Source organism: Oryx dammah, unplaced genomic scaffold (assembly GCF_014754425.2).
Source record: "Oryx dammah isolate SB20612 unplaced genomic scaffold, SCBI_Odam_1.1 HiC_scaffold_28, whole genome shotgun sequence".
Lineage (NCBI taxonomy): Eukaryota > Metazoa > Chordata > Mammalia > Artiodactyla > Bovidae > Oryx > Oryx dammah.
In genome coordinates this window covers 110,111,787-110,182,822 of record NW_024070212.1, presented here as the reverse complement: position 1 = coordinate 110,182,822, position 71,036 = coordinate 110,111,787, and the positions used below count along the sequence as shown (strand labels likewise).

At 47.2% G+C, this 71,036-nt stretch overlaps 1 protein-coding gene across 3 annotated transcripts; it reads left to right on the top strand.

The window, feature by feature from the left end:
- The first annotated feature begins 29,083 nt into the window (after nucleotides 1-29,083).
- ZSCAN20 (zinc finger and SCAN domain containing 20) lies at nucleotides 29,084-50,920 on the top strand. 3 transcript variants are annotated; one of them, XM_040231772.1, is made up of 8 exons: nucleotides 29,084-29,124; nucleotides 34,395-34,910; nucleotides 37,198-37,363; nucleotides 37,781-37,857; nucleotides 38,134-38,218; nucleotides 39,778-40,461; nucleotides 43,139-43,564; nucleotides 44,139-50,920. In XM_040231772.1, the coding sequence occupies exons 2-8, from the start codon at nucleotides 34,464-34,466 to the stop codon at nucleotides 45,395-45,397; spliced, it is 3,144 nt and encodes a 1,047-aa protein (XP_040087706.1). In that variant the 5' UTR covers nucleotides 29,084-29,124; nucleotides 34,395-34,463; the 3' UTR covers nucleotides 45,398-50,920. The 3 variants fall into 3 exon arrangements, with proteins under 3 accessions (XP_040087706.1, XP_040087703.1, XP_040087705.1); XM_040231769.1 differs by having other exon boundaries at nucleotides 43,136-43,564; XM_040231771.1 differs by having other exon boundaries at nucleotides 29,084-29,220; nucleotides 43,136-43,564.
- Nucleotides 50,921-71,036: the final 20,116 nt, after the last annotated feature.

Here is a 71,036-nt window from a genome sequence, read left to right as displayed (position 1 = left end):
TGGGGGACAAGGGGTGTGAGATAAACAAAACGTCCCAATAATTTAATGGCAGATCTAGAAGAGAGTGTTTACAGCTATTCCGGGACTCCAACAAAACGCTTTTCCTGGATGCACAGACATTCGTAATACTGCTCACTCTCAGTCCAAGCTCTGGCCTGTACACGTGGTCACGATGCCCTTCGTACAGCAGAGGCGAGCATGACACAGTGCCCGGGAAGTACCTGGACAACACACGGCAAGACCAAAGGCTGAACTCCCCCACCACAGAACCCCGTTAAAAAAACAGTCATTACAAAGTCACGTGTTCCGTTTATTCCGCTTTATAGTCAGCGATGCTGGAGGGTGTCTAGAGGAATCGGTCCTCCAGGAATGAGTGCGAAAGGGGAGCCCGTGGCTCGGGGACGTCCCTTTGCTGAGCAGACGGAGGGGCCAGCCGGAGGCCTCCCATCCGCGTCGGACAAACACGCATATACAGAAAAGGATTACTGCCAGTTGGGTACTCTCACAAGGCGATCTCTGTATTTCAAAAGCTTGAATTGTCCCTGAAAGGAAAAAATGGGAGAAAAGAGAGCATTCAATACACAAAGAAGCGAGAGGCAAACAGTGTAAGGGACTATTTTCTATGCCAAAAGATAGTCAATAATGAGAATGTCTGTATTATATAACTGTTTTGGCATTTCAGATGAACTTGAGAAACTTCCCTTTCTATCCTGACACTTCTAACCATCTTTCCTACCGTTCCCCACTGCTATGCTAATCATTTAATTCCCAAGCTTAGATCTCCTGTTCTGTGCCCTTCCCAGCCCACCACGCAGGACATAATACAAGGAAACATAAGATCCTCTCCAACTCAACTCCTGTCAATTGGCTTCCTCTTTCTCTCTCCCCACCTCCCAGAGCAACCCAGATTCCCACATCTGTGCTATGTGAAAACAACACCCCTCAGCCTAAGGCACCATTCCTCCCACATCTGTTTCTTCTACTAGATAGAGGGGGCCCTAGATTGGTGTCTTATTAACCTTTGTATCCTCAGCAACAATGACAAGATGCTGGATTGATGTTAAATGAAAAAAAAAAAAAAAGAAAGGACAGAAGAAATGTCTTCTTGCCTTATAAGTTTAGTCAAAAGTACATCAGGGGCTACCCTTTCAGGAGCAGTGAAACTACCCTCAGTGTTGTGTAGTGGTTTGCTATGACTTCAAACTCACTTATTTCTGACTTAAATGAAGATGATGTTTTGAGATAAGAATCAAGTGTCAGTTCAGTTCAGTTGCTCAGTCATGTCCAATTCTTTGCAACCCCATGGACTGCAGCACGCCAGGATTCCCTGTCCATCACCAACTCCCAGATCTTGCTCAAACTCATGTCCATCAACTTGGTGATGTCATCAAACCATCTCATCCTCTGTCATCCCCTTCTCTTCTTGCCTTCAATCTTTCCCAGAATCAGGGTCTTTTCCAATGAGTCAGTTCTTCGCATCAGGTGGCCAAAGTATTGGAGCTTCAACTTCAGCATCAGTCCTTCCAATGAATATTCAGGATTGACTGGTTGGATCTCTTTGCAGCCCAAGGGACTCTCAAGACTCTTCTCCCAACACCACAGTTCAAAAGCATCAATTCTTCTGTGCTCAGCTTTCTTTATAGTCCAACTCTCACATCCATACATGACTACTGGAAAAACCATAGCCTTGACTAGATGGACCTTTGTTGACAAAGTAAGGTCTCTGTTTTGTAATACACTGTCTAGGTTGGTCATAACTTTTCTTCCAAGCAGCAAACATCTTTCAATTTCATGGCTACAATCACTATCTGCAGTGATTTTGGAGCCCAAGAAAATAAACTCTATCGCTGTTTCCAGTGTTCTCCATCTCTCTGTCAGGACACTGAATGCCATAATCTCCGTTTATTGAATGTTGAGTTTTAAGCCAGCTTTTACACTCTGCTCTTTCACTTTCATCAAGAGGCTCTTTAGTTTTTTGCTTTCTTCCATAAGGGTGGTGTCATCTACATATATGAGGTTATTGGTATTTCTCCTGGCAATCTTTGATTCCAGCTTGTATGTCATCCAGCCCAGCATTTCACAGGATGTACTCTGCATAGAAGTTAAACAAGCAGGGTGACAATACACAGCCTTGACGTACTCCTTTCTCTATTTGGAACCAGTCTGTTGTTCCATGTCTGGTTCTAACTGTTGCTTCTTGACCTGCATACAGGTTTCCCAGGAGGCAGGTTAAGGTGGCCTGGTATTCCCATCTCTTGAATAATTTTCCATGGTTTGTTGTGATCAGAAGTCAAAGGCTTTGTACTGTAGTCAATAAAGCAGAAGTAGATGTTTTTCTGGAATTCTCTTGCTTTTTCAATGATCCAACAGATGTTGTCAGTTTGATCTCTGGTTCCTCTGCCTTTCCTAAATCCAGCCTGGATGAATGAAGCATATCAGGATAGTATGTGTAGTCATTCACAAACACTAGCCGCTCAGTTAGCCAAGTGGCCCCTGCTGGGTGCTCATCAATAAAACAGATAAAGAAGGAAGCATGGTGAGAGGACATTTAGACTACAAATACTGAGTGTTGTGTGAGGAATATCCAAGTTTCCAACTGAACAAAGCTGTCTTTTGCTGATCTTGCTCTCTGAAGATCCTGAGCCTCTCGCTCCTGCAGTGACCAAGGCGACTCTTTGGTGGGTAGTGACCCTGCAGCAGTCTCTGAAGAGAAGGGACATTAGCTCTGCTGTGATAAAGCTGACTCCTTTAGCAGTGGTGACAAAATGTTTAGCGGACCCGCAAAGATCAGCCTCCCCATCCACCAGTGCTGGAGTTTTCTAGCAACAACTGACTTTTATTTTTGAGCTGGCAGCTGGACTTCAGTTCCTAATTGGCAAAGCCCTCTCACCCAGTGCCAATTCATGTAAAGGTACACCTGGAACTAAATTTGGACTTTATTCCTTTCATCTCCCTATGCCTGGAACAATACTGTGAGTAATCTATCACTGGTTTGGAGTATGTTACGTTATTTCTTTACTAGCTAAAAAGACACCAGCGTGCTACTGGCTTACGAAATTACTGCAACTCCCACAGTGGACCTGTGTTAAATAAACTACTGGCAAAGAAAATCTGTCTCTGAGCATATACTGTCACCCTCCAAAACAAAATACCAAGGCTCTCAGTGAACCTAAAATTCACTGGATCTAGACAAAAAGATAATGGAAGGTGAATTCACAAAGATGGTAAGAATGCTGTTTCGTCTGGAGCTGGACCATCAACTTACGGATCTCTTCTGAAATCACTTTCCTGGAGCTACCCAGTCACACGGAATTTGGCAATTCTCAGGACAGGTACTAGAAGTGGTCAAACTGTAATTCAGACACAGGAATACCTCGGAGCTATTGTGGGTTTGATTCCACATCACAGCAATAAAGCAAGTATCCCAAGAAATGGAGTCACACAGATTGTTTGCTTTCTCAGTGCACTTAAAAGTTATGTTGACACTACACTGTAGTCTATTAAGAGGAAATCAGCAATAGGTCTAAAAAAAATACTTATCTTAATTCAAACCTTTGACTGGACAACCTGCATATGTGCTGGGGTGCCCGCTCTGCCCATTTCACAGCCCTGGCTGCAGGATACACTCCGGAGGTCATGCACTGCACCACACCTAGCCCCAGCCCCTCCCTGGCCAAGGCAGGTCGATGAAGGGTACTGGTAGCCCAGCCTGGCCAACAACCTGTGCCTCGGCGCCTCCCTCAGCTTCTCAACCAGGCTGTGAAAGATCTTACAAGATTCAGGAGCTGGGGCAGTCAGTCATATGAGTCGCATGTAAGAAAAGCCATTAGGGAATAAAGACAATAAGCAAAAGCCGAGAAGGCCAGGAGGGGCAAAGGGGATGGAGCAGATGAGCAGAGTGGAGAGGAGAATGGGGTTTTTCGTGACGCTGCCTTCTCTTTGGCTTCCCTGGATGCCGGGGAGACCTAATGGTGCTTACAATAACTCCTTCCCCATTAAGAAATTTGAGTCCATAGGGTTTCCTTTTGAAGAGGGGCCTGTCCTAGCATCCAAGTCCCACAACATTCACAAGCACACTGTGTGTATCAGATGCTATGGAATACCCGACACAGAGTCCTTTCCCTCCTTTTCGTCCAGTGGTACCAGCCCGCCTGCAGTCCCCAGCCTCACCTCTCCGTTGCGCTCATCACCCGGGCTCTCAAGGAGCTCCTCTTCCCCTACTTAACTTGTCCTTTAGGACCCAGACTAAGGGGCACTTTCTTTTGAAAATATTCCCTGATCTCTCTCTAGGCTGAGTTGGGACCCCGTCTCCTCAACATCCCATATCAATGTTGGCACCCGTCCTATTCTGTCAGTTTTTTTGTCTCCTGATTACAAATATTTCACTAGTCTTTTTTTCTTTTTTTTTTTTTTTACCGCTTAGGTCCAAGACAGCTCCTAATTCTCTTCTTTAGGGCATACCCCCAGGTACTCAAACCATTTCTCTCTTCTCAACCCTCAACTTCCCACCATACCATCTGGGGTCCTTTCCGTTCAACCTTGGCTGAAAAAGGTGCTAGAGCACAGTTGCTCTAGCACCTCACATTTTGCTAGCTCCAAGCAAAGCATGTAAGTTCCTCTTTTCAGTGCTTTTGCTGCTAACCACTACTGGGAAACAGAAAAATAACAACAACAATAATTGTGTCGGAGAAGAAACAATGCTATTGTGACCCCTGGTCCCCAGCTCCCGACTGCCTTCTAAAACAGTAACTAGAAACCCTAACAGACCTTCATCTAATGCTGTTATTTTTTGAGGGTAGAGCTAAGCAATCTCTCTGCTCTCCAGGACAACACTTAAGGCAAGTCATCTGCATCCTATCTTCAGAGGCTGCTCTTCCCAGCTGGATGCTGGATTTGAGCAAAGATACTATCCAGGTGGAAATATCAGTGCTCCTTAGACTCAGGCAGGCAATGAGCATCTGAGGCTATCCATGCTGAGTGGTGCCTAATCAGCTCACCAAGCTTCTGCCCAGGTATGTCCTCATATTCTGATTAGACAATTCACTGCAGGTAGGAAATTGGGCTAATTCACCTTCACATGTCCAGTATCAGGAAACACGAGCAGAAAACAAGCATGTTTAACACATGGATTTCTAAAATCAAGGCAATTCAAGGCAGAATAATAAGTGCCAAAGAAGTGGTTCAGATATTAGGTAAGAATGGGCCAAAGCTAACAAAGGGAGAACAGGGACAAAATAAAATCTGGCACCTGGATTTGAAAACCAAGTTCAACCTAGCAGGGACTGCAGAAAGCATCTTAACTGTTTTACAGTTTTACTCGGAAAAATTCCAAGTTTCCCTCAGCAACAGTGGATCACAAACTAAACTAAAAGTAATTCCATTTTACATGTATATCTCACTATTTAACAATTCACAAAGTACCTTTAAGCACTGGTGAATGTGATTTCATCCTTACCACACCCAGTGCAGCAGCAAGACACTAATCACTAATTCGGTTTGGGTTAACCTGAGAGACTGGGTAAATTTCCTGCTGTCAAATAATGGTAACTGGTGGGTCTGAGACTAGAAGTCTAGGTCTTTGGAAAAGAAGACAAATTTACTGCTAGACTACTAGAAGAGAGCCAAGAACAAAAATCTACCTCCAGATAGAATCGCTGGAGGGAAACGTGCAAAAATATTACGCTCTGCACCTGCAAACTGATGCTGGAACTAGGACTCAAACAATAGATAAGATTTACCCGCTGGGCAAGAAACTGCGATCTGGGAGAGAGTGTTGCAAGAGGGGGAAAGGAGGGGAAGGAGACTCAGGAAGATGATGAAACTTTCCTAACAGCGCAGCCGCTGGGCTAAACGCGGCAGCCACATTAAATCACTGCATCCTCGCAACTCTATGATATAGGCTCTGTTACGGTCCCTACTTTGCAAATGAGAAAACAGACTCAGAGGAGACGTGACCTGCCTAAGCCAGAGGGGTGTGTGAAAATAGCTGGATTCAGTGGCAGGGCGGCCAGGCTTGCGGAAACACCCAAACCGCCGAGGTCTCCGCCACTCCACGCCGCGGTAACCCGCAACCAGGCGGGGCGTCCGAAAACCTCCTTCCGGGCCGCACGGCCAACCTGCTGACCCCCGGACACCGCACTTCGCCCTGGGTCCGTGCGACCCTGGGGTCCCCGAGACCCCCGCATCCCTCGTCCCTAAGCCCCTCATCCCCGCTGGCCGCCCAGCCCGCTGCCTGAGTCAGAGAGCGTGGCCTGTGCCTCAGTTTGCGCAGGCCGCAGTGCGGGCGGGGGTGGGCGCAGAGAACAGATCGGGGGGAAGAGGGGGGCGGCCACGCGCCGCTCACGCGCCGAACTGTTCACCCTTTCTCTGCTAACAGGTTCTCCGCCTCACGGAGTGGCTTCGCTCCGCCAGGTCCCTCCGCCTTGGGTCCGACCACTTCCGGTTGCTCAGAGCACAGCGGAACGTTGGCGCGTTGGCCGGGTAGGGGGCGGATATCCCGGGCGCCTTCCTCCTGGGCGGAGGCGCTCAGGTTTGGCGGCTCCGCGGCGCGAGGTCGGATGTCTGTTCCTGTCCCGGTCCTTGTTCCTGCCTGCCTCCCGCCCGGCTTAGCCAAGTGCATCCTGTCCGTTTCCCGAGGCTAGCTCCGAGAAGGGCCGCTCCGAGTCGTTGGGGGAGCAGGATCGTGGTAGAAATCCCGACTCCACCCACAGTGGGGCTGCGCAATCCTGGCCTCTTCTCCTAACCTCCCTGACGGTGTTTCCTTGGGACTGACCATCCTATGCTGTAGTACCTGTATCTTCACGTTGCCTTGGGATAATCGGTGTCAGGCTGTAGACAAAAAGTAGCCCTCAAGAAATGGTAGCGATTGTTTATCTTTGCTTACTTGTGCCAGGAGTTACAGAGCTCCTCTCCATCTTCGGAGGCAGTCAGAGAGGGTGAGACGCTCACCCCAGGTGGCTGAGCTTGTGAGATGGTTACAGGAGCCAGCGGTGGTCCTGCCATCATCGAGTTACCTGCCGCTCAAAGTGCACAGCGGTGCGTGCGGCGCGCACACACGCGCTCTGGAGTGAATGCAATATACCTGCTGATGAGCGATCCCGAAAGCCGGCAACCCTGGCCATTTCCGGGGTCTCTTCCCCCACAATAATGTCTCGTCAGGTGTTTATGTGACACTGTAACATATTTTAAATCTTCACCAGCACCTTTGATCCTGTGATGAAGGTAGATAGGAACTGATATCTGTGCCCATAACAGATGAAGACGCAAGTTCAGGAAGCACAAATGTGCTTGTGTCTTGTCACCAGTAGAACTCAGGGCTCAGGCTCCAGCGATACTCTCAAAGCATGGCCTTACCGACACCTCCCCCACCTCCCTGCCCCAAAGACCAGCTAGCCACCTTGTTTCCTAACGGGCCAGGGAGGCTGGTCAGGGTCTCCTCTCAGCTTCCCTACTTCCTGCCCTCGCTCTTCCTTGTCTTAACCATCCCTTGAGACCAGTGCAGATTTTCTGGCCTTTGAGAAGAGAAGGAAGAGGTGTCATTTTCCAAGCCATAGACCTTTCTTAGACTCTCTAAGATTGGGTCAGAGTTGGGAATTCTGAACTCTAAACCTTATTTATCCATCATTGTTCTGGCAAGCCCCTCTTACTCTAGGCCCCAATTTGCCCAATCTATACATAGGGGAATAGTGACTCTTGCTTATCCGTGATGCTATGAGGAGCTCTTGACAATGAAAAAAAAGAGAGTAAAACTCACAAAATGTTTGGTGCCTACAGCCCCCAGAAAGCAGGCAGATGCCCGCTGGAGTGGGCTGCCTCCCTTCTTTAGAGAGAGCACTGGCCACCACTCTTCACATCTCTCTTGACCCCCCTCTTTCAAGAGGCTGCAGGGAACTTGTAAAAGGGAAGGGAGGCCCAGGTCTGGAGGGCTAGGACCCTGTCTAGCTGGGGACAGAGAAAACAGAGTCCTTAGGGCTTCAGAAGTGACGGGAGTTGACAACACTTTGCTAAAGTCAGGGGAGTGCCAGGACGAGCAAGCCACTGCCTCTTGCATGCTGATTCCACTAGCGCACTCTGCCCACATGCCAGCCCGGACCACTTCCGGGTTCCAGCTCTGTCTCTTTATTTCCCCAGCTTTCCTCACATAGCCCCCAGTGGTGTTTCCCAAAGCATATACTCTTGACCTCAGCGTCAGAATACAGCTGATAAGACTCCACGTGGCTAGCAGCGGTCATTCAGCTCAGTCAGAGGAGGGCAGATAGGAGCAGGGGGTCCCCAGGAAATGGCAGGGCGGACACTCGGTTGTAGTGGGCCATGAGGAAGATGGGATCGCCCACTCCCCGTTTCCTGCAGGCAGCAGGCTGGGGTGGGCACAGGGACTGGGGTGGGCAGCCCACGGGACCCAGCCGCAGGGCAGCCAGTCTGTACCCACAGGAGCACCACTCTGCAGAGATGGATGCTCGATGCCCCTCCTGCCAAAGCCGGCGTCATTATCCATGAGGAAGATCAGCTTTCCTGGGCCTTTCAAGTACATGCACTTTATGGGCTACTGTTACTGTTGGCTTCCCTGGTGGCTCAGGTGGTAAAGAATCCACCTGGGTTCGATCCCTGGGTTGGGAAGATCCCCTGGAGGAGAGCAGGACAACCCAAACCAGGATTCTTGCCTGGAGAATCCCCATGGGCAGAGGAGCCTGCTGGACTACAGTCCATGGAGTTGCAAACTCTCATTCGTGGGACACGAATGAGTGATATAAATGTTGACGTATGGTTTACAGGTGTTTTTCCCCTTGAGTGACACAGGAGGGGGCGTGGTCTCGGTCTGGCCCCGCCCCCACAGCCAGGTCCAGGAAAGGCCTTGGATGGAATTACCTGTGAAGGCCTCGGGGTCCATTAAAATTCACTCGATGGTCTGACCGTCTTCCTGGCTCAGCTGCAAATTGATCTTGGTGCTGTAGGTCTGGGACCCGGGAGATGGGAAGGGAAAGTGGATACACTGGAGTGTGTGTAGAGTCACCCAGGAGGTCACGTAGACCATCGCCTGAGAGCAACTGTGGGCAGTTTTGCCTCAAAAAGCGCAGTCAAGAATTTCTGAGTTCTCCACAAAACCTTGGCATGATATGGGGCGGGGCGTGGCGTGGCAGGGAGTCAGCTCTTTTTTGGAGTCTGGAGAAGTTTGAGTTGAAGGACCAGGAGCTGAAGCTCCGGTGCGCCCCCTGGTGGCAAGAGCCCAGGTCCCCCTGGAGGCAGTGGGAGTAGATGGTGAGAACAGGAAATACAGCCTGTACCTCTCAAATCTCTTTCCCTTGTTAAAAGAAAAAAACCTGCTCCTCTAAAATACAAGGAAGCCTGCCCACAGACCGCCTTCCCCCCACTGATGGAGGAGGACCCTGAAACAACCTCAGCTTCTCCCTGGGTCTGAGGGTGCAATGGTCTAACCTGTGTGTGCACGCGTGTGTGCACGTGTGTCGTGGGCGGATGTGTTCCTTCTGGCCCACCCACCACAGTCCTGGATGGTCCTAGCACCTAGGTCAGAGCCTGACACTCTGTCTTTGCTAAACAGATGAAGACACGAGGGCTGGCACCTCTTTGGGGTGCAGGGACCAGCACATCAGCTTCAATCTGTCTGAAGCCATCCAGGCTCTCTAGGTTCCCCGGCCCCTGTGGGCTCTTCCCCATCAGCTGCCTTTCATTGTAGTGGGGTACAGCTTGGTCTCCTGCCCCCTTTCGCTCGGGCCCACATTCACTCTACCTGGTCTGTCCTCTCCTCTGAAGTGCGGGTCTCCCTTGGAGTGCAGGTCAGTGGAACAAGGCAGGGTTGGGGGTCCACGGTTATCTCTGAACCAGCAGGTGGCAGAGCTGGGGTCTCCCCCTCACCTCCTGCTCCCCTGTCCTTCCTTTTTTCCTCCTGGTTTTTCAGGGGCTGGGGGCAGGTTCTCTGTCCAGGGTGTGGGATGAGGAGGGGCTGTTAGTAATGTCTGTGGCCCCTGCTTCCCGGGCTCCCCTCCAGGCCCCAGGCTCCTGCCTGCGAGGTGGGCTGGCCTTGTCTGCTGACCCTCCTGCCCGGGGTGCCCTCTGAGGCCACAGTGGCTCCACCTCACCCCTCCCACAGGTAGGAGCAAAGTCTCAGCCCCAGCCTCCCACCTCCAGAAGGGGAGGGAGACAACCTTGGACCTTTCAGTCGACCTCGGGAAAGCCCCAGCCGGCTCGGGTCGGGAGGCCCTTGTGGGCCCTGGTGAGCTGGGCCAGCCCTGCAGCCTCCCTGCTGGCTCCAGGCCCTCTCTTGTATTCAGAGGAGGATGGGAGGGTGACCGTGGGCTTCTGGAAATGGTGAGGAGAGACCCAGGCACTTGCCACCCTGGGCTAGAACTTTCCATGCCTCCCCCGTAAGGCCCCTCCAGGCCATGGATGTGCTTGCCCCTCCCCTCACCCCAAACCACCCTGACCTTCTGGCTCCGCCAGGGGGTAGACAAAAGGGCAGCTGGGTTGAGGGGTGACTAACCCAAGGCTGACCAGGCCACCTTTGAGGGCAGTGTCCCAGGACATGAGGGTGGGACCCACAAATATGCTGGCTCTGCTGGCCAAACATGGCCGGCTGGACACAGAAGCGGGCAAGAGCCAGCTGCTGACATATTGACATCTCAGGAGAGGTGGAAGCCAGGCTCTTCGGATGACAGGCTGCTCCAGCCGTGATTCAGAACTCAGGCCTCGGGATTCTGCCTGTACCTCTGGGTGATTTGGGGTGAGTCACTTTCTATTGAGGATTGTGTTCCCCAGAAGATGTGTTGATGTCCTAACTCCCAGGACCTTAGAATGTGACCTGGTTTGGAAGCAGAGCTTTTGCAGAGGTAAACAGTTAGTTCAGTTCAGTTCAGTTGCTCACTTGTGTCCAACTCTTTGTGACACCATGGACTGCAGCACCCCAGACCTCCCTGTCCATCACTCGTGTCCAATGAGTCGGTGACGCCATCCAACCATCTCATCCTCTGTCGTCCCCTTCTCCTCCCGCCTTCAGTCTTTCCCAGCATCAGGGTCTTTTCCAATGAGTCAGCTGTTCACATCAGCTGGCCAAAGCACTGGAGTTTCAGCTTCAACATCAGCCCTTCCAATACATACTCAGGACTGATTTCCTTTAGGATGGACTGGTTGGATCTCCTTGCAGTCCAAGGGACTCTCAAGAGTCTTCTCCAACACCACAGTTCAAAAGCATCAATTCTTCGACGCTCAGCTTTCTTTATAGTCCAATTCTCACATCCATACATGACCACTGGAAAAACCGTAGCTTTGACTAGACAGACCTTTGTTGACAAAGTAATGTCTCTGCTTTTTAATATGCTGTCTGTCTAGGTTGGTCATAACTTTTCTTCCAAGGAGCAAGCATCTTTTAATTTCATGGTTTCAGTCACCATCTGTAGTGATTTTGGAGCCCCAAAACACAAAGTCTGTCACTGTTTCCCCATCTATTTCCCATGCAGTGATGGGGCCAGATGCCATGATCTTAGTTTTCTGAACGTTGAGTTTTAAGCCAACTTTTTCACTCTCCTCTTTCACTTTCATCAAGAGGCTCTTTAGTTTTTTGCTTTCTGCCATAAGGGTGGTGTCATCTGCACATCTGACGTTATTAATATATCTCCCACCAATCTTGATTCCAGCCCAGCGTTTCTTATGATGTACTCTGCATATAAGTTAGTTGAAGATGACAAATAGGCAATAGGAGACGAAAGTCTGGAGCTTGAGACAGAAGTCAGCAGTGGTGATGTAGATTTGTAAACTCACTGGAAACAAATGATATTTTAAATGGTGACAGTGGATGGAATCACGCAGGGAGAGAGCGCAGAAGAGAGGCGAGAGCGCAGAGGCCTCTGAGAACGAGCCCTCATTAGACAAATTAGAATGAGAAACAAGAGCCTGGGGAGGGTATGTCTCCCAGGCCTGGGGGTCCACACTAGGGGTCCAGTAGAGCAGACAGTGGAGCTGGTGACAACCATACAAATTGGTGGAACATGTAAGAATTCTCCGAGATCCTTGGGAAAGGGAACTCTGTAAGAGACCAGATTTCCAGAAATCCTGCAGACAGGGTTCAGTTTATCATTGCTTGTGCATTGAAAGGACATTGACCTGTCAGCGGGAGAAATAAGAGGACCTCTGGGTCATTTCTCTTCTCATGGGCTTTTCCCTCCTGCCTACCATGAGTCTCCCAAGGGCAGGTGCCCTGCGTCCTTTGCCTCTGTACCCTGTGCCCCATCAGAACAGCTGTGGTGTGAGTGAGGGACTAGAATGAACGTCTAACAGGCCTTGTACAAACTATCCAAAAAGGAGACAATCTAAATAACAAGACCTGAAGGCCAGCAGGAAAGGGACACTGAGCAGCTGGGACCAGATGGCTCCTTGCAGCCCAGCCTGCGAGCTCTCTTCGGGCAGGAAATAGAAGCATGCTTTGCTGCTCCTCCCGAGCAAAGGGACATTTTTGCATCCCTCTCTACAACGGTGGAGAGACCCATTCAGCCCCGAGGAGCATCCTGCAGTCTCAAAACACAGGGAACATATGGAGCGGGATTGCTCAGATGTCCCCAAGGGAGGAAGATGCTGGCTTCTCCTCCCTCTGAACTCCCACCTCGGATCCTGGTGGAGGGGGTGGAGGGGTGCGGAAAGCATCCACACCAGTAGTGGGAAGGGCCCTGCAGCAGATGGGGTGGGCGGTGGGAGGGACTGGGAGGGGGTCAACCAGAGCAGGAGGAATGGAGCTTCCACCCCCTCCAAAGCCGGCCTTTGGGCTAGTTCAGCCTGGAGTTCCCTTGGGATGGGGCAGCCTCATCAGCCATGAGAGCATAGAAGCAGAGAGCGCTGTTTAGGAGAAAGGTTTTGAAAAGTTGAAGTAGAGGTGAGAGAGAACCTTCTGAAAGGTCTCTGATGGCTCCCCTTCCTGACTTTAGGCCTTCCTCAGACCCAGCTGGTTCAGGGTTCCATGAGATACCCCCATTTCCTCCCCCAAATTGTGCCTGGGGCCGTCTGAGTTGATTTCTGTTCCTAAACACAAAGAGAGCCTCCATGAAGACAACGTAGTAGCCCAGGCCACTCTTGGCCTGGCTTCCTCCCCTCTCCCAGGAGGGCTGGTGCCACAGCAAGACCACAGGGGGCTCTCCTCTGAAAGTTCTGTCCAGCTGCCTCTGGCCAGATTCCCATTTGTTCTGTGTATCAGTGACGATATCTCCTCATCTTGAGACCCTTGCTTAGACCCTGCTGTCTGTCCTTGTGATGTTTGGAATAACAGGAAACAAGGCCATCCTTCGCTCAAGCCCGTCTGGGAATCACACCTGGAAACACCAAAGCCACAAAGGCAAATAAGAAGAACAAAGGAAGTCACAGCCAAGCCCCAACTGTCCCCTGGAAACCCAAATGGGGAAGCAATAGGGCAGTCTCACCCTATAAAGAGGAAGAAACTAAACCACCCTGGGGCCTTTGGAGGGGACTGATCTTCCTCTGGAGCATGTTGGTGGGGGTGGGAAAGCACACAGACTGGGTCACTGGACGAAAAGAGGGGGCAGCGTCTGGGCCGTAGTACGTTCTCAAACTGCTGGTATTATTTGAAGGGATTCTGAGTAGTCAAAAAAAAGGGGGGGGCGGATTCTGGGAAATAAAATACTTCTGGGTTTATATTATTTGAGGAAGGTGTAAAAAATGGTAGTCATCTGTTTAATGTTGGAACAAGAACCAAAGTGAGCTCAAACAAGTCAAAGGCATTGGATTTGGTGATGGTGGAGCTGTGGGTCAAGTCTTTCTTCTTTTTGGTTAGAATTCTAGTGATGTTCCCTGAATGTGCTTATGTAACATAATCATCAAAAATTTGTTTATTAAAGGTTATATTTGCTGATTGTGTGGGTTTGTCGTTAGTCCGTCTTCCAGAAGGACAGAAAAGGAAGTGGTGGAGACAGGATGGAGGGATAGTGTCGGGGAGAGGGTCTGCTGAGAGTGGAAGCAGGAGCGATGGATGAATGGAGAGAGAGAGGAGAAAGCCCCTCGTGGCCCCCCTGATGAGAACAACGGCATCTATTTTATTTTGTTCTCTTCTATTCTAGCCTATCCTATTCTATGTCAGGTTACAATAACTCATTTCATTTGTTTACTTGCAAAGCTGGTTTGTCCGTTCTCTTCTCTTCCTAGAGCACTTCTTGGGCAGCTCTGGCCAGACCACAAGATGAGAACCAGTCTGACTTCAGCCTCCCTCCATAAACTCCTCACATTCCAGCCCAGGGAAGGGGTAGTGAGATCCCCTTCCTGAATGTGTGAGAGGTGCCGAGGATGGCAGGAGGGGTCTTCTGGATTCCAAGAGCTTCACTTCACTTCCCATGCAGAATGAAGGCTGCTTGTCGTCACTAACACTCCATCCCCACTCGGCTCGACCGTGGACCTGGATACATTCCCAGCTCTGCCACCTACCCTCTGCATGGCCCTGGAAAACCCCCCTCTCTCTGGGTCTCGGTTTCACCATCTGAAAAGGGAGATATTGGACTGAATAAACTCAGAGGGCCTCTCCAGCTCCGTCCGTCTATAAGTCTTGGAGATTTCCAAATGACTAGGATAAGAGACTGGGGCCAGGAATCCCAGATCCAACCACCACCTGGGGAATTAAGGTAAAAAGTCATGTATGGATGTTAGAGTTGGACTACAAAGAAAGCTGAGTGCCGAAGAATTGATGCTTTTGAGCTGTGGTGTTGGAGGAGACTCTTGAGGATCCCTTGGACTGCAAGGAGATCCAACCAGTCCATCCTAAAGGAGATCAGTCCTGGGTGTTCATTGAAAGGTCTGATGTTGAAGCTGAAACTCCAATACTTTGGCCACCTGATGTGAAAAGCTGACTCATTTGAAAAGATCCTGATGCTGGGCAGGATTGAGGGTAGGAGGAGGAGGGGATGACAGAGGATGAGATGGTTGGATGGCATCACCGACTCGATGGACATGAGTTTGAGTGAACTCCGGGAGTTAGTGATGGACAGGGAGGCCTGGCGTGCTGCGGTTTATGGGGTCACAGAGTTGGATGTGACTGAGCGACTGAACTGAACTGAGCTGGAGTTAATCTGGTTACTGCAGCAGAGGAAAGCTGAAGCAGCCCCGTTATAATAGCTCCCTTTTACCTGGCTGCAAGTGTTACTCTTCTCATTTTATTTCGTCTGTGCTGGGTCTTCGTTGCAGTGCGCAGGCTTCTCCAGTTGTGGTGGGCAGGCTTCGTTGTCCCACGGCAGGTGGCATCTTTAGTTCCCGGATCAGGGATCAAGCCCCCTCCTCTGAATTGGAAAGCGGATTCTTAACCCCTGGACCACCAGGGAAGTTCCCTTCTCATTTTCTAAATAGGGAAAAGGCAGGTGGGCAATCCGCAAAAGGATACAGCCTATAATTTTGAGTTCTCATTGTCACGTATGTGCCTGTTAAGTCGCTTCAGTTGCGTCCTACTGAGACACCGTGGAGTGTAGCCCGCCAGGCTCCTCTGTCCATGGAATTCTCCAGGCAAGAGTACTGGAGTGGGTTACCATTTCCTCCTCCAGGGGATCTTCCTGACCCAGGGACCGAACGCGGTTCTCTGAGTCCTTTACCACTAGTGCCACCTGGAAAGCCCGTATGTCCTAATGAGTGACACAGCTGGATGTGGACCCAGGGGCCGTGTGTTTTATAGTGATCTGTTACGTCTCTCTCACTCACTAGACCAAGAGCCCTCCAGGGGCAGAGACTGTGTTACATTCGGATGCAAAACAGCAAAAGATGTTAGTGGGTTGAGGGGCCTCCTTTCCATTCCTGACTTTTGAATCAGTTGAGAAGTATGCCAGATAATACACTCTTATCTTTCCTACTGTAGAGCTGGTGTTGGAGACTATGTCTTAGACGTGCAGCCATAATAGCGAACACTAGTTTCATTCATCCGGTTGGAAATGGCAGCCCACTCCAGTATTCTTACTTGGAAAATCCCGTGGATGGAGGAGCCCGGCAGGCGACAGTCCATGGAGTCGCAAAGAGTCGGACATGACTGAGCGACTTCACTTTCTTTCTTTACAGACAGTGAAAGGAACATGCGCCTATCCCCACTGAGGCCTGTTCTCACAGAACTTGGTGCATGAAGTAGATGTGACTGTGAACCCTTAAAGGGAAGGGAACGAGGAAGGCACAGGGCTCCACACTCGTGTTCTCTCCCAAGCTCACCAATAATTTAAGTCCTACTTTCTCCCTGCACGAGGTGTGAGGGGTAAAGACCCAAGAGTCTTTACTGATGGGTTTCTTTACATGGAAGAAGGCATGGGTAAGGAGCATTCTCCCCAAGCACACAGTTCTTGGCAGGTATCATGAACTCAATATGTTTGACGTAGTGCAGTGGACACGTATGTTTTTGGCTGTCCAGTACCCACGCCTCTTTATGTTTCTTTATTCATGGTGGCCCTGGGTCTTTGTTGCTGCACGCGGGCCTTCTCTAGTGGCAGTGATCGGGGGCTACTCTTCACTGTGGTGCGCAGGCTCCTCATTGCAGTGGCTTCTCTTATGGGGGAGCAAGGGGTCTAGAGCGCAGGCTCATAGTCGGGGTGCACGGGCTTAGTTGCCCTGTGTCATGCGGAATAGTCCCAGACCAGGGATTGAACCCATGTCCCTGCACTGAAAGGTGAATTCTTAACCGCTGGACCACCAAGGAAGTCCCTCTATGCTTCTTCTTAGGGGAAAGAGTTCACTCATCCACAAGGAGGTAGGGCCTGCTTCTCACTAGCAAGACAAAAAATATCAGTGGCTTGCATCTCAGCCTCCCTTGATCTGTACTGTAGACTCATGGACTAGAATTACCAAAAAATCTGATTTCAAATAAGGTGAAAGTGAAAGTCACTCAGTCGTGTCCAACTTTTTGTGACCCCATGGACTATACAGTCCATGAAATTCTCCAGGCCAGAATACTGGAGTGGGTAGCCTTTCCCTTCTCCAGGGGATCTTCCCAACCCAGGGATCAAACCCAGCTCTCCCGCATTGCAGGTGGATTCTTTACCAGCTGAGCCAGCAGGGAATCATGAGGTAGTGACATTAAAAATTAAGGATGGAGCAAAATGCCTTTTTGGTAACGGGAGGGGCCCTGAGTCCAGTTTTCAAGCTCCCTTCTAAAGAGTCCATGAACTACCCCAAATCCTTTCCATAAGTTTCTTTCCTGCTTTAATCAATTAAAGTCAGTTTCTATTGCATATAATTAAAGCCTGACTGGTGTAGAGGGGTATAAAAGGAGTGGGGGTAGGCAACAGACCCTCAGGAAAGGAAGAATCTAAGGACTGATTATTTGGGCCTGTTGGGATTAAGGGCAGTGAAAATCCAGCTTTAAAAAATTAATCAGTTACTTAATTTGGGGCAGCACTGGGTCTTCATTGCTGTGCGTGGGTTTTCTCTGGTGCAGCGAGGGGGGCTAACCTCTAGTTGCAGCGGACAGGTTCTTGAGTGTGGGGGCTTTAGTAGTTGCAGCTCATTAGTTAGTTACCCTGCTGCAATGTGAAATTTTCCTAGACCAGGGATCGAACCCATGTCCTCTGCATTGGCAGGCAGATTCTCAACCAGTGGACCACCAGGTAAGGCTGAAAATGCAGCTTTAAGCAATGGAACTCTGACAGATCAGACATACGCTGGTGAAACAGTCAGCTAAATGAAAACTTCCAGTCGCATAAAACGAAGTGCCTATTGAAAGCAAGGCTCTAACAGGCTGATGGCCATTCTATAGAGCAGCACGAGGGGCAGAGACTTCAAGCTCATTTACTAATTACTAGGCTCAAGTGTTCACCTGAAAGCTAAGGACTTTTAATGACCGTGATTGAAAAATGTCACATTTCTTACAGAGGCAGAACTAGGGGAAGAGGGGTCTTCCTGGGGCCTAGCACCCCAAGTCAAACAGTGGGAAGCCAGAACTATAGCAGGTCTGTTGGAGTCGGAATCACGGAAGAGTTGCAGCTGTTGGTGGTGGTGATATCAAAGCAGAGAAGGAGGGGGCAAATCATCCCAGCTTCTCCCTTTCTCCTGTTCTCCAACCTCTTACTCACACAGAAGTCAGAAACTGTAATTTACTTTTAACAGTTTACCTGTGACATGGAACAGAGGAGGGGAAGGAAAGGAAAGGATCTGAGGAACACGTTCAGACATGATGCAAATGGGAAGCCATCTTTTCCTGCAGTCTGGAGATGTGTAACTACTGTCAAATTCCGGTGAACTTGGAAGGCAATTACAAAGTCAAACCCAAGAGGAGAGGCAAATAAGCGTAAAGCTTTGTGGATCTGTGTTGGCAAAGTCTGAAGAACACATGTGGAAATAGACCCTGAGAGAGGATACACTGACCAGAGATCCTTATTTCAAGAGGTTACTTTGAGTAGCCAGAAGAGTTCCAATTGTTTGCTTGGTTGGTTGGCTGAGTCTTGGACCAAAGAGTGTCCACTAAACAAAGATAAGATGTCATAAATTTGTTGATATAAAATAGAGTTTGGAGAAGGGAGATTGGAATATTGAAGACATTTTCATATTCAATATTTTCCCCATTCATGAACTGTATTTCTCAAATGATTCCAGAGTGTTCGAGGCCAGAATACTGGAGTGGATAGCCTTTCCCTTCGCCAGGGTATCTTCCCAACCCAGGGATTGAACCCAGGTCTCCTGCATTGCAGGTGGATTCTTTACCAGCTGAGCCACCAGGGAAGCCCCAAAATACTCGAATGGGTAGACTATCCCTTCTCCATCAGATCTTCCTGACCCAGGAATCGAACTGGGTTCTCCTGCTTTGCAGGCAATCAGGGAAGCCATGAGAAATACATGAGTGAGGGAAACAGTGTCAGTTTTGAAAAACACTGTCATGGCTATTCTTTGTAAGGCCGAGGATAGTCATTGGATGCTGTGTTAAAGTGGGTTCCCTGATCTCAGTAGGGCTACCAGGATCCGACGGTGGCAGATTCTAAGCAGGAGCACTAAAGGCCAGGTGGACATGGTTACCAAACAGGCCCAGGAATGGAATTCAGGTGCAAGATGAATAATAAATGCCCACGAATATCTACCTCTTTGCTTGTCCATTAACATAACTCTTTTTCCCAATACTTACACTTCAAAAGGAAGCTTCCAATAAAGCTTCCACTATAACACAACCAATCATTTAAAAATAAATTGGCAATGTATTCCAATCATCTTCAAAGGATTTAGTCTAATTCTCATCAGTAACTATGTTTAGATGAGATGGTTGGATGTCATCACTGACTCGATGGACATGAGTTTCAGTGAACTGCAGGAGTTGGTGATTGACAGGGAGGTCTGGCGTGCTGCAGTTCATGGGGTCGCAAAGAATAGGACACGACTGAGCGACTGAACTGAACTGAACTGAACTGTATTTAGTTGCACGTCCACAGTCTGGGTAGGTAATGGTCACCCCTCTGACAACCGCTATTTTGTCTCAACATTCTATAATCTGAGCAGTAAATTGTAAAATTGACCATCCCAACACATTTATTAGATAACATGAAGGAAAGAAGAGAAAAATTAGTTGAAAAGTTACATGACTGCATTTGATTGAGTCTAAGGATCAGTTGCTAAACAACTTGGCTTACAGATAAGGAAACTGAAGCCCGGGGTGAGGGGTATGCTGCCCAGGACAACAGCAGAGAGAGACCCTGGACCTCTGACCCCATGCCTTGTCCTCACAAACACTATCTGTTTCCTCCCAACAGGGAAGAGAGACCTAGGTCCCACCTCCCACGAGGTGTCTTTCCTTGACCCTTGGGTCCTCAGCTCTAAGCACCTCTGAGTCTGGCTCCACCCTTGCAGCAGTTCTTCAGCTTGGAAGCACTGTGGCCCTGTGACCTTGCTTCCAGGCCCTCCTGGGTACACTGCGGGTGTGTATCCTGTTGTGGGGGTTAGGAGTATTGTGTATGTATGTGTGCAGGGGGTGGAGATGGGGTCTGGGTTCCTCTCTGGAAATGGGAGGGGAGCAGAAATGGGAGGATTCTGATTGTGTTTACTTGGTGGACCAGGCTCCATGCTGAGCTGGGTGGCACTTACTGTTGCCTGGTCTCCTCCTGCCCCTTCCTATGACTGCAGGCTGGATAACTTCTGACTGTCTGGTGACTAAAGGCTTCTAGTTGCCTCTGATCTCCTGCTTCTTCCTGATTTGCCCCGTTGGGACTCCAGCCTGCCCCTCCTTGCTGCATGCTCCTCGGTGACCAAACTGCCATGGGCCCTGGAGGTTGTGCCCCAGAGCATGGAGGAGCTGTCTTGCCAGTTCCACTTCCGTTCTGGGCCTGAATGCCTTCTCCCACTTCTCTGGGCTCAGGGTCCTGGCCCTGAGTCTACTCCCCCTCAGCTTCTGCTCAGAGCTGTCAGTGGCTTGGGACAGCTTTTCTTCATAGGGCTCTATACAGACTACCTATTCCCTGATGGCAACCTAAGCTTCCTCCAGCACCTCTTTTTCTTGGGCCCCTGCCTGGATGGGAACATGAGGTTCTGGTTGCCTCCCAGTCTATGGCAGCTGAGGATCAAGTCCAGTTGCCTTCAGAGTGTGGGGGAGCTGGTTGACATATTCCCAGACTCAGCGCTTGGCCCCTCCTCTGGTGATGCCTGGCCCCCAGTGATATCAGAGCTGTCATTCAACTGTTGGCTGAAGACGGCCAGTCCTGGGGCCTCCAGGGGCTCAAGCTGGGGACTCTGCGCCTGGATCATGTGAAGGTGACAGTAGCTGCAGGAGAGGACTGGGGCTGCAGAACCTGGACACGCTGTCTGTGATCAGCACTGACACGGCCAAGCTGCCCCCTTGCAGCTGCAGGAGCGGAATTTGGCATCCCCCCTGGTAGGGCACACAGCACTGGAGGCCCCGGCTTCCTGCCATGGCCTAAAGAGCCTGAGCCGGACAAGCAGTGGCCTGATTGACCTGTCACCAGGTGTCTTGGCTGCTGTGCCCAGCCTTCAGAAGCTGAACCTGAGCAAGTGCCATGCTGGGCACAAACAAGGCAGAGCCGTGTCAGGACTGTAGGCCATGGCCTCATCCAACAAGGGCTGCATTTTCTATCCCCAGCCACCTTTCCCATTTGCTCTGGCTACTTCAGGGAAACCAGCTAATTTGTCTGAAGGGCCAGGCATTCCAAGGCTTAAGGGAAACCAGCTAATTTTTCTGGAGGGCCAGGCATTCCAAGGCTTAAGGAGGCTAAACTTGGCCAAGAGTTTACTGGTATCTTTGGGTAGGTCTTCCCTGGTGGCTCAGTGCTAAATAATCTGCCTGCAACCCAGGAGACCTGGGTTCAATCCCTGGGTCAGGAAGATCTCCTGGAGAAGGGAGTGGTATGGCAACCCACTCCAGTGTTCTTGCCTGGAGAATTCTGTGGACAGAGGAGCCTGGTGAGCTACAGTCCATGGGGTCATAAAGAGTCAGACATGACTGAACTACTAACACTTTCTGGTGAGGGCTGGTTGGCTCTGCTGCCTACACTGACTGCCTTAAACCTGCTGAATGTCTGAATGTTGCTGAGCCCACCTGGGGCTTCTAGGGTCCAGCACATCTGCACCCCTTGAGCCGGCAGCCCTCTCTGGCCCTTCTGGGGTACTGTTTTCCCTGCCCATGAGCTTGACTAACTTGGAGTTTCACGAGGTCTCAGGCAGAAAGCTTGGGAAGCTGGCTTCTAATATCTTTCCAGTCTTGGCAGATCTTGACTCTAACAGGCGGGGACTGCAGCTGAGGGCCTGGATGGTCACCAAGGTCTTCCTTGCCCTTTGTCAACTCTCCCTGCTTGGGGATAGCTTCAGAACCTCTGGTCCCAGGACACCCCAGTCATTTTCTCTGGCAGCTTCCCCAGGGTAAGGGAGGATGGACATAGCCCCAGGCCCTGCTGCATTTCAGGACTGGCTAGCCTACAGGAGCAGAAGCTGCAGGCCCCACCCAGTGTGGCTTGAGCTGATGGGTGAGGCTCAAGGTGCTGCTTCTGGTCAAAGTGGGGTTGGAGACACTGTCCAGGGCTTGGGCAGTCTCCAGGTCTTAGTGGTAGACTGGGAGACAGGCCTTGAGCCAGGTGACAGCCTCCAGGAGCAAAGTGCCCAGGTGGCCCAGTACATGTGTATTCTGAGTGTGTCCTTGGCTTGCTGGTGTGCCGATGCCTGGGGCCCTGGCTTGAGTGACCTGCCCAAACACACATGCACACAGTACCACACCAGTGAGAAGCTGGGGCTGCTCCAAGAATCCTGTTTTCCCCTTTCTCTGGAGTCACTGCCCCAAGACTTTGGACTTGGAACTCCTTTTTGGGCAGGTCTGTCTGCTGCTTCTGCTCCTTTCTTTGCCCTTCTTACAGGAAACCAGGAGCGCCATCTCTAGGCCTTGTTCAGGGGCTGGCGTCAGGGTCTGAGAAGTTGGAGGGGTGAGGGCAAGAGGTTCCTTTATGATGTGTTTGTGTCCCACAGCAGGCAAGACCAGAGCCGGGTGACTGGGACCTGCTGCTTACCCTGGAGGGCTGCCCTCCGCTGGGCTGGGGGCTGTGCTTCTGCCTCCCTGGGGGAGGATTTTGAGTCAGACAAAGATGTGGCTGACAAGTTGGCAGAGAGCATGGCAGGGAACCAGGTCACATTCTATGAGTTGCCAGGCCCTGCACATCCACGCTACTGCCCGGAGCTCCTCCCGCCGCCTCCCTCCTGCTGGCAGCCCCCAGCCCCTGGGGCTGCTGCTGGTCTTCCTGGAGCCCATCTGTCTCCTGTTACCAGCTCCCCTGCGGCCGTAGGTTGGCCTGGCTCCTCCACAGAGGAGACTGCTGCATGGTGGCCCAAGGCAGATGTAGAAAGGATGAGCTCTGGGCTTGGCTGGGGAGCAGCGTGGGGAGCCCGGGCTGGGCTAGCGTGGGAGCATGTGTGTTGGAGGATGGGAAGAGGAAAAGCAAGTCAGCCTCGCAAGGAGGTTGTAGATATGTGTGGGTGCTTGACACTGACCTTGACTTCTGGTGAGAGGCCAGGGTGCTGTGTGTGCAGGGAGGATCTACCCGTGGGTTTGAGGACACAAGCTTTGAGAAGGCTCCATCAGGAGATTTGGGAGATGGCAGGTGCTGTATGTGATATGATCTCGACATCTCCAAATCCTCAGTAAATCTATTAAATCCATGAAATTCTTGGCTTAACTGGCTGTTTTCTTTTTGATGGAAACCCACATGAGGCAGAGAGCAAAGGGGCTACGGTCACAGAAACCATAGCCGAGAGAGAAACTAACGTTGGGAATTGATGGAGAGTATGGGAAGGAAGGAGGGCTCTGACCACTCATAAGCTTTGGAGTGGGGTCCAGGCCAAGTTCAACTTGGTCTTCAGGGGGCAAATGGGTCCCCTTTGCCATCTGGGTTATAGAGGAATTGGCAGCTGAGAACCAAAAGGCTAGAATGCTGCCCTAGAGGCAGCAGACTGATGGCCTGTTCCCTTCACACGAGCATGAAGGCAGAGTCATTTCTATCACCTTTGAGCCTCATAGCAACACTGGGAGGGGGAGCCTGCCCCCTTGACACTCTGGGTTCCAGCCATGCTAAACAGCTTGTAGTTATGCTGTTCCTTCATTCAAGAACACACTTTCTTCCAATTTCTTTCCTCTGGGGAGGAAAGTAAAAGTGTTAGTCCCTCAGTCGAGTCAGACTCTTTGCAACCCCGTGGACCACAGCCCCCCAGGCTCCTCTGTCCTTGGAATTCTCCAAGCAAGAATACTGGAGTGGGTAGTCATTCCCTTCTGCAGGGGATTTTCCCGACCCCGGATCGAACCCCAGGTCTCCATAATTGCAGGCAGATTCTTTACTGTCTGAACCATCAGGGAAGCCCCCAAGCAATCTATAAGTATCCTTTAAGATTTAGTTCAGCCATAACTGGAAGTCATCTTGATCTCCCAACATAGATAAGCCGCTGCCTCTGGGCTCCCACAGTTTCCTGCATTTCCTTTTCTCCAAGCGCTGATCACAGTGCCCTCACAGGTCTGGGAACCTCTCAAGCAGGGGTCTTCAAAGGAGGGTGCACAAGATGAGCCACTGGAGGTCTGGAAGAAAGTGTTAAAGTTTCTATTTCTTTTTGTTCTATACATGTCAAGATATATATAGACTTCAGTTCAGTTCAGTCGCTCAGTCGTGTCTGACTCTTTGCGACCCCATGAATCGCAGCACACCAGGCCTCCCTGTCCATCACCAACTCCCAGAGTTCACTCAGACTCATGACCATTGAGTCAGTGATGCCATCCAGCCATCTCATCTTCTGCCTTCCCCTTCTCCTCCTGCCCCCAATCCCTCCCAGCATCAGAGTCTTTTCCAATGAGTCAACTCTTTGCATGAGGTGGCCAAAGTACTGGAGTTTCAGCTTTAGCATCATTTCTTCCAAAGAAATCCCAGGGCTGATCTCCTTCAGGATGGACTGGTTGGATCTCCTTGCAGTCCAAGGGACTCTCAAGAGTCTTCTCCAACACCACAGTTCAAAAGCATCAATTCTTCAGCACTCAGCTTTCTTCACAGTCCAACTCTCACCTCCATACATGACCACAGGAAAAACCATAGCCTTGACTAGATGGACCTTTGTTGGCAAAGTAACGTCTCTGCTTTTCAATATGCTCTCTAGGTTGGTCATAACTTTCCTTCCAAGGAGTAAGCGTCCTTTAATTTATGGCTGCAGTCACCATCTGCAGTGTCAAGTCTAATTAAGTACTCTACAGTCCTTCATCATATAAATGTTCCATATTTTATTTATTCATCCCCTTATTATTTGACATTTAATGTCTATTACAAACCTGACTTTATATTCTCACATACCTGAATTCGAGAAAGAAGAAGAAAATATTATCACCATTTTACAACAAGGGAAGAAATAATCATAATTATCATTAAAAAACTTTCTGTTTTTTTTTTTTTTGGCTATAAACAGAAATTTATTTCTCATAGTTCTGGAGGCTGGAAGTCCAACCAAGATCAGGGTGCCAGCATGGTTGGATTTGGTGAGGACCTTCTTCTAAGTTCCTGGTGTGCTGTAGTCCATGGGGGTCACAAAGAATTGGACACAACTGAGCAACTGAAGTGAACTTTTTCTAGGTTGAAGACTTAAGAAGTCTTAAGACTTATTGTGTCAGACAGCAGAGAGCAGCAGGAGGAAGAAAGCTTAATTGTGACTTTTTAAAAAGAAAACCTTTTTATTTTATAAAAATATAGTCGATTAACAATGTTGTGATAGTTTCAGGTGGATAGCAAAGGGATTCAGTCATACATACACATACATCCATTCATTCTCCCCCAAACTCCCTTCCTATCTAAACATAACATTGAGCAGAGTTCTATGTACTATATGGTAGGATCTATCTTTTTTTTAAATTTCACTTTATTCTGAAGCTAGACTGCCTGCATTTTAGCCGTATGGCTTTAGTAATATTGTATAGTATTAGACCCTCCCTCAAAGGGTTTTGAGAGGCTAAGTGACTTAATATGTATAAGGCACCACTGAGAGCAGGATCTAATAATGCATTGTAAATGTTCAATAAAAAGCTTTTCACTTAATTATATAACATGTGTATCACTTATAAGTAGATAAATACACATATGTTGGGAGTGTGTGCTCACAAATGTTTTGCTAATAGGAAACATTGCTAATTTCCTAACAGAACACTCGACTGGGCAAGTTAGAGACCAGGCTCTGAGGGCAGGGACTAGGTTTAATTCATCTCAGCATCCTTAGAGCCTTGTTATTGCCCTGCACACAAAGGATCTCGATAGATAATTGTGGGCAGAAAAAAATGTTGGTGGATGTTGGAGCAGAGAACTGGGATCTAGTTCAGGCTCTGTTGTTTATTTCCATACAACACTGGGCAGGGCACTTGTCCTCTTGGGGCCTTAGCTTTCCTCTCCTGTAAAATGCCAGGCATTAATTAGACAAAGGCTAAGGGGTAATCACGGCACCCCACTCCAGTACTCTTGCCTGGAAAACCCCATGGATGGAAGAGCATGGTGGGCTGCAGTCCATGGGGTCGCTAAGAGTCAGACACAGCTGAGCGACTTCCCTTTCACTTTTCATTTTCATGCGTTGGAGAAGGAAATGGCAACCCACTCCAGTGTTCTTGTCTGGAGAATCCCAGGGACGGGGGAGCCTGATGGGCTGCCGTCTACGGGGTCGCACTACTGGAGCGACTTAGCAGCAGCAGCAGCAGCAACGGGTAATCAAGGAACAATTCCAGGCTGGATTTAGGGTGAGGGGCGCCCTCTTGTGTCCTAATGGTGTTCTCTCTTTGCAGCCTCCCCTCCATTCCTCCTCTTCAGGGAGGTGATCCTGAGGAGGATGTCCTTACCTGACCCTTGCAAAGCCACCTTTCCAGCTTCAGAGCCTCACACTCTGAGTATCAAATGTCTTCAGCTCTCCTAGCCCCTCACACGGCTTCACTGTCTCTCTCCTCACTCAACTTTTCTTATGCAGTGTGGGGCTGAGAAGAAACCTTTGGAGTCAAACGCCCTGAAGTTCAAATCCCAGCTCATATTAGCTATGTAATCTTGAGCAGATCACATCATCCGTCTAAGCCCTCATTTCCTCCTTTTATTTATTTATTTATTTTAGGGATTCAGATCAGTACATTTATTATTTAAAAGAGGAAGAAACATGCCAGCAAGGACATTTCCTCCTTTTAAATTGGAATAAAACCCACCTCTCAGGGTTGTGGTGAGGTTTCAACAAGGAGTGCTTGTAGGTTGCTGTTAGATTCACTGAGGAAAGTCCCATGAATTATTACTATAAATGAGCTGGAACATATTTCACAGAGGAGAAGAGCTTTGAACTGGGTCCTTAAAATTAAAATATACATTTTTTCCATAATCTTAAAAACAGCTAACATGTGTTGAGCACACACCATATGCCAGGTACTGTCGATTTCCCCTAAGTCTCATAACTATCAGTAAAAATAATAATAGCTCATTATTATCAGGGCTTCCCAGGTGGCACTGATCCTAGTGAGGCAGCAGAGAACAGGGGCAGGACGCGAGATCTTAATTCCCTGCCCAGGAATTGAACCTGGGTAGCCTGGATGAAAACTAGGAATCCTAGCCTAGCAAGGGCTAGAGGCTAGAAGCTAACCTTGCCTGGATCTTTGCCCCCAGTGTGCATTTATCACAGAGGCAGAAACTGTAAACGCAGGTACAAAGTTTAGTATCAGAGACATACCAGAACAATTGAGAAAGCACATAGAGAAACAGTTTGTTTAGCTGAGATAGAAGCAAGGCAGAGATGCACACCCAGAGAGTAAGCGTATGGGCCTTCCCCCTAGTGAGGAGCGCCTTAAAGAGGCGGGTAAGTCATTTATATAAGGCAGTTCTTCCGGGTCTTGTCCCCCTTCAGGCCAGTTATCTTGTTTCTTTTTCTACAGCTGATGCACCCATCAGCCAAGAAGGATCTCATAGAGAAGGCTTCTGGCAGGAGCAAGGCTCACTGTGGCCTGGAATGAGTCCTGGAAAAGTCCTCTGACTTTTGATTCCGAGGATCCTTTCTGCACTTGTGTAGTGTCCCCCTTATCTTTTACTCAGAAGGGTCTTTGCCTCTCTTCCTCTTTGCCATGATTATTCCCTTGAGGTGTTAACAAGCGATAGAGACTGGCTCTTCACCCTGTTTCTGCTGTTACTTCCATTTCCAAGAGCAAATGGGGGGCTGCTTGTAAATTTCTCAACTGGAGCCCACCTATCTCTTATATCTGGAAATCCAAAGAGGAGGCTGGCTAATGGTAAATGTCCAACCTGGAGACTGTCTATCTCCTACATCAGCACTAGTGGTAAAGAACTCGCCTGCCAACGCAGGAGATGTAAGAGATGCGGTTCAGTCCCTGGTTCAGGAAGGTCCCCTGGAGGAGGGCATGGCAACCCACTCCAGTGTTCTTGCCTGGAGAATTCCATGGACAGAGGAGCCTGGGGGGGCTACAGTCCATGGAGTTACAAAGAGTCAGGCTCGACTGAAGTCACTTAGCACGTGTGCAGTTATTATTAATCTCCTTTGCCAGATGTGACAGGTAGAGACATTATTGTAATTCCAATTTTATAGGTAAGAAAACTGAGGCATAAAGAGGTTAAGTACTTTGCCCCAGGTTTCACAACTACTGAAGCCAACTACATTCTGCATATGAAAGTAAGAAATGTCAGACACAAGCAGTTTGACTTCAGAGACCTTGCTTTCCCTGAATTATTTCATCTATCTTCACAAAACCCTGCAATGTAGGTTCTATCACCTTCATTTTACCTACCAAAAAACTGAAGCCAAAAGAGACGTAGTCATTCGTTCAAGGCCACATACATGTGAAGTCACTGGGCTGGGATTTGGATCCATGTCTGACTACAAAACCCACATTCTCAAACCCATGTTAGATTGCTCTTACTCCAAAGTATTCATAAGGGAGCAAAGCAATTGGATTTATATTAAAATTATTCTGGTGATTATTACTCTAATAACAACACTCTTCCAGCACGCAGGAAGTGCCAAGCTCCCTACTATTTACATGATAATAGCTAATATTCTCTGTGTATTATTAAGACCCCGGTTCTGAATTAATCGTTTTACGTGTATTATCCCAGTAAGTCACAAAAACCCAGCGACACTGATGCTTTTATTATCTTCACTTCACAGGTGAAGAAAGCAAGATTCACAATTGATCCAAAGATACGCAGCTTAACTGTGAACTGGAAATTGAACCTACCATTGTTCAACTCTCTCCCGCCCTCCAGGTGAGTCACCTCTAGTCACCTTCTCTCCTTATTATTATTTTTCTCCTTATTTTTTATTGTTTCTGCTTTTATATACCCCCAGCCTCCGGCTCTTGCGCTGAGCTTCAATAGACTCCGCCCCTTCGGCTTGAATGCCCGCCCCCTGGGCGGTGCCGTTATTCCAGAGCCTGTGGGAAAGGACCGGGATCACAACAGGCCCCGCCGCCATACGTAATAATCTCTTCCGATGGTGCATCTATTGGCTGACGACACCTGCAAGACCGCAAGCGAGGAGGGGGCGGGGCCACACTCTGGCGCTCGCGCGGTTCCTTCTGGGAGTTGTAGTCACAGATGCGCCATTCTCGGGGTGGCGCTGTTCGGACTCCGCGTCCCAGCATTCCCTGCGCGAGTCCTGGAGCACTTCCGCCCTGTTGTGAAGTGGGTGTCTCGGTGGGTGAGTCCGGGTGGCTGGGCGGGGGCAGCTGAGACTCAAGGCTCTGGGCTGGAGGAGACTTAGGACGTGGTGGTTATCACAGGGGGTCGGGGAAAGGTGAGACGGCAGAAAGAAGCTTTTATGTGGGGTGGGGGGTGAGGGGCGGTCAGAGGATGAAGCGTCCGGAGATGGAAAGGGTCATAGAGGGGTCGGGGATAAGGAGGGAGGTAGAAGGCCCTGTCAGTGAGGAGATTCTTAGAAAGCTCTGGAGGTGAGGAGTCGGGAGAGGTCCTGAAGGTGGAAGGATCTAGAGACCTCATAGGGAAGAAGAGAGGGTTCTGGGGCCCTGGCAAGAAGTGAGGGAAAAGGGCCTGAGCTTGAAGCCTGACCTTAAAGATAGTGTTGGAGCCTCTACCTGCTCATCTAAACATTTGATACTCCCATACACTTTCTCTGATGGTCATGACCTCTGGAACCCAGAGGGTGGGGATGGCTCTTGTGCTCTGCGCTCAACCTGCACCACTTTCCTTCTGCCTGATGGAAGTGAATGTACCAGCATCCTCTTCACCCAGGTGCCCTCTGATTCCCCTTGCGTTCTTCCACATCCAGGGATCTTCAGATCTTTTAATTTCCTGAATGTATCTTGAGTATTTCCTTGTCAGGGATTTTGTTGAAACCTACACTTTGTCACCTTCACAGGTTGGACAGACATGTTGTAGCTGCTGTGATCTGTTGAACCCACAAATCAGATTAGGCTTTCTACTTAAAAACCTTCATTAACTCCCATCACCTATGGAATTAAGTCCAGATAGTTTAGCCTGACATTCAAGACCCTTCATGAACTCCTTTTCCATCCTAGTCTTCGTGCTGGCATGATTATCACCGTTTCTTGGGGAGGCTGTTTGATTTTCCACCATTATACATGCTGTTCTCTCTGCTCAGAATACACATTCCCCCCAGTCTCTGCTCAGAGACTCAGTATTTTTTTTTTCTAGAACCAAATCAAATGTTACTTTCTTCATTTAAGTCACCCCCTCACGCCAGCTCCCACAGATCTCTTTTATTGCATTTTCCACATTTGATAATAATTATCTGTGAGTTTTCTGTTGCTGTTGTTGCTTCCACTATACTGTGAGTATCTCCAGGACAGGAACAGTTTCTGCATCACCTCCATTTCCCCATTGCCCTGCCCAGAGTAGTCAGTACTTAATGTAAATCAAGTAAATCAGTAAATGCTTGATGAGTATGTGAATAAAGACTGTCCAGGGTGAGCATTGCCGTACCAGGCTTGAAGACTGCTGCTTCTAGTGGATTTCCAGGGGCTGTGCACTTTAGTTTTCTGTCAGGGTTGTCTTTGCTGGCAGCTGATTCAGTGCCTGTGGGACTTTAAACCAGAGGCGGCAAATGCACAGAATATGTGTTCTTTCTCTGCCTCCTGTGTCTGGCCGTCACAACTCGTTGGTCACAGTACATGTTCACATGGGGTGCAGAGTCCTTAGCACAGTTGACTGTAGTTGGAGCTTTAAATGAAACCTGTTTGTTCTCCTGGTTTAAGTCCTTACGTGTAAGCTCGGGCTGCTCTAAGCAGTAGCCTGGACGATCAGCCAAGTGAGCTTGATAGACTTCGGGAACTTCCAGTTTCTTTCTCTTTGGAGGTCACAGACTAGTCTTGACCTTTCCCAGGAGACAGGGGCACATCTTCTCTTGCAGCCCGCCATTCACTGGGATGACGCCACTCCCCATGTCTGCGTGCACACTCGGGGAGCTGGGATGCCTCCCTGCTCCCTTGGGTTTATAAAGGGAGCCTGGCTCTGATGACACATCCTTCATTGCTGAGGGACTCTGTACCCTTTCTAAATCTTCCTGGCTATTGGAAGAGACCTTTGAGATCATTTAGCTGAAAGGTGGCAGGGTAACAGCCCATGCTGAGTGAAGTCTACCATCATGCTCTAGTTAATCCTCATAGTGTTTGAAACAGTTTTGAGTTGGTTGCCAACATTTAGGAATCCAGAGTTCTGGCTCCTCTGAGAGAAGCTGGAAGGCCTGTGAACACGGGGCCAGTTGTGTTCTGGTGCTCTGTAGTTGGCCGCAGTCCCTGCTCCATCCATGTACTCATTTACATTGCCTGAGCCCATGCCATTTACATTTGCAGCCACTGGTTCTAGTCTTCCTGTCCTTTGCTATGCACCCTTTTACTAGATGGGGAGCCTGGGGCACCTGATGAGTCTGGCTACTGCAGTCCGGCTAGGTGGCTGCCAAGGCCATGTGACCTGCCCAAATCACGCAGCTGGTAAAAGGCAGGAGTGGAGCTGGTACCCCGATCTGCTCACTCCTGTCTTCATGCTCTCTCTACTCTCCATACCATCTTCTCAGGGGTCTGGATGACAGGCTAAGCTGTGCAGTGGTTAGGAGAAGTGACTGGAGAAAATGAACGTGGGCTCAGATCTCAACTCTGCAACTTGCTGGTTGTGGAACCTCACACAAATCTTCACAGAAGCTCAGTTCCTTATATGTAAATTGGGGATGTAGTGAAATCATACGTTACAAGGATAATTATATAGTAAAGTCAGCACAGAAGGTGAAAATCATATTTAGCCAAAAATCACAGTCAACTTGAAAATCCTTTTTGGCAGGGAGCCATTTCGTAGCCAACATGCTGTCTCTCAGTAAGCTAATATCACAGCCAGGTTTTTTTGGTTGAACGTTAGATGAAAGAGTTAGCTTGTGTTTAGGGACCACACTGTATGAAAGACACTCTGCTCACTGTCAGTGGAGAGGGAGGCTTGGGGCAGCTCTGGGGACCAGTAATGTCATGAGGATCATCACCACATGCTCTGGAATAGACACATAGTGAATCGAACTGGTTGTGTGATTTAAATTATGTCCTTTCATTCTCTTTCTGGTGTTTGTAAGTAAAGTGTATAACTTACAGATCAGTATAAGGCAACTCAACATTAATGACCCTTCAGCCGCTTGCCTGGAAGATTCAGTGACATCTTGAATGTAGAACACTTTGCACCAAGCCTGGCACCCCATGGGCACTTATAAAATGGATGCTCTTTGAGGTTGCTGACCCCTGTGAGCCCCCGATATTTCTGGTAGTCTCAGGACTGAGGAGGGCCTGTGTCCATTTTTACTCTGTTCACTCTGCGGGAAGGCTGCTTTCCTGACTGTATTGAGTTCCCTCTGTGGCTAGACTGCTCTTCATATCTAAGTTGCTGCTGCTGCTGCTGCTAAGTCACTTGAGTTGTGTCTGACTGTGTGACCCCATAGATGGCCTCCCACCAGGCTCCCCCGTCCCTGGGATTCTCCAGGCAAGAACACTGGAGTGGGTTGCCGTTTCATTCTCCAGTGCATGAAAGTGAAAAGTGAGAGTGAAGTCGCTCAGCCGTGTCCGACTCTTAGCGATCCCATGGACTGCAGCCTACCAGGCTCCTTCGTCCATGTGATTTTCCAGGCAGGAGTACTGGAGTGGGGTGCCACTGCTTTTTCCATGTCATATCTAAGAGAGTAGCAGATAAGAGAGTAGAAGAAAAATCTTTCAGATTTTGCTCAAAACTAACCTTTGCAACTTTCAAATCTTCCCAGAAGAAAAATATGTATTATCAGACCCTGGGTCTGGTGGGGCTACTGAGTGCCTGTTGTTAATGTTTGCTCTGTGCAGGAGCGTATGCTTTGCTTGCTTATCAACTCTCTCTCTCAGTAGATAGTAACTTTGATGAAGGTGGAGACTGTCATAGTCACGGTTGGTGCTCCAGCTCTCAATATAGTGCAGGGTTCGTAGTGGGACTCTACATACGACTTCGTGAATTAGGCTTCATGTGAGACAGTGATGCAAATGTGTTTGGACTAGTGCATGTTTAAGGCTGTGGTTTAAAAAGAAATTTAGTGACTTCCCTGGCAGTCCAGTGGTTGGGACTTCATCTTCCAATGCAGGGATTGCAAGTTCAATCCCTGGTCAGGGAGCTGAGATCCCACATGCCTCACAACCAAAAAAAAAAAAAAACCACCCAAAAACCAAAAACATAAAACAGGAACAATATAGTAACAAATTCAATAAAAGACTATAAAAATGGACCATATTTTCAAAAAAAGCTTAAAAGCAGAGAAATTTCATGAAAGGTTAATCCTTTAGCTCAATATAAATTATGTACCTTCCATAGCCCATTAGGTTTTTGGTGTACTTGATTTACCATTTTCATAAAAGGCAAAGCTTCCAGTGGTCCTATTTATCAGACGCTAGGTTGGGCACTGTGGATACAGAAATGGGTAAGGTGCAGTAGTGGTCCTAGCAGTACAGTCAGATGGGACTGTCAGACGTAAGAACAGGTAACTACAATAGTGTCAGGTAACACCTGTGTTAGAAGTGCTTTGGGAACCCAGGATGAGGGGAGTTGAGTTTTGGAGAGCAGGGAAGCGGGCTGGGCATGACAAGACTGTGTCAAGAAACTCTTAACAGATGAGGGGACTTCGAGCTGGTAGCTGAAGGGCAAGCAGGAGGCTGCCAGGTGGCCATGGGTCCTCTTCCTAGCCACTCACTGTCTGTGTGGAAGGGCTGAGAGCGCCAAGTAGACCCAGCTTGGTAATGAATGGATGTGGGGGATCTTGGAAAAAGATGATAACCATGTTTCTGGCATGGGTACCTTATTGAAAGGTGGTGCCTTTGCTCGATAGAGTTCCAGAAGGGAACAGGTTTGCAGGGGGAAATGATGAATTTAGTTTTTGACTAAATTTGAGTTGGAGGTGCTTATGAGAGTCAGATGGAAATGCCTCGTAGGTGGTTGGACTTTGGGGTCTGGAGACAGGTCCTGGCTGGAGTTTGGGGAGTTATCAGTTTAGAGGTGGTTAGTAATGGCAAATGCATGGGATGACCAAGGCGGAGTGCAGAGTGAGCGATTTTGCAAAGAGAGCACCCAGAGAGGAAAGCTTATAGCCCAGGAAGAAAGACCTTACGGAGGGGGGTGACATGTGGAACCTAGCTGGAGGCGAGCCTGGACTTGGGACACGTGTGGCGGGAGGACGGCTGGGCGGGGACCAAGCACGCCAGCCTGGATGCCCAGCTAAGACATTTAGAGTGTCCCAGAAGATTTTGTACTGGGTGGTCTTCCTCTGAGGTTGCTGGCTGCTGGTTTCGGGGGCAGACTGTGGGCTAACTTCCTGCTTTGGGAGAGGGCATCTCTTAGTAGCCCCGCCCCATGCAAAGCAGTGGAAGGTTTTGTGGAGGCGGGGAGTGGGGAAGCTGAGGCTCCTAATCCTCTTGTTCATACTGTTCCTCGTCTTTGTGTCTTCAGAGCAGGGGGAGCCTTTCCTCTCCCGAGAGCCCCTTGAGGACACACTACAGATGTAGGAAGACGCTGGACATGGAGAGCCCAGCTGAAGGGAGACGTCCAGGAGAGACCATGGCCGTAGCCCTAGAAGCCCGGGCCTCCCTGCAACAGGAGCCTGAAGAACTTGTGATTGTGAAGCTGGAGGAGGACTCCTGGACGCCAGTCTCGCAGCCCAAGAAGGACCGCGATCCCGTCCCCGGCCCCGAGGCTTCCCGCCAGCGCTTCAGGCAGTTCCAGTACAGGGAGGCGGCAGGGCCCCACGAGGCCTTCAGCCAGCTCTGGGCGCTCTGCTGTCATTGGCTGAGGCCGGAGATCCGCCTCAAAGAGCAGATCCTGGAGCTGCTGGTGCTGGAGCAGTTCTTGACCATCTTGCCCCGGGAGGTCCAGGCGTGGGTCCAGGCCCGCCACCCCGAGAGCGGCGAGGAGGCGGTGGCCCTCGTGGAGGATTGGCACCGAGAGGCCCAGGCTGCGGGGCAGCAGGTGAGTCAAAGAGCCTGCTCTCCAAGGAGCAGGCCTGGGAGGCAGTGGGGCTGCTACCAGCTGGATAATGGCCGAAACCATAGTAAAATGTTATCAGTCATCTGATGTGTACTGAACACTGCTATATCCTGGGCACTGTTCTAAGTGCTTTCCATGTATCTGCTTATTTCATCCTTCAGCAGTTAAATGATGCCAGTACTGTTTATCCCGGTTTTACCCATGAGGGAAATGAAGAAAGGTCATTGGATCAAGGTCAGTGGCCTCTAGAGAGGCGGGATTTGAATTTAGGCAGTCTGATTCTATACTCAGCATCTGTAACCATTGCTGTAAGCTGCCTCCCAGCACCATAGTCACAGTACATTAATTTGTATTGTGTTTTATACTTAGAATCTTTTTTAAGAATGTGATCTCTTTAGTTTACAGCAGGAATGTAGGTAAACAGAAATAACACCATTGTCCTCATCTTACGGATTAAACTAAAGCCCCCGAAGTCAAGGCTCACGAGGCTCAGTCAGTATAAACCAGAGCCTGAACCCAGATCCTGAGGTTCCAAGTTCATTGTTTCTTCTACTATATGGCAGATGCCGTACCTGCAAACCACAGGAATTGAAATACCTCTGAGTCATGAGGCTCAAATGAAATATTAACTGACATTTATTGAGCATTCACTGGGCCTCAGACACTCTTCTAAGCTTTCTGTGTGTATTCCTTATCTAATCAACCCAGCTACCCAGTAAGGTACCCCGTAAGATAGGTACTGCTGACATGGCCATTTTCAAATAGTTCAACAGACTCAGGTAAGTAACCTGTCCAGATTTATAGAAAGGGTAGAGCTGAGATAAGGGACGTGAAAGTATTGTGGATTTAACATTCACAGTTTCAACAATTTGCAAGGGACCCTGAAAGCCCATGAAAATAATTTATAATTTTACTATGACACAAATTTTGAATCCTGCTTCGAAGCTGGTGCTTGTAGAACAAGTCCTTCAGGCCACTATGGCCTGAGCCAGCCAACCAAAGACCTTCATCTCAATGTAACCTTGCTGCGCCAATTTTGTTTTTGTGCATCTTTCTGTTTTACAGATAGGTTCATTCGTGTCATATGTTGGATTCCACACATAAGTGATACTCTGTGGTATATGTTTTTCCCTTTCTGGCTTAGCTTCACTTAGTGTGATAATATCTGGGTGCATCCATGTTGCTGCAGATGGCATTCTTTTGTTCTTTTTTTTTTTTATGACCGAGTATTATTCCATTGCATCTATGACCCATATTTGATGAATTCTTAATTCACCCTTACCCCAGTCAATATCCTCCTGATTTCTCGCCTCCTCATAGGCACTTGAGTCTGCTTCTTTCTAAAATTATTGCTGGGTAATGGCACCCCACTCCAGTACTTTCGCCTGGAGAATCCCAGGGACGGGGGAGCCTGGTGGGCTGCCACCTATGGGGTCGCACAGAGTCGGACACGACTGAAGCGACTTAGCAACAGCAGCAGTCCCTAGTACTTCTGTGGATTATAAGATTGTAACTATAATAAAGTTATTTTTATCTTGAACACAAAGTTACTATTTTCTTAAAACATTGACATGCAGGTGTTTTCTCTCTAAAAATGTCACAGAACATTGGTGGGTCTCCTCATTGGGAATGGCTTTTGATGATCACAACCCATCCTGATATATTTTCTCAGAGATAAAATTCCTCTCTGTGAGAGTGTATTTGAGTTTTCAGATTGGCCAAAAGGTTTTTGGAGTAAGTTTTCGGCAAACTCATTAATAAAGTTTGATAAAGGGGAATATTATCTAGGATTAAAAAAAAATAAGAGTCAAGGCATTGTATAATAATAGTTGCTACCTTTAATGTCAAAATGGGGAAAAATAATATATATTTATATGGTTGCTTGTATATAAAGAAACTCTGAAAGGCTGCAGAAAAACAGTGGTTACCTGTGGTGAGGAGTTGGGGAAGATACTGGACAGGAGGAATGGAGACAGGTGGAGTTTGGGGTATTTTCACTAATTATATCTCTGTTTTCTGTTTTTGAACCATGTGAGTGTTGAAAGTACCTATGGAAAAAGTTGAGCAGACAATCCCACTTCGGTGGTATAAATGCTGGATTGTTTACTGAAGTCAGTCTGATGACTTTGTCATACTTTAAGCCATCTTTGGTTTGTTTTTTTTTTTAAGAGCCTGTTAACATCTGAACCACAGTTGTAACTGTAAAGAACATGCCCTACCCTACCAGTTATTGAACTTATGATTGGGAATTTTGGCCATTTGTGTGTAGGAACTGGAACTGCGTGCAGAAGATACAAGGTCCTTAAAGACAATGAAGGAATCTCAGGGCTGCGGGTCCGAGGGACAGTCCCAGAAGCAGTGGGTGAAGAACTCGTGTCCTGACCTTCCCAAGTATCTAGACACCAAGATGGTGCCACAGCCCTTGGAGGAGAGTGGTGAGTACCAAGAGTCAGGGAATATCAGAGAAGAGGGCCTAGGGGTGAGGTAGAATGCCCCAGGAGGGATGTGCAGAATTCAGTGCAAGGGATAGAATCGTGTCCAGTGGACACCCTGCGAAGTAAGAAGATGAAACTCCCACTGGTGTTAGCAGGCCTCACTGTCGCTGAGTCCTGTAGCAGGCTCAGGCTGGGCCTGGGGCAGTTTGGTGAGCATAGGAGTTCAGGGCTGACATCTCTCCTGGGGCAGCTTAGCAGCCAGAAACTCTCAAAGGAAAGTGAAAGCAGGAATCCACATTAGCTATAGTGGAAGTCTCAGTGTGATCCAAGCAGGGCTTTAGGAAAGCCGGACCTAAGAGCGAGGTGATTTTTTTGGGAACCAGAACTTGGGTTTCAGAGATGCTTTCTCCTTCTCAGCTGTCCTTGCTCCCCGAGTCCCTGCTCTCCCAAAGACGGGGAGCGTCGGAGACTGGGAGGTGACCGCAGAGTCTCAGGTAAGCTACCTTCTGCTCCTCCTTTCCCGTCATGACTTCTCCTGTGCCCTGACCCCAGCTCCTCTCCTTTCTTTGTGGCCCGCCGTCGGGAACAGGGTGCTAGTCCTCGGTCCCTCCTGCCCTGTGTATTGGGCCTCTCTCGGGTCGAGCTGAGGTTGCTGACTGGCCTCACACAGGCTATTGCTGTGTCCGTTATCCTTCCTGGGGCCTGGCGGGATTCCCAGGCTGTTTTCAAAGGTCAGTGACATTTGAGGTCCTCTGTTGTATGTTCCACAGGAAGCCCTGGGCCCCGACAGACACGCCGAGAAGGAATTCTGCATGGACCCCCCAGGAGACAACTGTGGGAATGGCTTGTCCCTGGGTAAGGAAATTGTGCTCTCTGGATAAGATATGGTTGGGTTTGGGTAGTCAGTTCCCAAGGCGCATTTCCTCACTCCCTAAGGCTCTTAGCTCTGAGAAGTCTCTGGAATTTCAGACCCGGCGAAAAGACATGCTCTTTGTGGCCAGCATGGTGGCCGCAGGGAAGGGGTGTGGGGAGCGGATTTCTGGGCCGGCAGGCTGGCTGCCAAGAGCCTGCCTGCTCAGGGCTCATTATCCTCATATCCTCAGTACTCACCCCCGTCCTGGGGCTGCGCCCAGCCTGCCGGCCCAGAAGAAACCCGACTGGGATGACCCAGAGAGATGGGATGGGGAGGGAGGTGGGAGGAAGGTTCAGGATGGGGAACACATGTACACACGTGGTGGATTCATGTTTTTTATTTTTTTAAGATAAAAAATTTTAAAAAAAGAAGAAACCCAGTCTTTTCAGCATCAAACAGGGTCCATCTCTCATAGCAGAGTCAAGTGAACTAAGCCCAGGAGATTGATGCGTTTAAATCACAATGCCAAAGAAATACCACAGGGCTCAAAATTCTTGCAGCCCCTGTGACCAGCACAGACCCTTTCTCTGTAGGCACGTCTTCACGGGAAGTCAAGCCATAATGAACATTTCCCGGTGGAGTGTAAGATCAGTGAGAGGGGAGTGAGACACGAGAGCAGAATCAGGTAGAGAGTTGGTGCCAAGTCTGACTCTGGGCAGTAAAGTGAGACACTTGGAGCTGTTGGCTACTGCTGGGCAGTGTGTCCTTTTTACACATGATGAAAAGCATGCCTCCCTTTTTTTTTTTTTTAAACAGTGATTTCTGGGGAAAATAGTCTTCAAAGAACAACCTTTGGGAAATGCTGAACTAGATAATCCTTAAGCCTCTTTCACTCTAAACTCTTTCATCTGGTTTTCTTCAAATATTTATTTTAATTAAAGGCTTCCTATTTGTTGGGGTCAGGAGCTCTTGGGACACTTGTCCTTTAAATCTGGCTAAGTGTTTTGACATTCATGGTATTGGATGTCCAGAGGAGGGTGTGCTCTAACCACAGTACAGATTGGCTTGGCAACACCACCCAGCAGACCTGGGTTTTTTCTTTCTCTCTCCCTCGCCAGCCTTTGTCTTAGCTTTGTGTTAAAGCTATTTTGTGTAGGTGCAAAAGCTAGGTGCCAGTGGCATTTGAGACCTCAGGTTTCTAGCTAAGAGAAACCAGACACACATGTGCACACACAGCCTTCCTTCCAGCCATGAAGTTTATTTTGATTCGTCTTAATTTAGAGTATGTGCCCATCTGTGGACCAGTAACAGCCCCTCTTTTGTATGATGTATTTTATCACACCAACCAAAAAGCAAGTAAACAAAGCGGGCAAGTCAGTATATTTCTGGGGAGGTAACCTCTAGTGACCTCTCCCTTTCCTTTCAGTCCTTTTAAGGGAATAGCATGCAAATTTCTCAGTAGTTTCTTGGAGTCAAATGATGTGTAAACGACTTTTTAGACAAAATGCTTTGCTTGACAGATCATTTCTACTTAATCATGGATCTTCTTCCTTTTGTATAGGAGTTCCGGTTTCAAAACCAACCATCATTGCCCAGCAAGAGCAGGGACCAGAGTTTTGGGGTCCAAGACTTGTAAATTCTGGAAAACAGAACCCTGCAGATTACAGCTTGGACCCTGAGCAAACAAAACCAGCCCAGGCATTGGCCTGGAGGGACCGTAAGACCCGGGAAGAGCGGTGCCCGGTGCCCGTGGAGGATGTGAAAGTGTCCGGTGTGCACTGGGGCTATGAGGAGACCAAGACTTTCCTGGCGATTCTGAGTGAGTCTCCTTTTTCTGAAAAGCTCCGGACTTGTCACCAGAACCGCCAGGTGTACCGAGCCATTGCAGAACAGCTGAGGGCACGGGGCTTCCTACGGACGCTGGAGCAGTGTCGCTACAGGGTCAAAAACCTCCTACGGAATTACCGGAAAGCCAAGAGCAGCCACCCGCCAGGGACCTGCCCCTTCTATGAGGAACTGGAGGCCCTGGTCAGAGCTCGGACGGCCATCAGAGCCTCGGACGGCCCAGGAGAGACTGTGGCTCTCCCCCAGCTAGGGGACAGTGACATGGAGGTGGATGAGCAGCAGGAAGGGGGCTGGGAGCTGGAGGAAACGGCAGACGACTGTAACGGTGACCTGGCCACCAATGAGTCCATCCAGGGGCCCGGGATCCCAGGGGGCCCAGCTCTGCTCCAGAGTCGTATTGGTAAGAACTTCGGGGCTTAGTTGGATTCAGATTCCAACCCTCCTACCAACCAAACCTCTGCTGTAGTTCAGGACACAGACTGCCAGTCTGGATCGATGCTGCTGGAGCAAGGTCAACCTCAAGCTCTGATGCTCTCTCCTGTGGTCAGTTCTCCTTGTCTGAGTTTCCTTAGAGAAGCAAACACTTAAAAACTTTTTTTTTTTTTGATACAGTTTTTAAAGGTTACTTTCCATTTACAGTTATTGCAAAACTATTGGCTCTGTTACCCATGTTGTACAACTCCTAAGAGTTTGAGCCTGTCTTACACCCAGTAGTTTGTGCCTCCTGCTTCTTACCCCTATAGTGCCCTTTCCCCTCTCCACTGGGTAACTGCCAGTTTGTTCTCTATATCTGTGAGTTTGCTTTTTTGTTATGGTCACTAGTCTATTGTATTTTTTAGATTCCACATGTGAGTGATATTATACAATATTTATCTTGCTCTGTCTGACTTATTTCATCTATCATAATGTCCTCCAAGTCCATCCATGTTGCTGCAAATGGCAAAGTTTTGTTCTTTTTTATGGCTGAGTAGTATTCTATTATATATAAATCTATATGTATATACACACCACATCTTCTTTATCCGTTCATCTGTTGGTGAACACTTAAGTCATTTCCATGCCTTCACAATTGTAAATAGTGTTGTTAATGAACATTGGGGTGCACATATCTTTGCAAATTAGTGTTTTTGGTTTTTTGGTAAACACACCCAGCAGTGGGATTGCTGAGTCACTTGGTAGCTCTATTTTTAGTTCTTTGAGACCCCTTCATGCTGTTTTCCACAGTGGCTGCATCAGTTTATTATTCCCACTAACAATGTACAGGAGTCTCTTTTTTTCACATCCTCACCAACGTTTGTTATTTGTAGACTTTTTGATACCAGCCATTCTGACAGGTATGAGGTGATATCTCTTATTGCTTTGATTTGTGTTTCCCTGATGATGAGCAATATTTGAGCATCTTTTCATGTGTTGGTCATCTGCACCACTTCTTTAGAAAAATGTCTATTCAGTTCTTCTCTTGTTTTCTTATTTATCGTTTTTGGCTGCACTGGGTCTTCCTTGCTGTGCCTGGGCTTTCTCTAGTTGTGGCAGTTGGGCTCTATTCTAGTTGTGGTGCTTGGGCTTCTCATTGCAACGGCTTCTCTTATCTCAGAGCACAAACTCTAGGTGCGTGGGCTTTAGTAGTTACAGCATGCGGGCTCAGTAGTCTTCTCGTTTTTTAACCTGAGTTATTTGCTTTTATTGATGTACGAGGTGTTCATATATGTTGGATAGTAACCCTTCATTAGTCTTCCCTGGTGGCCCAGAGGTTAAAGTGTCTGCCTGGAATGTGGGGGACCTGGGTTCAATCCCTGGGTCGGGAAGATCCCCTGGAGAAGGAAATGGCAACCCACTCCAGTATTCTTGCCTGGAGAATCCCATGGAGGGAGGAGCCTGGTAAGCTACAGTCCATGGAGTTGCAAAGAGTCGGATACGACTGAGCGACTTCACTACCAATCCCTTATTGGTCATATTGTCTGCAGATATTTTCTCCCATTCAGTAGCTTGTCTTTTCATTTTGTTGATGGTTTCCTTCACTGTGCAAAACAGAAGCAAACACTTAAACCTTAAGGGACCTTAAAGAGCTAATTCAGTGTTTCTCAGAGGGTATTAATAGTAGTATGGGGATGGTCATAAGTGTTAACATGAGTGAACTTTTTAACTTTATGTGCATGAGCGCATCAGCCTGTGATTTCACAAGTAGTAAATTTAGGTAAAGAAAGATATTGAGTGAAGTATTTCATTGGTGTAGCAGAAATCATGACTGTGTATACTTGAACAGCATATGTTGAGAAAACACCCAGTCACTGCGAAAGTGGAGACCCAGAAGGCCAGGCCATGAAGTGTCATCTCTAAAGACACACAAGGACCAGAGCTCAGGGCTCCCGCCTCCGCTCCTAGGTGGGTCTCCCTCCACCAGGGCGCTTCCCTGGCCGCATCCTTTACCTGCAGAGGCAGTAAAAGTGGATCACCTCCTTTTCCTTCCTCCACCAAAGAGGAAGGGGCATCCTCAGTCAGATTGTCTTGCAACATTATCTGAAGGGATTCTCAGTTTGTTAAAAAGGAAATTTATAAAGCAAGTAGAGGACATGTATTGAGTGGATGTGCAAATACAGAGAGTCTCCTGTATCTTGGTTCTAGGCCTTTTCTTGATACAGTCAGCTGAAGCCAGGGGACTGGTCACCTGGTATAATACACTCCTTAAGTCCTCCCCTTTAGCCAAGACTCTTAAGTGTTCATTATTTATTGATTTTTTCTTCTGGCCCTGCCCCACGGCATGTGGGATCTTAGTTCCCTGACCAGGGCTTGAACCTGCACCCCTGCATTGGGAGTGTAGAGTCTTAACTACTGGACTGCCATGGAAGTCCCAAGACACTTAAGTAATCACAGACTCTCTTAGGAGGAGGTGGGTGGGAAGCCCTGGCATAGCCTTTAGAGAAACAAGGCTGCACTGTTTGCTGGTGCCCTGGGCACCTGGGCAGTCTCCAAAGTGCCTGTGCCCTAGGTGTTCAGCAGAGCAGGTGACCCTGATCCCTGATGACCTAGGCAAATCTCATCAAGTCTCTCAATTCTGAACTCTTCACTCCTGACAGCAGGTGTGCACTGGGGCTACGAGGAGACCAAGGCCTTCCTGACCATTCTCAGTGAGTCCCCATTCTCTGAGAAGCTTCGCACCTGTCACCAGAACAGCCAGGTGTACCGGGCCATTGCAGAGCGGCTGTGTGCACAGGGCTTCCTGAGGACCCTGGAGCAGTGTCGCTACAGATTCAAAAACCTCCTTCGAAGCTACCGAAAAGCCAAGAGCAGCCACCCACCTGGGACCTGCCCCTTCTATGAGGAGCTGGACTCGCTGATGAGGGCTAGGACTGCAGTTAGAGACATGGGGACCAGCAGGGAGGCAGCAGGTCTCCCTACTTCTGATCAGAGCAGTACCCAGGTTGTCAGCCAGGAGGCTTGGGACGAGATGGCAGGTGAAGATGTCATCAGACCTCCAACCCCAAGTCCTAAAACCTCAGACACTGGTAAGTTTTTAGTAATTAGATTGTCCACAAAATCTGCAAGTGCACGGAGACCGTGGGAGCCAGGCTCATTATCTTTTCGTTGAACTGAAAAAGAGAATGGGAATGAATAAGAAAAGGATTTGTGTTTTCCTGAGATTATCCAGTCTCTGGCTTAGTGTAATTTCCCAGATGAAAAAAGCAGTTGGTCTAGAGTTCTACTTGGATCCATCTGGGCAGTTATAGAGTTCTTTCAATCTCATGTAACACAGGCCAGACTGAATATCCAGGAGCAGGAGGTGTTCCTTGTTCAGCAGTGGAATAAGGTGGTTGGCTAAGGAGACTGATAGCTAGCTGCTTGGGCTGGGCTCAGTGGTTCCCTGGGTGGAGTTAACCACATCTCAGACTCTGTTCCTAAGCTTAACAAGTCAGAAATGCAGGTGTGCACCAAAACCTGGTCACTTTCATGTTGGTCACATTTATAAGACATGAGATGTAAGACACAAGTACAAATTCAGGTTAGCCAAATTCACAAGGTGCAAGATCCAGATGTATAAATAGACACTAACTAATGATCGCATTTCTATCCGTTCTCCAGGTTTTGAGATGAGGTGTGAGGATGAAGACCAGATTTCAGAGCAGGACCTTTTTGAAGATTTTCCCGGAGCCTTATCAAAATGCACTGCTGGGGATGATTGCTACCCTCACGATTGGGGGGAAGACAGTGAAAATGAAAATGAAAGTAAAGGACAGTGGGGAGATCCATCCCACGAGCAGTGGGAGGAGTGTTCTTCTGAAGAGGACTTGGAAAAGCTCATCGACCACCAAGGCCTGTACCTCGCAGAGAAGCCCTACAAGTGTGATATGTGCGTGAAAACCTTCAGCCGGAATTCACAGTTAACCACCCACCAGCGGATACACACAGGTGAGAAGCCCTACAAATGCCTCGAGTGCGGGAAAAGCTTTAGTGACCGCTCCAACTTCAACACCCATCAGAGAATCCACACTGGAGAGAAGCCCTACGAATGCCTTGAATGTGGGAAAAGCTTCAGTGACCTCTCCAATCTTATCACCCACCAGAGAATGCACACGAAAGTAAAGCCCTATAAATGTGAAGAATGTTGGGAAAGCTTTACTCAGAGCTCAGACCTTCTCAAACATCAGGGAATCCACTTGGGAGGAAAGCCTGACCACTGTCGTGAGCCTGGGGAAAACTCTGGCCAGAGCCCATCTTTCAGTACTCACTGGAGGAACTCCACCGAGGGGACAAATCCTGAACAACCTCACAGTGCCAGTAAGAATGTGAATTCTTTTGGACCACAAAGCACCCATGCAGGGGAAAAACTGTATCAGTGTTCTGAATGTGGAAGAAGTTTCTCTAAAAGCTCGGCCCTCATCAGTCACCAAAGAATCCATACAGGAGAGAAACCATATGAGTGTGCTGAGTGTGGGAAAAGCTTCAGTAAGAGCTCCACGCTGGCCAACCACCAGAGGACCCACACTGGGGAGAAGCCGTACGAGTGCATGGACTGTGGGAAATGTTTTGGGGAGCGTTCCAAGCTTATCACACACCAGAGGGTGCACACGGGCGAGAAGCCCTACAAATGCCTCGAGTGTGGAAAGTTCTTCCGTGACCGTTCCAACCTCATTACCCACCAGAGGATCCACACGGGAGAAAAGCCTTACAAGTGCAGAGAGTGTGGGAAATGCTTCAACCAGAGCTCCAGTCTCATTATTCACCAGCGAATCCACACCGGGGAGAAACCCTACAAGTGTGCAGAGTGTGGCAAAGATTTCAACAACAGCTCCCACTTCAGTGCCCACCGGAGAACCCATGCAGGAGGGAAGGCCTCATAGGAAACACTGCCCCCCACAGCAAAAGAGAGAGAAACCTATATTGAAATCTTCCAAGATCCTAAGGTGTATGCTAGAAAGAAACTGTCCCAATTTTTAAGCTTGGTGTGTGCCCAGGGAGGTTATCATGGTACCATCGATAATTTGGAAGTGAATTACAAACACTTAGGATCCAGATTTGAAGGCACTTTCTTTTAAGTATAATGTGTTTTTCTCCTGCAGAAAAAAACCCTACATAATCCTCAGGGTGTCCTTACATTTGCTGTCATGTGAGAGCTTTATCAGTCTCGGAGCAAGACTGGTAACTGAGGGGATTAGAGATAAACTGGTGGTCCTGAGCAGTGATTCGAGACCTTCCCGTGCCTTCACACCGTCCCTGGGTACACATGCCTCATCGGTGTACATTGGCAAATTCTCACCCATGGCAGGTTTCCACTGGGGCATAACAACCTGGGAGAATTTTGAGAGCCTCCAGTGAGAGGGGGCATAATTGAGAATCAGTGACCTAGAGCAGGGGGTGAGCTTATCAAAGGGTAGGAACAACTGTGACATCATTCCTAGATCATTATTAATCGTAGCAAAAAAGTAGCCAGTGTTCCCTGAGCTTTTCAGCAGGCTCTTAGCTAAGCACTTTATATACATCTTCTCATCTACTCACAGCAGCCCCAGGAGGTACTGATATTTCTCTCATTTCCCGGAAGAGAAGAGTGACTTGCTTGGGTCACACATCTGAAAATGGCAGAGACAGGATTCGGCCACATCTGCCTCTGGGGCCTGAGGTGCTGTCACTGCTACCCCGAGGCCCCTTTCCCGTCGGGGCAGGTAACTCAGGTGCCAAAGCACTTTGTAGACCACGGTTTCAGTTAAAATGCCCTACAAATTCCATTTTTAACAAATATGGACATAGAGAATCCTAACCAATGGAAGGACTGGGGATGTTCAGAACCGGCAATGTGCTTTGAGCAAGGCTGAGCTCTTCTTGAAGCACTTGATAAGACTTTCCGGCTTCACAGTGATATGGGTGAGAGATGGAGGTGAGTTGAGATTGGGAAAAGTAATGTTGTCAAAGGGACGTCTCTTCCACTGAGATACTGTTTGGGGTAAGGAAATGGGGTTTTTAAGAACTTGCCTTTTTCTCAGGAGATCAGCCCTGCTTCCCGTTAGACTTGGCTCGATTGTAGGTTAAACCATAGGAAACCTGGGCTTCCTGGACAGTGCTTTCTCACCCCTGTGTGTTTGCCTCCTGGCTCCCTCCCTCTTGGCATGGAAGAAGCTTTGTGGCAAGGCTGAGGCAGAGGAGAGTAAAAGGAGTCAGTGGGTGTGGAGCGCCGTGGAGGGGACTTTGAAGACTTGATTCCAGGCTCGTGGTGCACTTTCACTCTGAGCCAACTCACCCCAGGCCTGCGCGGCGCTTTCTCAATGTTGCCCTTAAAGAGCTGCCTCCCACAGCGGCAGGCTCCGTCAGAAAGCTTCACACAGGATGGTTTTTAGTTCTCAGCACTTTGACCTCCAGGCTTTCTCCTTAGGAGGGTTTTTAAATGTTAGCCAAGGACTATGGTTTGCAAAGGATTTTGAAGGAGGTTCCTTCTCCTAACACCCACCTATTGATACTTTGCCACCATGTATACTCTTGGCTGTTCATGAACCTGGGAAATGCTATTAAATTAGTAGATGTGAGGGACCCTCAGAGAATGGAATTCTGTTCACGTGTGAGGCAGTCAGGGAGATGCTGATCATTCCTTAGCCCCTTTCTCAGCTTCCCAAGAACCAGGTCACCTCAGTCATTACCTGTCCCCCTCTTCCTGGCTTACCTTTCCTGCCTCACCTTACCTCTGAGGAGCAGGGCCCATGGGTGAGCCCTGGCTTTGAACCAGCAGATGTCAGTAACTGCAACAATAAGATGATGGGCAAGGTGCCCCCTGAGCCAAGAGAGAGGATCCTGGAGGAGGGGCAGAGACGTCCAGGGAAAGGTCTGGTGGTGTGAACTAGCATGGCTTTAGGTGGGGTGGGACCATAGCTTCTTGGCTACTATTGAGGCTTCAAACGGGAGATAGGAAGTGGTAGGAGCTCTGGTTGGAGGGATGCGGGGAGCAGGGTCACAGAGGACCTTGTGGCTGCATGGAGCTGGGACACCAGGCTAAGGGGTGCCTGGTCAGATGTGCACTGTTGAAACCTAATAGCTGGATGGAGCCTGGACGTGCTACAGACTGTTGGAACACTATTGCGACATCCCAGTTAGAAGTGAGGTGCTGAGCTAGAGCAGTGGTGACGTTGAGGGGGTTGGATTTGAGAGGTTCCACAGGCAGAGTTGAGGGCAGCAGTGGAAAGCTAGAATGCGTGGGTGGCTGTGGAGCCTGCCCTTGTTCAGGATGTACCACAAGAGGAGGTGCAGACAGGGCAGGAGGGCAGAAGGTTAATTTGGGACATTTAAACTTGTACCTAAGAGACACCCAAGGTACACCCAATACACAGCAGGTCTGAAGCTGGGGGGAGGTTAGGACTGGAGAGTTACCTGTGTGTGTGGGAGGTTACATTCCTGTTCAAGTCAGAGAAATGCTGGGTACAGACAGAATTTCAGGAGCACTGTGTGTGGAGGAAGATGCCCCTCAAAGGAGGTCTAGACCCCTCCCCAGCCCTACTAGCTCGCAAGCTCCAGCCACCTTGCAAACGCTGCCTCAGTTGCTGCTGACGCCTGAATCGATGTGGTTCTTAATTTTCTGGAACCTTCCCTGTGGAAGCCAGGCTGAGCTCTGTAGAAGTGAGATGGAAGCCCTCTCCCCTTCAAGCGTCACCCGTCCCCCTGTTCTTGGAAGCATACTGGTGTCTCACGTTCTTGGGACAGTTTTGATGTTCATGACCTGTGGCTTGTCTCTCTGAACTGTAGCTGTGAAATGGGAGGGCAGTGTGGGCCGGGAGAGAACGTGGCCCAGGGAGACCGCCTCTCCTTGTCCCTGACTCTGCCTCTGGAAGAAGTTCTCACTGGGGTGGCTCCCATATTTGGGGCCTGCCCCATGCCTCTTCCAGGGTGCCTAGCAACCTCCAGCAGGTCTTGGCTGCTCATAGAAACCAACAGCTGGTTTGATACACCCTGAGCCTTGTAACCTCAAATCTGCTCTTGGGGCAGTAGATTCACTCTGAGGAATGGGCGGTTTATCAGCCTGCATGACCACAGGTCAGACCCTGGTCATGGGAAGTGGAAGCGGTGACTGCCTCCCTGGGACAGTGTCTCTTATGAGCTGCATCTCCTAACTTGATTTCCATACCCTCCACCCCAGGAAGGGCGTTGGCTCCTCAGAGGTGACTGAAAGGCACCACTTAGACATTTGTTCCACAGACCCCTTGCTCAGCAGACAGCTTTCTTACAGCCTGAAGGAGTGTAAGGCGACTCAGGTCCTCCTGTGTTGGAAAATGTAGCAGCAGGGACCCCTGGGTCCCTGGGTTCTCCCTGCCTGGTCCTGTTCTGGGGCCCACAGTGCTGCAGAGAAGACTTGCTTTTCAGTCAGTCTGGAGAGGAGTAATGCCTTTTGCGACCACAAGGTTTTGAAGTATGAATGCGGTGGCATCTGAAAGGGGTATGGGTGGCAGATGGTCCCGCCCAGGCTACCTTGGGTCTCTAGCCCAGCCTTGGGGCCCAGGCCTGCGTCTCCATTCACTCTATTCCACCTACGTGTTGACCACTGTGTAAATACTAACTCTCGGGTTGCCTGGTGACCAGCCCTCCTCGAGTTGACTCCTGGGCCCCTGAGGCCCATGTCCACCTACTGCTGCCTTTTCTGGCCTCTTGGTCCACCGCTCAGCATGGGCGATCACAGGCACACTCGGGCTCACAGTAAGCTGCCTCTGTCCACCGCCAGCGAGGTGTGCACATCCAGAGGCATGCTGTCCCTTTTAAGGGCATTTTCCAGTTGGGCTGTGTCTGCCCAGTGGCCTGGGAAGTCTTTCACTGAACAGGCTCAGAAGGAATCAAGTGGAACATGCCCTGACCTCAATTTTGAGCCCATCCTCCCCTCTGGACGTGCCTTTGCCTCCCCCTCTTAGCAGCAGGTGCCCGTCTTATGCCTCTGCTGCCATCTGTCACGAGTGGTTAGTGCTGCCCGTAGTGGGAAGTTAGGAAGGCTTTGCAGGTGAGGTTCGGTTCGGGTTGGGCCTTGAGGTCTTCTGCCCATGGCTGCTTCTCTGCACACTCCCAACATCAGTATTAACTCCAGCTTACCTTTAGCACCATTTCCTCTCCCTCTGGTTTCAGGCGAGTCTGGAATTACCTCCAAATGTGGTTTTCAGGGGCTCAGGTTTCTCATCTCTCCAGGGCTTCCCCCAGCCCACCCTGAGTCTGGATGAAGACCTCAGTGCCCCCTGGAGCCTCGCTCCCCAGATCCCAGTTAGGAACCCTAGTGACCCCCGCCTGCGCTGCCGGGGGAGAGGGCAGAGCATGAGAGCCCCTGTTCTCAGCTGAGCTTAGGCTCCCACTTGTTAAGCTGAGAACTGCTTTGTTCTAGGAGCCTTTTGGTTAAGTCAAGGGCAGAATCCAGTTACACCATTTTATGTGAATTCACTGGAATAGCGATCCACCTAGATGTCAATTTTCTCATTGAGCCATGGCTAGTGGTCCTCTTTGCACGTGAAGATGATTCTGATCCTGTCTGCCATTACTTTGAACTTCTTTCTAAAGTCATGTTTATTTTGCACATTTTCATTGTAGGAAAATACTTCATAATCTGGCCATCCAGAGGGTAAGGACCATGGGAGGGAAGGTGAAGAAAATCAGTCTGCCTCTAGGCTGGTTCTGGGCCAGCAGTAGGAGTCCATCTGAGCTCCAGCAAGAGAGTTGCTATGGGCAGAGGTGGATGGAACTGTGGTCACTGACCTCTTGAGAGTCTGGGGCTCAGGGAGCCCTCCGTTGCTGCTGGGTGACCAGTATGTGCCTGGTGTGACACCCAGTGTGACACAGAGGAGGAAGGGCTCCTCTCCTTCCTCCCGTACAGGACACGGCTTGGCTTTAGTGCTTTGGGGGAATTCGTAGACCAGAGTAACTTCTTTGTGCTTAGAGGCGGCAGAGACCAGCAGGAGGTGGGTCATGGGGTGCCCTGGAGCGGGTGGTGAGAAGCTCTGAAGGCAGGGGCCCAAGTCAGAGCACCCTCCATGGACAGCACCCAGAAAGGGCTGTTTCAGGATCACATGCAAAGTCCCCAACCCAACCCCACTCCTGAAGTTGCCTGGACATAGAGGGAGGAGGTGAGGCGACCTGACCTGAGCTGAAGGTCACGCTAAACCCATCTGGTATCCTCGGGGGAAGGGCAAACACACATGTTATCTCAGGGACCTTTTGTGAACAACTAATTTCTTAGACATTTGTGTGACTGTAGCATTAAAATGGATTGCATTTTGACCGCTAGGAGGCTCAGAGATTAAGGTCCAAATCTAAAGACAGAACAGGCTCTTTCAATTTTCCATTTGCTACAATATTGTAAAGTAATTGGCCTCCAGTTAAAATAAATTAAAAATAAAAAATTTCCATTTGTGCATCAAGCCCTGCTTTCATTTTATTTGACTTTGTTTTCTCTTCTCAATCCTTTATTATTTTCTTCTTGTTATGTACATCTCTTAAAATTAATCAAATCTTATCTTAGAATGAAGTGACCCAATAAATTAATAAATTATATTAATTGAACCATGAAACATAAAAAACTCATCTTGGGTTCTTCTGGCATCTTCCTGGCTACATCAAAAGGATGGAGCAAAGGAGGAGAGGGGAAAGCCAATGAGCTCATCGGGGGGACTGGGGCCTGAGAGCTCACGTCCCTCGTATTGGACCGGCATCTTCCTTTCACTGCTCGCTATGGCCCTTCGGACGTGAGCAGCTGCAGCCATCCAGGAGTCATTGCCTTTTCCTAACAGACGGCTCCTTGGTCTGCTGGCCTTCACACGTCTACTTTGCTATGTCCTCCGGCGTCTCTGTGCTAGGGAATCTGATGTATTGGGGATCTAAATAATAACAAGGTTGATGGAGGATAAGAAGAAAGGAAGGTGTTCCCATAGGGCTGAATCTTACCTGACTCCTCTGATGTGTTTCTGAGCTCAGGACCAGAGCTGACATGCTCCACACTTGAGAAGGAAGGGAGAGCTGGAGGGTCTTTCCGGGGATTCTTCCCCTCCTTCCTCCACCCACTCCCTTCCTGGTCACATTCAGAAGGTGTAGCTCAAGGTTGGGGATTCCTCTATAAACGTTTACTCTTTCATCCTGGTTGGATGGGGTATAGGCAGTGCTTTGCCTTTTAGACTCTGTTATCCGTGAATTCTGATTGTGAATTAGAGATCGGGGAGGAGTGATAGCTCAAAGATGGACACGATTTTGATCAGAATCCACAGGGAAACCGTTTCTTCCTACACGAGTCAGAATCCCAAGTGTGGGTTTAGTAGTGGCTGGAATGCATTGATGTTCTGTATATCTTGGGACAAAGATGAGATCTGGGAGAACGTGAATCATGATCTCCCTGGAGGAGAAGGTCCAGCTCTTTCTTACATGTTTTCACAGAACTTCTTTGAGCAGTTGCTCAAACAGTGAACAGAGACATAAGGCTGGGTTTCCTGGAGGCAGGACAGAGACCACAGACACTCCTCATTCCCTTGCTGTTTGCAGGGCCTCGAGGTCAGTTACAAATGTTGGGGTCCCTAAGGCTGACCAGCCAATCCAGGCAGGGACAGGAGCTCTTTATCTATCTTGACCCCTGGCCAGGGTCAGCACAATGGAGAACATAATACCTGAAGAGAAACCCTACCCAAGGGAATGCTTATGGACTGGGCTGGCCCTCTGTGGATCCCATATCTACAGGCTGCTGGGTGTTCCTGTTGCCCAAAGGTCTGGGCTGGACTGGGAACCTGACTGGCAGGGCACCTTGTCTCCAGTTAGACAATGGGAATCACCAAGTGAGGTCTGGGCATCCTTGGAGTTGAGGTCTGAAGAGCGGGCGTGTTGGATCTGATGGTTACAGGGCTCAGAGAGCTCAAGGTCAAAGGCAGGACTGAGAGCAGAGAGGGAGCAAATGGGGAAGGATGGTGAGTACCTGGGGAGGGCAGAGAGACAGAAAGGGACAAGGAGTGAAGGGGCAGGCAGGGGAGGAAGCAGCCAAGATCGGGGAGAGGAAGGGTAAGAGTAGAAATGGGGGTTGGGTGGCCCGTGAGTGAGGGGGCAGGCAGAGCTGAAGAGGGGGGAGCAGGAGTTAGAGCAGGTGGAGGGGGAGGGAAGTGGGGAAGTTTCTTCATGGTTCCCAAGTTAGAAATGGAGGGCTGGGCTGCTTGGGTCAATAAGCTGTATCCTTCCCATGTTCCATCCTCCTGCGATCCAGACTCCATGGTAACTGAGATCAAGCATTATTGTCTGCACTGTCCGCTCTGGTAGCCACAAGCTAGCTACACGTGCTGTTGAGTCCTCCAAACGTGGCTAGTCTGAACTGAGATGCACTGGCATGTGTAATATATACACCAGATTTGGAGTCCTTATATGAAAACAATGCAAACTTCAGTAATTTTTATTTTGGTTACATCTTGATAATATTTAGGATATACTGGGTTAAATAAAATATATTATTAAAATTAATTTCACCTGTTTCTTTTTGCTTTTATAATAATATGGCTACTAGAAAAATTGAAAATGCTCACACAGCTTGCATTATATTTCCCTTTTTTTTTTTTCATTCTGTTGTTGGACATTTATTTCCAGATTTTGGCTACTATGCCTTACACTGTAAACATTCTTACATGTCTTTTTGTGGACATAAGCCAATCACTTCTACTGGGGGTGTATTCAACAGTGAAACTGCTGGATCATAAATATAACTTAGCTTTAGTAAATCCTGCCCGTTAGTTTTCCAAAATGCTTGTTCCAATTTATACTTCTATCATTACAGTGTAGACACCCCACTTTGTCCATGTCTTCACCAGTACTTGACATTGTGGTGTTTTTTGAAAAAGTTTAAGTCGTTTTTGTGGGGGTTTGAATGGCATCTCATCCTGTGTAGGTTTTTTTTTTTTCTTGGTGGCTGGCCACTTGGCTTGCAATATCTCAGTTCTGCAACCAGGGGTCAAATTCATGCCCTAGCAGTGAAAGCACCATGTCCTAACCGCTGGACTGTCAGGGAAGTCCCTCATGGTGGTTTTCTTAAAAAAAAAAATATTTTTAATTGGAGCATAATTGATTTACAATATTGTGTTGGTTTCTGCCATCTGTCAACATGAATTGCCCTAGGTAGGTTCCCTCCTTCTTGAACCTCCTTCCCACCTTCCAACCCCATCCCACCCCTCTAAGGTGGCATGGTTATAGGCCCTTTGAACTGGAAAAGAACCCTGAAAGCTTCATCTGATAGGTGAGGAGATTAAATCCCCGAGGCTTGTTCACGGTCACCAGGCAAATGCAGCAGCACTTGGACCGGGAGCCGGGTCTGTTGATCCCTGTCACTGCGGGGCCTTCTCCATAAGGTCAAGCTGGTCAGACACAGCCAGGCCTGCGCACAGGCATGAGTCATCCCCAGGTGGCACGTGAGAAGCATGCACGGCATACCTGTTGCCTGCCGCCCACCCCCCCAAGCCCCCATGGACCTCTTTTACAAGCCCAGGGCCTTAATTGGCCCCATTATTCCTCTAGTCAGGAAGGTCACTGAATGACGGACTGTATGCCCTGGCTGAAAGCAAGCCTGACCTCAGTGTGTTGTCACTGAACACAGCTGAGTCTGGGAACCAGGGATTCTGAAGCTGGAACAGTTTGAAGGAGAGAAGTCAGAGTCACAGTTTCAGCCTATGTGTCACATCTCAGGCTGCAGAATCTTTGCAGAGTTCATCCCATTGAAACCTACTCATGTGAAGAGTTCAAGGGAAGTTATGCCCATTTTCCAGGTAAGGAAACTGAGGCTTAGAGTGGGAACTTGTCCAGAAGTCCCTGATCCAATGAATAAAGATCAAGACTAGAGCTCTGTTTCAAGCAGGCTTCCTAACCCTGCCTTAGTGCAGCCAACAGCCAGGTAGCTGGAGTTCAGAGGACTGCACTGCTGGATGCCTTTCCCGTGCTCTTGGTCCTAGTGAGGATAAAGACTCTTGGGACTTCCAGTAGGGACTTTCCAATGTTGATTGGCTCTTGGTCTCTGCCGGATTCTAGGGTGTGGAGAGTAGATTTCACTGACTACCAAAGACACACAGGCAGAGTTCTCATCCTGTCTGGCCTGTAGACTGAGTTGAAGCCAAAGGCCACGCGATGCTGCCCATCCTAGAGCGCCGACTAACCTGACTCGGTTCTCTTGCTCTTCATCCTCTGCAGTGCGGGCTTCCAAGGGGGCTACTGCTCCACACCCTCTCCTGGACCTCCTCTTGCTGTCCACAGAATAAGAAATAACCATAGCTGAATCTCTGAGACTGAAGTGCTGGGGTCAGGACCGCCTGTCCCAGCCCACCTCCCATCGCTGATTTTATTGACCAACCTCTCATATGCCCTGGGCGGCTGCTGCTTCCTTGAGTGGGCCTCTTCAGACTCCAGCCCTCCCCCAATCCTGTCCATCTAGCCCTTTAGAAATCCTGCTCCACACTGGCCTAGAGCCTCCATCTCTTCACCTATCCCTTGCTGCACCGCCGACCTTGTGGAAGCCTGCCTTTCCTGGAGGACTGCCTCCGCAGCCCCAGTTCCTCTCGGCGGGGGGCTGCAGTCCTCTTTGCTGCTGCCTCCAGATCATCGCTTCTGTTCCTTCTTTATAGAGAGGAGTCCATGCTCAGTCCTGTCCGACTCTTTATGGCCCCGTGGACTGTAGCCCACTAGGCTCCTCTGTCCATGGGATTCACCAGGCACGAGTACTGGAGTGGGTTGCCATGCCTTTCTCCAAGGAATCTTCCCGACCCAGGGATTGAACCCAGGTCTCTCGTAGCTCCTGCACTGGCAGGCATATTCTTTACCACTAGTGCAACCTGGAAAGCCCTTGTGCGTATAACCATTTTCCCCTTATGCATGTGACCAGTCATTAAGAGCTAATACCTGTAAAAGCTCAGATGTGTTCAGTAGCTGAGGGCCAGGCACTGGGTTAAGGACGGTGGATGATGTAGGAGATCATGTTATCGTGCCAAATTCACAACTTGCCTTGGGTCACACACAAAACTGGGTAAGAGGGAAAGCCCAGAGTCTCAATCCAGTAGTTTGGCTCAAGAGCCTGCACTCTTTTAAAATAAGGCAAACAAACAAACAAAAAAACTTTGTTTTTTGGCCTCACCTTGTGGCAGGTGGGATCTTGGTTGCCCCACTAGGGATCACACCCATGCCCTCTGCCTTGGCAGCCTGGAGTCTTAACCACTGGACTGCCAGGGAAGTCCCATGGGCTTGTGGTCTTAACCCTGAGGTCCTGTAATCTCATTCGTCTGTGTGACCCAGTAGCCTCTCCCTGCCTGTGCCAGCCCCACCACCTGGACATGCTCCTGCATTTACTGAAGACTTCTTCCCCTGGCAGGCATCTTCCTCTGCACCCCAACTCTTGCTATTGCCCTGGGTGACCCAGACATCCTCAGGAAGTCCATGCGCGCCTTGACTTCATGGGTGCCTCCTCCACTCCAGCTCAGTCACATTTGTCCTTGAACCCACCACACCTGATGTCATCAATCCGACTATCAGTTTACTAAACTCTCTCCTGAGTTCCAGTTGCACATAACACATTTCTTGGCCTCTCCTCTGGGCCAGTTTCCCCAGCTTGCTCTCCAGCCTTCCACCCATTCCATTTTCGTCCCAGGAAAGGGTATTGTCATCTGTCCAGTGGCTCAGGCCAGACATCTTAAGAGTCACCCTTGAATCTTCTCTCTCCTTGGCCTGTGTAACCTCAGTCCTCGGTCCTGTGGATAAATCTCCAAAAGAGATCTGGATTCACCCATTTCTCTCCACCCCATTGCTACTGCCCTCATCATAGCTAGCATCCCCCCCGGCCTGGCCAACGGCAGCTGCCTCCTAACTGGTATTCCCTCTTCTGCTCTTAGTGTTCAACGCAAGCTCCAGAAGTTGCGTGTTTTTTCCTTACAGTGTAAATCAGGTCACGTGATCCCACTTCCCATTACAGATGCATGATTTGCACGTACCCTCTGTCCCACAGCGGTTCTCCTGCTTTCTCATACCTTAGCCGCTTTGCCCTCCTTTCTGTTCCTGCAACAGGCAAGCCCTTTCCAACCTGTGTGCCTGCAGTCTCCACTTCTTGGATTTCTTTTCCCTGTATTCATCATGTGATTTCTAATTCCCACTCATCTTTCAGGTCTCAAAGAAGATCACAGAAAGGCAGTGCCTAGCTCCTACCCCACATTTCCTCATGACCCTCATCCAAGTCTGTTGTTACATGCTTATTTCTCAACGTCTGTGGTGGACACTGTGGGTTGCCTCCCCTTCCTGAAAGTACTGCAGTTTTTGTTTAGGTAACTCGTGCCTCCCACGAAGCCCACATATATCCAGGCTTCCCCTACTCCCACTTCCAGACTCAAGCCTGCTCTCTCCAAAGGTAATCCCGTTCTCCATCAAGGAACACAATCAGCTAATCAGTGATGACAATCCCATGATGCCAGGGAATGAATGGACGATCAGAAATGGATGATCCAATTTGTGGCGGTGAGATGAAATACCAGGTTGCTGGGGGTGGGTAGAAAATTCATTTCTGAACTTTACTACCTTGGGTCCAGGCTACCTGGAGAGGCAGCCACACACACAGCCTAGCTGAAAGAACCCAAAAGAAATGGAGCTGCAGATGCTGGCTAGTTCAGTTCAGTTCAGTTCAGTTCAGTCACTCAGTTGTGTCCAACTCTTTGCAACCCCATGAATCGCAGCACACCAGGCCTCCCTGTCCATTACCAACTCCTGGAGTGCACTCAGACTCACGTCCATTGAGTCAGTGATGCCATCCAGCCATCTCATCCTCTGTCGTCCCCTTCTCCTCCTGCCCCCAATCCCTCCCAGCATCAGAGTCTTTTCCAATGAGTCAACTCTTCGCATGAGGTGGCCAAAGTACTGGAGTTTCAGCTTTAGCATCATTCCTTCCAAAGAAATCCCAGGGTTGATCTCCCTCAGAATGGACTGGTTGGATCTCCTTGCAGTCCAAGGGACTCTCAAGAGTCTTCTCCAACACCACAGTTCAAAAGCATCAATTCTTCGGCACTCAGCCTTCTTCACAGTCCAACTCTCACCTCCATACATGACCACAGGAAAAACCATAGCTTTGACTAGACGGACCTTAGTCGGCAAAGTAATGTCTCTGCTTTTGATTATTCTATCTAGGTTGGTCATAACTTTTCTTCCGAGAAGTAAGCGTCTTTTAATTTCATGGCTGCAGTCACCATCTGCAGTGATTTTGGAGCCCCCCCAAATAAAGTCTGACACTGTTTCCACTGTTTCCACATCTATTTCCCATGAAGTGATAGGACCAGATGCCATGATCTTCGTTTTCTGAATGTTGAGCTTTAAGCCAACTTTTTCACTCTCCTCTTTCACTTTCATCAAGAGGCTTTTCGGTTCCTCTTCACTTTCTGCCATAAGGGTGGTGTCATCTGCATATCTGAGGTTATTGATATTTCTCCCGGCTATCTTGATTCCAGCTTGTGTTTTTTCCAGTCCAGCATTTCTCATGATGTACTCTGCATATAAGTTAAATAAGCAGGGTGACAATATACAGCCTTGACATACTCCTTTTCCTATTTGGAACCAGTCTGTTGTTCCATGTCCAGTTCTCACTGTTCCTTGCTGACCTGCATACAGATTTCTCAAGAGACAGGTCAGGTGGTCTGGTATGCCCATCTCTCTCAGAATTTTCCACAATTTATTGTGATCCACACAGTCAAAGGCTTTGGCATAGTCAATAAAGCAGAGATAGATGTTTTTCTGGAACTCTCTGATCCAGCGGATGTTGGCAATTTGATCTCTGGTTCCTCTGCCTTTTCTAAAACCAGCTTGAACCTCAGGAAGTTCACGGTTCACGTATTGCTGAAGCCTGGCTTGGAGAATTTTGAGCATTACTTTACTAGCATGTGAGATGAGTGCAATTGTGTGGTAGTTTGAGCATTCTTTGGCATTGCCTTTCTTTGGGATTGGAATGAAAACTGACCTTTTCCAGTCCTGTGGCCACTGCTGAGTTTTCCAAATTTGCTGACATATTGAGTGCAGCACTTTCACAGCATCATCTTTCAGGATTTGAAACAGCTCCACTGGAATTCCATCACCTCCACTAGCTTTGTTTGTAGTGATGCTAAGGCCCACTTGACTTCACATTCCAGGATGTCTGGCTCTAGATGAGTGATCACACCATCGTGATTACCCGGGTCGTGAAGATCTTTTTTGTACAGTTCTTCTGTGTATTCTTGCCACCTCTTCTTAATATCTTCTGCTTCTGTTAGGTCCATGCCATTTCTGTCCGTTATCGAGCCCATCTTTGCATGAAATGTTCACTTGGTATCTTTAATTTTCTTGAAGAGATCTCTAGTCTTTCCCATTCTGTTCTTTTCCTCTATTTCTTTGCATTGATCGCTGAAGAAGGCTTTCTTATCTCTTCTTGCTATTCTCTGGAACTCTGCATTCAGATGCTTATATCTTTCCTTTTCTCCTTTGCTTTTCACTTGTCTTCTTTTCACAGCTATTTGCAAGGCCTCCCCAGACAGCCATTTTGCTTTTTTGCTTTTCTTTTCCATGGGATGGCCTTGATCCCTGTCTCCTGTACAATGTCATGAACCTCATTCCATAGTTCATCAGGCACTCTATCTTTCAGATCTAGGCCCTTAAATCTATTTCTCACTTCCACTGTATAATCATAAGGCATTTGATTTAGCTCATAGTGAATGGTCTAGTGGTTTTCTCTACTTTCTTCAATTTAAGTCTGAATTTGGTAATAAGGAGTTCATGATCTGAGCCACAGTCAGCTCCTGGTCTTGTTTTTTTTTGACTGTATAGAGCTTCTCCATCTTTGGCTGCAAAGAATATAATCAGTCTCATTTTGGTGTTGACAATCTGGTGATGTCCATGTGTAGAATCTTCTCTTGTGTTGTTGGAAGAGGGTGTTTGCTATGACCAGTGCATTTTCTTGGCAAAACTCTATTAGTCTGCCCTGCTTCATTCCGCATTCCAAGGCCAAATTTGCCTGTTACTCCAGGTGTTTCTTGACTTCCTACTTTTGCATTCCAGTCCCTTATAATGAAAAGGACATCTTTTTGGGGTGTTAGTTCTAAAAGATCTTGTAGGTCTTCATAGAACCGTTCAACTTCAGCTTCTTCAGCATTACTGGTTGGGGCATAGACTTGGATTACCGTGATATTGAATGGTTTGCCTTGGAAATGAACAGAGATCATTCTGTTGTTTTTGAGATTGCATCCAAGTACTGCATTTTGGATTCTTTTGTTGACCACGAGGGCTACTCTATTTCTTCTGAGGGATTCTTGCCCGCAGTAGTAGATATAATGGTCATCTGAGTTAAATTCACCCATTCCAGTCCATTTTAGTTTGCTGATTCCTAGAATGTCGACATTCACTCTTGCCATCTCTTGTTTGACCACTTCCAGTTTGCCTTGATTCATGGACCTGACATTCCAGGTTCCTATGCAATATTGCTCTTTACAGCATTGGACCTTGCTTCTATCACCAGTCACATCCACAGGCTGGCTAAGCCAACTATAACTCAGCCACCAGACTTTATGATGGGAGCCAATAGTTTTTCTTGTTACGTTAGTTTTGAGCAGGGTTTTCTCTTCCTTGCAACTGAGAGAAATTCACCAAAGGGCCTTTGGTCCCTAGTACTTTCTTTCCTTGATCCATCACCTCCTTCTTGTTTTTATATCCTTTTCTACCCAGCTTAAGTGCTGTAAGTTTAGAATTTCAACTTACCCATAGCCTTGCATTTCTTCCTACTGTCTTTTGTTGCCTCTGTCTGGCATCACCTCAGTTATCTAAGAATCCATTAATGCAACTTCTTTATTACCTGCGTTCATGCCATTGACTTTCGCTGGAAGAAACAAAAAAGTTAGCAGAAAGATAGGTACCGTAATAGATTCATGGTCAATTAGGTCGTAAACAATGCTCAGCACTCATGCTATGAGGTTGTTCTTGGCAGCAGTTTGATGATAAAACATTTTATAATCAAAATATCCAGTAAAGGGGAATGTGATACACATTATAGTAAGAGCAGGCAACAGAAAACCAAGCAGCCATTTACAATGTGAAGAAAAATACGCATACACAATGCTTATAAATATGCCCACAATAATTTGTTAGCTGATAAGAGTAATATTACAAAAGTGTGGGCATGAAACATGATGGAGGCTCTACAGAAAAATGTTACATGGTAATCTCCAGGTGCTGGAATTATTTTTATGGTACTCTTTTGTATTTTTTATATAATACTCAGTGTTAATTTGTCATAGAACTTAAAATTATTTACAGGTTTTTAATCATCGAGATCAAAGACGATCTAGACTCCTTGCCAGGCTTCTAAAGTCCATTGCACACTTCTTTTTGTTCTTAGACTGCTTCCCACTGGAGGTGTATAGACAGGGTACTTACTGTCACAGTTAATTTGAAATAGTTCTTTACCAATATTATATATTGTTAAGTTCATTTATTTCATCTGTTTTTCAATTTAGGAAATTTATTTTTTCATAGCATGAATTTGGGGGCATTTCCTTCTTTTTCTATTCTCTGGAATAATTTAGGGCTTCACTTGTGGCTCAGCTGGTAAAGAATCTGCCCACAATATGGGAGACCTGAGTTTGATCCCTGGGTTGAGAAGATCCCTGGAGAAGGGAAAGGCTACCCACTCCAGTATTCTGGCCTGGAGAATTCCATGGACTGTCCATGGGGTCGCAAAGAGTTGGACACAACTGATTTATATAAGGTTATTATGATTATATATTCTTTGAAGATTTGGTGAAATTCCTCTGTAAAATAGTGTAGACTTGATATTTTTCTCCTGACTTTTTCTTTTGAAAAGTTTCTAACAGTTAATTTAAGGTGCTGATAATGATATTGTTTAACTTAATCCACAGTCTTTGAGTGTTTCCTTGCTTTCTGTCATGATAAGATGTCTCAGACCTAGCTTGTGCTTAACTTGCCCCAGATGTGGAATCAATAATTTCTCAAAGGAGCCCTGGTTCCTTTGAGTGAAGAATGGTATTTAGAAACCAAGAGGTGGATGTTTAGTGTGCTCATTGCTACTTGAGTGTCATTGCTTTTGGACAGAGACAGGAAACATATTCCTAGCCATTTCCTTCTCCAGGGGATCTTCCCTAACCCAAGGACTGAACCCTTCTATGTCTTCGGCATTAGCAGGTGTCTTTACCATCGAGACACCTGGGAAGCCCAGGAAATATACATGTATTTTCAATTTCATGAATTCATGTTAATATTTCCAATTCAAATTTTTTATTATACAATTTTAAAAAAACATTAAAAATTTTATTTATGTTTACTTTTTGGTTGCACTGGATCTTTGTGGCTGTGTGCAAGCTTTCTCTAGTTGCAGCGAGCAGGGGCTACTCTTTGGGGTGGTGTGCGGGCTTCTCACTGTGGTGGCTTATTTTGTTGCACAGCACAGGCTCTAGGGTGTGTGGGCTTCCGTCCTTGCAGCACGTGGTCTCAGTAGTTGCGGCTCTCGAGCTTAGCTGCTACGCGGCATGCGGAATCCTCCCAGACCAGGGATTGAAACTGTGTGCCCTGGATTGGCAAGCAGATTCCCATGCACTGTGCTGCCAGGTAAGTCCTACTATACAATTTTTATTAACCTATTTTATTACATATTTATATCTGTTTTACACATGACATCTTGGCATTAACATTAGCATATCATTTGCTTTATCATAAAAATACAGAAAATTATTTCAACATTCCAATATCAGTATTACTATTAACAATAAACAAAGTAACATTTTAAGATTCCTTTGCAGTCTTTCTTATGCTTAGAATAAAAATACCAACTACATCAGAGTTCTGTGTTCAAAAGTGACTTTAAAAATAGTTATTTTCTCTATGTGCTTGTGTTGCCATTTTGAGAAACTCTTAGGTCATTTGTTGCTGTTTTTATTCAATTTAAGGATTTTTAAAACTTTTGAATATTTGAGTTATAAGTTTACTTGGTATAAAATTTTGAAACTCTATAAAGGGCAGTGTACAGAGGGCTTCTGTTTCCACTTCCATTCTCCATAAGGTAATAAGGGTTAATCCTTTCTGCCTTTTTTGGCAAGAAAAGCAAATGTACATATAAATTATTTGCCCTTTTTCTTTTGTAAAAAAGGCTTTTTTGCTATGGAGAAAATTAAGTATATACAAAAGCAGAAAATGCAGTTAATATTCGGCTTCAGTAATGCTAAACTCATGACTGTTCTTGCTTTGTGTACACTGCGGGCTTCCCAGGTGGCGCTAGTGGTAAAGATCTTGCTTGTCAATGCAGGTCGGGAAGATCCCCTGGAGAAGGGCACAGACAACCCACTCTAATATTCTTGCCTAGAGAATCCCATGGACTGGTGGGCTACAGTCCATAGCGTTGCAAAGAGTCAGACACGACTGAAGCGACTTAGCCTACATGCATATCATTTCATTCACAAATATTTCTGTATATAGCTCCAAAAGATGACAATGCCTTTGACAATAAACATATCCACAATACTCATCACAGCTATAATTTAAAAATTATTTTTAATATCATAACATATTTGGCTAGCGTTCACGTTTCATATGTTGTCTCAAAAATTTTAAGAATAATTTGTTAGAATCAGAATTTAGATAAGGTCAGTATATTGCAACTAAGTTTAGGATTAGATCACTTTTTCTGAGGAGTTTTTCAGACTCTATATATTGCTGCTGCTGCTGCTGCTAAGTCACTTCAGTCGTGTCCGACTTCAGTCGTGACCCCATAGACAGCAGCCCACCAGGCACCCCCATCCCTGGGATTCTCCAGGCAAGAACACTGGAGTGGGTTGCCGTTTCCTAGAGATGCCTAACAGTATACAGAGTCTGGATGTTTCTCTGTCATCTGCATCATGTGTAAACTGGTGTTTAGATCTGGAGTTTGGATCAGATTCAGATTTAACTTTTGTGATTTTCTAGGCAAGACTACTTCTCAAGTGGAGTTAAGAAGGCAGATAATGTCTAATTGCCTTACTTTTTGTGATATTAGCCATTATTGATGATCGTTGCCAGGGTTTATTTTCATAGGGGTTTCAAAATGGTGATACTTAAATTCTATTTTTCTTCCTTTTTTTTTTTATAAAAAGAAACTTCCCCTCCTTAACTATGGGTTTACTCTGAAACACATTTTACACAAGAAAAGCAGGATAAATGCTTGCATTTTTTCCCCTGACATTTACTGGTTATTAAAATAATGAGTTGGCCCTTTAGTATTTTTCATAGGTGACCAGTAAGTTTTTAAAAAATGTTATTATGAACTCATGGATTCAAACACATTTACTATGTTTCCATTCATTGCCTTTATTGTTCTATTGTCATTGTTATTATTACTGATGTTCTGATCGTCCCAGATTTGTCCAGGGGAGGCTTTTGAAGTTGACTTTTGAATTCCCTTGACATGATACAAGTAGTCTTTGGTAGCTTTCTTGTTTGGGGGAGGATAAGATTTTCCATGTTTATTTTGCACATTTTCTGCCCCAGACCTGAAATCAGCTATTTCTCCAAAAAGACTTTATTCCTTTTACTAGAAAATATTCAGAGACCGTAATCTGGAGGTTAGTATGCTCATTACAATTGGATTGTCCCTTGTTTCTAGGCCTTTTCAGTAGATAGAACTAGGAATACCTAAAGATAAAATACATCATGAGATCATCATGATATTTCCAATCCAGGACTGATAGGTTTTACTTACCCTCATCTATCTTAAAAACAAATCTCCTTTCTTCCCTGAGAAAAATCCCAGTTTCCAGCAACACCAACAAAAATATTCATAAACTTTCCCCCCTAATACACAAAACTATTCCAAAATAAAATACCAACACTATTAACATCAATGTGATTTCTGAAAACAGTTAATTTTTTTTGCAGGTCTTTTTGTCTTTAGTTCTATCCTGCTAGGGATGTAAAGTTAATTTACTATATTTATAAAATCATTTGAAATAGTTCCTCTCTGGTAATCATTTCAACTCCGTAATTAGGTGTGTTTATTTCATTTTGCTTTCAGTTTGTAAATTTAGTTCTCTTCTTAATATTTTATAATTTTATTTGTTTGTTTGTTTCTGACTCTGCTGGGTCTTTGTTGCTGCCTGGGCTTCTGTCTAATTGCTGTGTGCGGGCTTATCACTACAGTGATGTCTTGTTTTGAAACACAGGCTCTAGGGAGTGAGGGCTTCGGTAGTTCAGCTCCCAGGCTCTAGAGCACAGGCTCAGAAGTTGCTGTGCACAGGCTTAGTTGCTCCGCAGGCAACGTAGCATGTGGGATGTCTTCCTGGATCAGAGATTGAACCCGTGTCTCTTGTATTGGCAGGCGGATTCTTTTCACTGAACCGGCAGGGACGCCCTCTACTCCTCTTCTTACTATACAAAGAGTACCGAAATATACACTCTTCTGCCCTCAGTCTTTTCCGTGTGATATTTTATCTTGGGAATCATTTCATGTTAGCTCTTGACCAGCTTCCTCATTGTTTTCACTGTTGTGTAATACTTCATTGCAAGGATGTACCCTGGTTCACGCACTCGTGTCCTGCTGATAAACACTGAAATGGTTTCTAGTCCTTCGCTTTTATAAACAGTGCTGCTGTGAGTAAACTTGTGGATGTGTGCTTTTGTCTTTGAGGTAGATCTTCAGAAAAATATTCCTACAAGTGGGGTTGCTGGGTCGAGGGCACATTATTATGAAGTTTTGTTGTACGTCGTCAAATGCTCCTCCCTCAGAGCTGGCCCCGCCATGTGGGGCCTGGAGCACATCTCTTTAAGAATACTGTGTTATGCAGCTTTCAGAGGTTTGCAGATCTAATAGGTGAGAAACCACATCTCTGAGGAGTGAAACTGAGCATCTTTTCATATATTTGACAGCTTTGCTTATCTCTTTTCACTGTTTTTGACTATTTGCTTATGGTACTTATAGTCTTTTTTTTTTTTTTTTCTCAGTCATGAGGGATATGTGCATGAAGGTGTCACCCCTGCTTTAGAAAGAACCATATTCTCTAATATTGGGTTGCACAGTTTGACACATGCTTATTACTAACTCGGGTCCCTGGACTCTTTAATCAGAAGAACTTGATAAGAGGCCAGACTAGGAATCCAGGCAAGGCTTTACTGGGATTCATGTTGCAGTAGGAGGGAATGAAAACAAGTAAGAGGTTCCTTGCCCTGAGCAGAGTGGGTTGGCTCCTTGCATGTGCTTGGGGAGGCGTGGGTGGGGGCTCAGTGGTCCTCCCGGGCCACGGAAGCTCCCAGCATGCAGAAGTGGCGGTTGGTTTGTGACATTTTTGTATCTGTTTGGTAGTTTTGTTTTGTACTTGTTTTTCATAATTTGCCCCAGCTGAGCCTGTGTGCAGTTATTTTTAGTCCTTTGTAGTTTCTTTCTATTCTGTTGTTCAAGAAGACTTTGTTTGGGTATAAACACTCCAGTAAAAGGTCCCAGGTGCCTGTCTCATATTCACAAAAACTTCCTTATGGTTATTTGTTTAGGTCTTTTACAATCTTCCTTGTTTGTTACCTTGATCTATTGTGTTCTGAGAGTGAAGAATTAGAGCTCCTATTGTTGGTGTGTTTCTATTTCTCTTTGCGTGTCTTAGTTTCTGCTTTGTTGGGGGGAAAAAAACCACCACCAACAAACCACAGTGTCTGCTTCTTATTTGGTGAGTAGTTGATATCTGTGATGTCTTCACTGGGAATTGTGTCCTTTGGTGTTATGAAGTCTTTCTTTGTCTTGTTTAATGCCTTCGGGCCTAAATTCAGTTGGCAGATACAAGATGGTGATCCCTGGCTTCTTGCTTGGACCAGCTTGTTGTCCCTCCACCCATTCTTTTGCTATAATTGTAGATGGTCATTCTCTCTTTTGAAAGACTAACAGCTGTAGCAGCTAGGTTTCCTTACGTTAGCCCCAAACCATGCCTCAGGTAATGCTGTGTCCTGAGCTCAGGGTGCCCATATCTGGCTCCAGAGTGTGGGTGTCGGAGCTCCCTCTCCCGCACTAAATGTATAAATGCCTTGGAGCATACCGAAGCTATGCTTCTTCCTTTGTTTTTAGCTATTTTGCGTCACTTTGCTGCGGGTGTCTTTCTTGTGACAGCCCAGCACTGAGCTTTCCTTTGTGAGCTAATCTGAAGGTCTTCTTTTACAGGTAAATTAAACCTATTAAACATTTCATAATATAAGGGCTATGTTTGTTTTCGGATCTGTCATATTGTTTTAAGTTGTGTTTACTTTGTGTATTTGTCACATTTACCGGTTCTTTCACAATGAGATATTTTGGGTACTTTAAAAATACATGTGTTACTATTCAGCAAAATATTTTTTATTTTGCTAAATTTTAATTTTGCTGATTTCCTTTATACCAATGTATTTATGCAATGTCCTTAGTCCTCTTTTCTCTTCTTCCATCTTTGCTATTTTACCAACTTTGTATCAGTGGTTCTCAGTAGAGGAAGTGTGTGTGTGTGTGTGTGTGTGAGAGAGAGAGAGAGAGAGAGAGTGTGTCAGTTTTGCTTCCCAGAGGACATCTGGCAATGTCTGGAAACATTTTTGGTTGTTTCACAGCTTGGGGAGGGGAGTTATAAGCATCTAGTGGGTAGAGAGCTGGGATGTTGCTAGGCATTGTATATTGCAAAGGACAGCCAAGTCCTACAACAAAAAAGCATTCTGCCTAAAATGTCAGTATTTCCGAGTTTGAGAAATCCTTCTTTATATACCATCATTTGACTCTCACCTATTATCTATGTTGTAGTCAATGAGTTCATTGAACATTCCCCTTTTCTTCCCTTTCTCTATAAGTTAAAGACTTTTAGTTCTAGAAAATTTTCTTAGAGTGTAATTATAAATATCATTTCTGTTCCATTTATTTATATTTCTTCCTTCAGGGATTCAGTACACATAAATTAGTTTGTCTTCTATACTTATCCTTTTATTTTTTAATTTTAGTTTTTAAATTTAATCTTTATTTTATATTGAAGTATAGTTGATTTACAATGTTGTGTTAGTTTCGAGTGTACAGCAAAGTGAATCAGTTATGCAAATATATATATTTATTATTCTTCAGATTCCTTTCCCATATAGGTGATTAAAAAATATTGAGGAGAGTTCCCTGTGCTATAAAGTAGGTCCCTGTTGATTATCTATTTTATATATAGCAGTGTGTATGTGTTAACCCTAAACTCCTAATTTATCCCTTCTCCTTTTTATTTATTTGATTTTTATTTTCTGAAGTGCTTTAAGTTTCTTTCTGTATGCCTTTATTATGCTGTCCTTCTGTGTCTGTCATCCCTCGACACTTTGCAACTTGGGCTTAATTTCTTAATGGCCTTTTTCTCATTTTCTTTCTTTCTGTTACATGTCCATTTGTATTTCACGTTTTTGAACTTATTTGTGTTGCACTGTAATATTTGCAATTGTCTGTTTAATTATATTTAATTAATAGTGGAGTTTTCTTCCTACAACACAAGAGAAGACTCTACACAAGAACATCACCAGACGGTCAACACCGAAATCAGATTGATTATATTCTTTGCAGCCAAAGAGGGAGAAGCTCTATACAGTCAGCAAAAACAAGACCAGGAGCTAACTGTGGCTCAGATCATGAACTCTTTACTACAAAATTCAGACTTAAATTGAAGAAAGTAGGGAAAACCACTAGATCATTCATCTATGACCTAAATAAAATCCCTTTCAATTATATAGTGGAAGTGAAAAATAGATTCAAGGGATTAGATTGATAGAGTTCCTGAAGCTCTGTGGACAGAGGTTCGTGACACTGTACTGGAGGCAGTGATTGAAACCATCCCCAGGAAAAAGAAATGTGAAAAGGCAAAATGGTTGTCTGAGGAAGCCTTACAAATAGCTGAGAAAAGGAGAGAAGCGGAGAAAAGAAGAGAAGCAAAAGGCAAAGGAGAAAAGGAAAGATATGCCCATCTGAATGCAGAGTTCCAAAGAATAGCAAGGAAGATAAAGCCTTCCTCAGTTATCAGTGCAAAGAAATAGAGGAAAACAATAGTATGGGAAAGACTAGAGATCCCCTCAAGAAAATTAGAGATACCAAAGGAACATCTCATGCAAAGATGGGCACAATAAAGGACAGAAACAGTATGGACCTAACAGAAGCAGAAGATATTAAGAAGAGGTGGCAAGAATACATAAAAGAACTATACAAAAAAGATCTTCATGACCCAGATAATCACGATGGTGTGATCACTCACCTAGAGCCAGACATCCTGGAGTGTGAAGTCAAGTGGGCCTTAGGAAGCATCACTACGAACAAAGCTAGTGGAGGTGATGGAATGCTAAATGAGCTATTTCAAGTCCTAAAAGATGATGCAGTGAAAGTGCTTCACTCAATATGCCAGCAAATTTGGAAAACTCAGCAGTGGTCACAAGGTTGGAAAAGGTCAGTTTTTGTTCCAATCCCAAAGAAAGGCAATGCCAAAGAATGCTAAAACTACTGCACAATTGTACTCATCTCACATGCTAGCAAAGTAATGCTCAAAATTCTCCAAGTGAGGCTTCAATAGTACATGAACTGAGGACTTTCAGATCTTCATGCTGGATTTAGAAAAGGCAGAGGAACCAAATTGCCAATATCTGTTGGATCATAGAATAAACAAGAGAATTCCAGAAAAACATTGACTTAAGCTTTATTGACCATGCCAAAGCCTTTATGTGGATCACAGCAAACTATGGAAAATTCTTAAAGAGATGGGACTACCAGACCACCTGACCTGCCTCTTGAGAAACCTGTATGCAGGTCAAGAAGGAACAGTTAGAACTGGACATGGAACAATAGACTGGTTTCAAATAGGGAAAGGAGTATGTCAAGGCTGTGTATTGTCACTTTGCTTATTTAACTTATTTTCAGAGTACATCATACAAAATGCTGGGCTGGATGAAGCACAAGCTGGAATCAAGATTGCCGGGAGAAGTATCAGTAACCTCATATGTGCAGGTGACACCACCCTTATGGCAGAAAGTGAAGAGAAACTAAAGAGCCTCTTGTTGAAAGTGAAAGAAGAGAGTGAAAAAGCTGGCTTAAAACTCAACATTCAAAAAAACGAAGATCATGGCATCTGGTCACTTCATGGCAAATAGATGGGGAAACAATGGAAATAGTGACAGACTTTATTTTCTTGGGCTCCAAAATCACTGCAGATGGTGACTGGAGCCATGAAATTTAAAGATACTTGCTCCTTGGAAGAAAAGCTATGACAAACCTAGACAGCATATTAAAAACCAGAGATATTACTTTGCCAACAAAGGTCCATCTAGTCAAAGCTTTGGTTTCCCCAGTAGTCATGTATGGATGTGAGAGATGGATGATAAAGCTGAGAACTGAAGAAGTGATGCTTTTGAGATGTGGTGTTGGAGAAAACACTTGAGAGTCCCTTGGACTGCAATGAGATCTAACCAGTCCATCCTAAAGGAAATCAATCCAGAATATTCATTTGAAGGACTGATGCTGAAGCTGAAACTCCAGTACCTTGGCCAACTGATGCGAAGATCTGACTCACTGGAAAAGACCTTTATGCTAGGAAAGACTGAAAGCAGGAAGAGAAGGGGATGACAGAGAATAAGATGGCTGGATGGCATCACTGACTCAATGGACATGAGTTTGAGCAAGCTCCAGGAGTTGGTGATGGACAGGGAAGCCTGGTGTGCTGTGGTCCATGGGGAGGCAAAGAGTGACATGACTGAGCGACTGCACTGAACTGAATTCTGGAATTTAAAAAATTATCTACTATTTATTTTTGGTTTTGCTGGGTCTTCGTTATGGTGTGTGGGCTTCTTATTGAGGTGGCTTATTTTGTTGGGAAGTCTCCAGGGTGCTCAAGTAGTTACAGCACATGGACTCATAGGCCGTAGAGTGTGGGCTGAGTAATTGTTGCACACCGGCTCCGTTGCCCCTTGACATGTGGAATCTTTCTGGACCAGCGACTGAACTCGTATCCCTTATATTGGCAGACAGAGTCTTAACCATTCGACCATCAGGGAAGTCCCTGGAATGTGTTTTAAAGAAGAGTCTTCTTTGTTTTTCAGGGGAGTATTTTCATGAACTAAAATATTTTCCTACTTACTTTGTTTTGTTCTTATAGAAGCATTGTACATACGTTAGGTGTCCCTTTTCTGTTCATGATAAAATTAGCATATGGGGTTTTTCTAGACCGGGAATAACAGGTGATCTTATTGGAGAGAGGGATGCAGTGATTTGGGTTCTTAGTTCCATGGCATGCTCTTGGTTCAGGGTTAGGTGATCTTACAGGAACAGCATAGCTTGTCTCACAGGCATTGTCCCTTTACATACTCAGGCTTATGAAATCCCGTCCACGCATGGTGTTTGGAAGTGTTCCTCATCCTAAAGAGTGTTTTGAAATTGTCTGCAATTTATCTTAGAGTGTTTCTATGCTGGGTGAATGTGTTCTTGAAACTTGGATGTAATGCTTGCTCCTTTGCTTACCCAGTTCCTAATCCAGCAGTTACCTGTGTTTTACAACAGTCCAG

Coding starts and splice junctions, on each gene's coding strand:
- ZSCAN20 (XM_040231769.1), top strand. CDS start 34,464: ATGGAGAGCCCAGCTGAAGGGAGACGTCCAGGAGAGACCATGGCCGTA. Junction 38,219..39,777: donor TGGGAATGGCTTGTCCCTGG/GTAAGGAAATTG, acceptor CCTTTTGTATAG/GAGTTCCGGTTTCAAAACCA. Junction 40,462..43,135: donor TCTGCTCCAGAGTCGTATTG/GTAAGAACTTCG, acceptor CACTCCTGACAG/CAGGTGTGCACTGGGGCTAC.